The sequence below is a fragment of the Vipera berus genome (assembly GCF_964194415.1).
Source record: "Vipera berus genome assembly, chromosome: 3".
In the NCBI taxonomy this organism is placed as follows: Eukaryota; Metazoa; Chordata; class Lepidosauria; order Squamata; family Viperidae; genus Vipera; species Vipera berus.
Window position 1 is genome coordinate 44,634,264 of NC_138204.1, and position 72,089 is coordinate 44,706,352.

General features: G+C 39.5%; 3 protein-coding genes and 1 long non-coding RNA gene across 6 annotated transcripts in view; 2 read left to right on the plus strand and 2 right to left on the minus strand.

Moving 5' to 3' along the window:
• The first annotated feature begins 6,824 nt into the window (after positions 1 to 6,824).
• LOC308665181 (Krueppel-like factor 15) lies at positions 6,825 to 29,899 on the plus strand. Of its 2 annotated transcripts, none has more exons than XM_081322881.1 (3): positions 6,825 to 6,892; positions 16,279 to 17,298; positions 25,429 to 29,898. In XM_081322881.1, the coding sequence occupies exons 2-3, from the start codon at positions 16,370 to 16,372 to the stop codon at positions 25,601 to 25,603; spliced, it is 1,104 nt and encodes a 367-aa protein (XP_081179007.1). In that variant the 5' UTR covers positions 6,825 to 6,892; positions 16,279 to 16,369; the 3' UTR covers positions 25,604 to 29,898. The 2 variants fall into 2 exon arrangements, with proteins under 2 accessions (XP_081179007.1, XP_081179008.1); XM_081322882.1 differs by lacking the exon at positions 6,825 to 6,892 and adding an exon at positions 8,648 to 9,013 and having other exon boundaries at positions 25,429 to 29,899.
• LOC308665182 lies at positions 27,427 to 34,110 on the minus strand. The gene is made up of 3 exons (XR_014025831.1): positions 33,620 to 34,110; positions 33,396 to 33,490; positions 27,427 to 27,781 (listed from the first exon to the last, which is right to left on the minus strand). It is a non-coding gene; the product is annotated as an uncharacterized lncRNA (long non-coding RNA).
• A 186-nt stretch (positions 34,111 to 34,296) lies between these two features.
• Positions 34,297 to 56,988, plus strand: ELK4 (ETS transcription factor ELK4). 2 transcript variants are annotated; one of them, XM_081322879.1, is made up of 7 exons: positions 34,297 to 34,578; positions 35,151 to 35,307; positions 49,259 to 49,465; positions 50,011 to 50,226; positions 51,435 to 52,331; positions 54,397 to 54,513; positions 56,788 to 56,924. In XM_081322879.1, exons 4-7 carry the CDS (start codon positions 50,020 to 50,022, stop codon positions 56,884 to 56,886), a joined length of 1,320 nt encoding a protein of 439 aa, XP_081179005.1. In that variant the 5' UTR covers positions 34,297 to 34,578; positions 35,151 to 35,307; positions 49,259 to 49,465; positions 50,011 to 50,019; the 3' UTR covers positions 56,887 to 56,924. The 2 variants fall into 2 exon arrangements, with proteins under 2 accessions (XP_081179005.1, XP_081179006.1); XM_081322880.1 differs by lacking the exon at positions 54,397 to 54,513 and having other exon boundaries at positions 35,159 to 35,307; positions 56,788 to 56,988.
• A 10,836-nt stretch (positions 56,989 to 67,824) lies between these two features.
• The window catches only part of MFSD4A (major facilitator superfamily domain containing 4A), a 46,663-nt gene continuing 42,398 nt past the window's right edge, over positions 67,825 to 72,089 (minus strand). The window contains exons 8-10 of the mRNA XM_081322454.1: positions 71,987 to 72,057; positions 70,765 to 70,885; positions 67,825 to 69,767 (exon numbers count right to left, since the gene is read on the minus strand). Coding sequence (XP_081178580.1) covers positions 69,706 to 69,767; positions 70,765 to 70,885; positions 71,987 to 72,057 — 254 coding nt within the window. The 3' untranslated portion in view covers positions 67,825 to 69,705. The remainder of the gene's footprint in view (positions 69,768 to 70,764; positions 70,886 to 71,986; positions 72,058 to 72,089) is intronic.

The window sequence follows — 72,089 nt, forward strand, 5'->3', positions numbered from 1 at the left end:
GTTGCTCATTCCTGTTTTTATTCACAAGTTTTGGGAGATATATCTATACACATAGATACACACAGTATAAATAACATAAACACAACTGTACCATCCAGAAAATTCCTTAATCCATCTCTAGTTTCAATAGGCCATTCAGAATGGTGTTGTGGTGAAGGCATCAGGCTAGGAACTGGGAGACCATGAAGCAGATGTGGGGAAGTAGGAAGAGGAAGAAAGATTATTATGTATGTTCACCACCTTAAATTACTTCTAAAGTAATAAAGGTGGAATAAAAATCTAATCAAGGGATCCTTGTAAAGGGAGAAAGCCACTGAAAGATTAAACATCAACAGGCAGTGATGTAGCCATGACTAATGAATAGAAATACTTATCTGCAGATCACTGGCAACCTGTCCAACTGAGAAAACAAAGTTCAAAGTAGTCCCAACTTAGTTTGGGCTGATTACAAGTCAAGATAACTGTGTCTGAAATGGCAGCTTTGAAACAAGAGCTGCCCTTGTTGAGGCAGTGCTACTGCTACAGGTGCCTCAGGAAAATCAGCTTGAGAATCCAAATACTGAAAAAGCCATTGCCTATTCACAAAGACTGCTGAAAAGACACTGGCGATATCCCAGCCAAATTTGAGTGCTCAACTCATGATACAAAGACTCCAGAAGAGCCCTGGTGGCACAGTGGTCAGAATTCAGTATTGAAGGCTAACTGCCCACAGCCTGGAGTTCGATCCTATTGGGCTCAAGGTTGACTCAGCCTTCCATCATTCCGAGGTTGGTAAAATGAGGATCCAGATTGTTTGGGGCAATAGGCTGACATTATAAACAACTCAGTGTGTGCTGTAAAAGCAGTATGTAGGGGTATAAAATTGTTACCGGTATTGCTACTGCTAATACAGGCCCAAACCAGAGGCCTTCAGAGGGAATCTTATGAACAAACATGAATAGGCTAACTTTTATTCCTACCCATTTGCAGTGCAGTAGGTATATATAGCTTGTATTTTATTTTTAGAATAGAAGTCCCATTATATTATCATTTCTTAGAGCAGATCTTATTGTTACTATTAAAATGACATCAACAGAGCAACTACTTGAAATGGTTTGCAAATTTCACCATTGAAAATTTCAGGTGCTATTCAAACAATGTTCTGTGAGCACTGCCTGTTAAAACATGCATTTTAAATGTAGCAGGAATCAGTTATGATTCCTGAATAAATTAAAGATCAAGAGTGTTGGCAACCTGCATCTGGAAATTAAGGGTGGTACCATCTTACTACCATTCTAATAGATCAATTAAACTGTTTACAAGTTAATGCAAGTCTCTGAAGCCTCTGGGAAGTAAGGGCTAATCATGCATTAAGAAAGAAACAGTGTTGAAATAATATAAGAATAAGATCCTCTTGTGATTAGCATAGAACATAGTAGATGCCAGTCACAAACCAAGCTTTGAATGCCAATAAGTTATTAGAATTTTTATATCTTTTTTGAGTGTTCAGAACATTATGTACTCATTTTCTCAACAGTCCTTATGACGACAATATAAAATGACTAGGTATTGTAATCCCTGCTTTCCCTTAAAATAAATGCAAATTGAGCTCTATAACATACACATAAACATGCATATATCTCATATCTTTGTAGAGACAATCTTGGCTTCTCCAAGAAACTCTCATTAAGTTTGTCCATATATTGTGAAATTAATTAGCTGTGAGCATCTTAGACCAAGCCAAGTCCAAAAACACTAGATAATTCCTGGAAGCCTGGCACTCAAATTGACAATCAACAGGTATGCAGAGACAAACAACATCTATATACCACTCAAAAGAGGCAATCAACAAGTCAAAAAGGAAACAAAAAGGCCCAAACATCTCACCTGCAATTAATACCCAGATGAGCAATGATTAACAACAAGATTAACATTAGACTAACAATCAAGAAGCAAACAATACCCCAATCAGACAAAGAAGCTAACAGTTAACAACAGCCCAATCAAGGAACCACCAAGACTTCTTCCACCAACACTGACAGAGCAAGCCACTATATAATGAATGAACCTTTATTGTCAAAGTACAACATGTATACACTGAGATTGGCTGAGCCTCCCTTTGTGCCCCACCACAACTCACAGTGACAACAGACCCACCATCTTGTTACACCATGTGACCTAATTGCACAACACACCGGCCTCACAAGTCAATCATACATAAAGTTATTTCCCATTCAGGAGCCTGATAGCCCATGGATAGAAGCTGTTCTTCAGCCTGTTGGTACGGCTGGCTATACTCCTGTATCTCCTACCCAATGGTAGAAGAGTAAAGAGATACCGACCAGGGTGTGAGTCTTCCCTGAGAATTTTCCTCACTCTTCCAAGGCAACGAGCCCTGGCGATGTCATCCAGTGGTGTCAGGGAACAGACCACGATGTTCTGTGCTGTGCTCAACACCCTCTGTAATATCTTCCTATCTGTGGCTGTCAGGCCAGCATACCAAACCACAATACAGTGCGAGAGGACGCTCTCTATAGTAGACCGGTAAAAGAAGGTCATTAGCCATTGTTCTATCCTGTTCTTCTGCAAGACACTGAGGAAGTGGAGTCTCTGTTGGGCCTTTCTGGCCATCTGGATTGTATTAACTTTCCAGGTAAGATCTTCACAGAGGTAGACTCCAAGGAATTTAAAGGAGGAAACTCTCTCCACACAGCCCTCCGATGTAAAGTGGGGCAGGTTCCTCTCTTTTTCTCTGGAAGTCTAGCACCATCTCCTTTGTCTTGCCGATGTTCAGGTGCAAGTTGTTCTCTAGACACCATGAGGATAGTTTTTGTACCTCCACCCTGTACACTGTTTCATCTCCACCTGTAATAAGACCCACTACGGTGGTATCATCTGCAAACTTAATGACTGTACTCACTGTATGTGTACAGTGAGTCAAGGTAGGGGCTAAACACACAGCCCTGTGGCAAGCCTGTGCAAAGCTTTAGGGGGGTGGATGAAACAGACCTGACCCTCACTGTTTTGTAGCCGGTCCCTTAGAAAGTCTTTAATCCAATCGCAGATGGAGGGGGAAAAATTCAAGTCAATCAGCTTTTCAATAAGGATGCTCAGCAGAATAGTGTTGAAAGCCAAGCTATAATCAATGGAAAGCATCCTGACATAGCTTCCAGGTTTTTCCAAATGGCTTGCTACAGAATGTAGAGCAGTAGCTATGGCATCGTCTGTTGACCTATTCCCCCTGTAGGCAAACTGATGTTTGTCGAAATCCGGTGGGAGGCATGTCCTAAGATGTTGGAGAATCAGTCTTTCAAAGCATTTCATCACTACAGACATTAATGCAAATGATAGCAAACCCACTCCCCACTAGCACTGATGATGTTACCTAGTTTGGCAATGAAACATCAGAAAAAACCAAACAACCTGAGAGTAACAAGGTAATCTCAACCCTGAGTTACAAATATTCTCTTCTATCAGGATAATTGATTTAATCAGCAATGAACCCAATTGAAACTCTCACTGCTCTCCTTAGACCCACAGGCCTGATGACAAAGCAAGTTCTTGAATAATTTAAAAAAAAAGAAAGAAAGAAAGAATGGAGCTGTCCTTACTTTAGGGGTGGGGGTGAATGTTCCATAAGGCAGCTATCACAGAAGAGAAGGTCTGCCTCTATGGGACCGCCAAGCTTAGTTCTCTGAAAGATTGGGACCTGCCTGTCTTGCAGGATCTGATAAGATAAGCAGATATAATCAGGGAGAGGTGGTCCCTCAAAAAACCCAGCTTTAAAGGTCAAAAACAGCGTTTGAGTTGAACCCTGAAGCAAACTGACAACCAATGCAGCTCATAGAGGTGTAATGAATGTTGTTCTAGAACACATAACTGCTTGCGCAGCTGCATTTTACACCAGCTGAAACTTCTGGATACTCTTCAAAGGCAGAGCCCTCCACTCTAGGTACTGGCACACTCCTAGCAATGACTGCCACCTCCTCTTTGAGCAGGAGTTCTGACTCCCAGATTGCACACTGAGTCTGTCTGCAGCAGTGCTACCCCAGCCAGCACCAAAGATGGCATAGTCCTAGAGACCATAGACCAGTAGCCCCCAAACCAAAAGCTACTACCATAAGTCTTGTCAGGGTTCAGCTGAAGCCTATTGTTCCTCATCTAGATCTTCACAGCATCCAGACACCAAGATAACATCACTTAATGTGCCAGGGGCAGAGATGTTGCAGGTAATCGCACAAAATCATTTCGGGAACAGGGAGAAATGAGTTTGTCTGTTCACAAAATAGCTTTTGCAATAGACATATTTATCACAGTCCATTCATTAAACAAAAGGTAAACTATTCCTCATCATCCATTTTCACTCCTGAAGATGGTCCTTACCAAATTTCAGCTTTCTGGGCAAGTGAATATTTTCAAACAATGACTAGATTGCAACTATGCACAATGTTTATTTTTTGAGAATGCCTATAAGACCTATATCCCAGTGGTATTCATGGAAATACAGATAATGCTGAAGGGTTGCATTTGGAGAATACTAGTTGTTGTTGTTATTATTATTTTAAAAAATATAAAGCCTGATGGGTGTGAAGGGAGCTGTCCATGGATACATTCATTCCTACAGACAGCTCCACCCCTACCCAGAATATTAAGCCTTTTCAACAGGACATCTTCCCCAGTATTTGAATTATGTGTCTGTGAGTGTAAATGCTGTTATAGTATTGAGAGGATATTTGTTGCTATCCTTTCCAATGGTTACAGTTACATTTCAGAAACATTTTAAATCTGCCACACTACCCTGGAGCAAATCTGCCTTAAAGGCACTGGAAAATTTAATAAAGCAATTTTAGCTATGAACTAATGTGCTAATTAAACATGCTCAGGAGCACAAGAAAAGCAGATGACCATTTTGCTAACTTTCAAATTTGAAACTGGCCTAACCAAAAGAGCTGGTCCCTTAGCATAATGTTCCCATTTTTGAGAAAGCAACTGGTCGAAGCATAATATGTGTAGTTACTTCCAGATATCCTTAAATTACATCCATATGTTAAAAGGCATTACAGGTGGTTGGCCCTACCATTAGTCAGTTTGAGGTGATAATCTTAGGAAGCACATGTTGAATGCCATGAAAAAAATCAGGAAAGGTATTCCTATTTTATATTATGGGCGATCGTACAGTCAGCCAAATGCTTATACTGGATTTGGCATTTTTAACTATCAAGTCCTTCCCAAAAACCTGGGATAGGCAGATTTGGTGTCAACAGTATTGCAGCAGGATGCAATCTATTCCAGGAAGTTGCTTTTTACATTTGACCAATGGTGATTTTGTCAATACTGATATAGTGTTCAAGTGGTGCTCCAGATATTTGGGGATTGTACCCAAGGTGCTTCTTAATATTATCATTGTTTTCTTTTGCCACAGTCATTCTACTTCTATCTGCAAGTCTTTGTAATATTGTTTTCCCTTGCCAAGGATGGGGGGGAAGCTTTAGAAAATTTGTCAATTATGTGTCAAAATAACTCTACTAGCTTTTATACTAAGCATCTTCTATTTTCCTACAGTATATTCAAATTCAAACAATACAGCATCATTTTATTTCATTTTTTTTAAAAAATAACAACTGACTTAGGAACCTTGATGTTGAGAAAGTGCCCTTTATCAGTCAGTCTAAGAAGCTTAATGTTTTTAGCCTTACATCCCAGGACTGAAAGTGAGGACCATTTGCATTCAAAACATAATTCTCAGCTACTAAAATATCATTAGGAAGGTTAACTATTTCTGGGTAAGCTGACCTGGATGGATGGGAGATGCCACTTAAAGCCAATTTGATTCTGTCACAGTTTAGAGTCCTTAGAAAATATCAATTTTCAAGTCAGTGGTATTAATGCAAATTAGAGTATATGTACATCATTCCTTGGTGGAGCAGTGGGCTAATGCCTCCTTAAGTAACACCAGCTGCCTGCAATTAGTGCAGGTTCGAGTCCCACCAGGCTCAAGGTTGACTCAGCCTTCCATCCTTCCGAGGTAGGTAAAATGAGGACCCAGATTGTTGGGGGCAATTAAGCTGACTTTGTAATAATGCTGCTTTGTAATAAAGCCCTAATAAGCAGGCATATACATAGAATGAAGGCTACTGCTAAGCTTGTAAGCTGCCCTGAGTCTTCGGAGAAGGGCCAGATATAAATGGAATTAAAAAAAAAAAATGTCTAATATTGAATCCCTGGGAATCAAATATAAAACCATCTTGATTTATTTTATGTTAGAATCTTGCTTCTTATTAACATATAACAGTGTCAACAAAGGCGAGGGGGGAGGGCTTTTTTTGTTAAAAAAATCCACACTTACCTATGATTTAATCCTTAAGCGATATGAATAACATTTAATTTTTTTAACACAGCAGATGCTTTCCAGGTTGCCCCGACAATGAATTATTCTTAAAATATATTCACCTGTTTAGCACAATAGATAGAACAATTTCACATAGTAACTTCACAGACTTCCTAATAAAAGCCTATATCTTTTAATCGTACTAATTTCAAGACGTATAAAACTGAAATATCAGGATTTTTGACCTTTAAGCCAGCGGCGATTATAGAATGAAAATGTAAACACCAAGCCAATTTGCGCCTGCGGAGAAATTTCCGAGGACGGTTCGGCCGCTGCTCCTGCCGGCTTCTCGCCCAACCAACGGCACGTGGCTCAGCGGCTAGCAGGGCCAGGCGAGCCCCTGAGATGAGCTGTCCAATGAGGAGACGAGGCTGGAACCGAGCCTTCGAGTGGGCGGGGCCACTGTTTCGGAGGGCACCTACCTTCGGATCATGTGAGCAGAAAGCGAGAGCGCGAGGAGGAGGAGGAGGAGGAGGAGGAAGAGGAGGAGAGGGAAAAGCGGGAGCGCTGTCGCAGTTGGCGATGGTAAGGGTTAACGGGCGTGGGTGTTGGCGTGGAGGCGCGCGAGAGAACGAAGGGGGACTCGGGGGGCGCGTGTTGCAAGGTGTGCCCGCGTTTTCCACGGAGAAGGCTGCAGTGTATTATGACTGTAAAAGGGCCACTTTGGGGAAGCTGGTGATTTGGGAAGGCACGCAAGGAATGCACCAACAGTCGCGTGTGGACGAACCTCTTCCAAGCAATAGTTGTGCTATTTCTGTGCCCCAGCTAGCTGGGTCGGAGACGGATTCACCCCCAAGAGCCGATCTTTTTATAATTGCTTGCCGGGAAGCAAAAGTTCCTGCTCTGTGTTTATTTTAACACCCCCCCCCCCACCCCTCCCGACTCATTACATTGGAAACTGGAGTGGGAAATAAATCCTGTGGGTTGTTTACTGCAGATGGCGTGTGAAGTTTCCCACCGCTTCTAGTGGAAAATCTGGGCTTCTTGCCGCCAAATGACGGATAGCGCTTTTTTTTCTTTTTTCTTCAGTCCCATCTCCGCACCCCGAAAGCGTTAATTCAGAAACGCGGCCGAGTCCCATCACGCTGACAAACGTAATGGGGCTTCAGGAATCCCGCTAAGCAGGCTAAACTTCTAGAGCGGAGATTTTTGCAGGCGCGTGAAGCAACGCGCGCCTCTGAACGCGAGTAACCCGAGGCTGCCGTCGGAGTCGATCTCGCCTGGCCTATCGGAAACGCGGAGCTCCGTTGATTGATGGCAGACCTGCCCCGTGCTTCGGCTTGCAGGGCGGGACTCTTTGCTCCTTGGGATGTGCGCGAGGGGAAGCGACGCTGTAGTAGTTAGTAGAAGGTGGAACCCGATAGGTGAGTCGAGGAGCGCGTGCGGGCCGGGCAGCCTTGTCCTCGTCTTCCCGAGTGGGTGGCTCGTTCTTGCCATCTGAGCTGCTCGCGCCCGCTCACGGGAAAAACCAGGAGCGTGCGGGTTATGCGAGGCTCGGGATTCCCTTTCCCTGCTTCTCAAGCTCTGACAGCTGAAAGCAGAGCCTTAACCCGGTTCCAGTTTTGGCACACCCATAGTTGACGCTGGGAAACGCCCTCTTTCTCAAAAAGTTCCCTCGCTCTTCGTTTACTCTCCCTCCTTAAATACGCTCCCCTCTGTTTTTCCCCGTTTTGTCGTTGCCTGTGTCCGTCCCCTCCTTTGTGGTAGAAAGCACCAATCCCAATCTGGCTAGGTAAAGGTAAAGGTAAAGGTTTCCCCCGCACATGCGTGCTAGTCGTTTCTGACTCTAGGGGCCAGTGCTCATCTCCGTTTCAAAGCCGAAGTGGTCCCTATTTTTCTACTTGCATTTTTTACGTGCTTTCGAACTGCTAGGTTGGCAGAAGCTGGGACAAGTAACAGGCACTCACTCTGTTACGCGGGATTTGACCTGCCAAACTGCCGACCTTCTGATTGACAAGCTCAGCGTCCTAACCCACTGAGCCACCACGTCCCTCTAATCTGGCTAGGAGTGATCCTCAAATGTTAGTGTGAGATTGGCCTTTGACACCTTCGTCCCCATTTTAAAATGAACGCACAAATTCTGTAATTGATCCTACTACTAATAATAATAATAATAAACCTTTATTGTCAAAGTACAACATGTGTACATTGAGATTAGCTGAGCCTCCCCCCCTGCTCTCTCCCCCCAACACACAGTGACAACAAACCCTCCATCCTACCACACCATGTGAACCAACTACACCACACACTGGCCTCCCAAGTCAATTCTGCATAAGATTATGTCCCATTTAAAAGCCTAACAGCCCACGGATAAAAACTATTTTACTGGCTCCAGTCTCCTCCACATCGGTTCTGGTGCAACAATACAAGAGTCGTTTGACGATGCTTTCCTTGGAGAGGCTTTTTCCAATTCCCTATAAGCTTCGACTTTGTAAGATTTTAAGGCGGCCTTCCATCCAAGGACTTACCAGGTCTGATCCTGTTTAATTTGTCAAGATGAAGTCAAACCTAGCTGGGCCTTCAGCCTTAAATCTTCTCTTCACTTATTTTTTTTGTCTCTGTTTTATAAGCCTCCAGCAACATTCTCTTGCTTCTGATTGATCCCTGAGATCCATCCAATCTGAATTTGCCTAAACCTACATACAGGTAGTCCTCGACTTAAATCATTCATTTAGTGACCGTTCTGATTTACAGTGGCAATGAAAAAAATGACATAACCATTTTTCACACTTAAAACTGATACAGGATCCCCATGGTCATATGATCAAAAATTGAGGTACTTGGCAACTGGTTCATATTTATGATGGTTGCAGTGTCTCATCACCTTTTGCAACCTTTTGACAAGCAAAGACAATGGGGAAGCCAGATTCACTTAACAACTGTATTACTAATTTAGCTGCAATGATTCACTTAACAACTATGGAAAGAGGTCATAAAATGGCAAAACTCACTTAGCAACTGTCTTGCTTAGTTACAGAAATTTTAGGCACAATTGTGGTCATAAGTCAAGGACTACTTGTAGTCCCACCTTCTCCTATCCCCCAAATATTCTGCAAACCATTTCTGTCTTTTTTTTTTGCTCAGTCTTCTCTCTTTCCTCTACTTGTGTGACCCTGTGTCCCAGTCTCTTTCTCCCTCCCACCAACATTTCTCTCTAGGAAAAAAAGGACTGGGCGCAGGGAAGCTGGGATCTGTTCCTGTGAGTTACAGGACATCAGGCAACATCCATATCTTCTCAAAGAGATTGACCTCTTATGGCAGCTCTTACATCTCTCCAGATTCACTGCTCTCACTTCTTTTCACCCATTTTACTTGGCACCTTCATTTTCTTTAATAACACACTGCTGGTCATGCAGCTGTTTTGGTCTTTCAGTCTCTTGCTTGTCTTGTATATTTTAAAACATTTTCTTTCCTCTCTTCAGTACTACCAAATTTCCACTTGTTAATGTGTCCATTATTAATGGAATTAATCAAGATTCAAGGGGAAATTGGCTGGCTTAGCTACCATTTATATATAATATTAAAATCTACATAAATATAGAATTCAAGTAGTTAATTTCTTTGTTCAACAGGCTCAATTTGCCACTGGCAAAACTGGTTTTCAACAAAATTAACACAGTATCCAAGATAGAGGAATTGTTCTTGTGCCAGATTTTCAGTTAAAGCTTTATAAACCTTTAATTAGGCTGTGAGACATCCCAATATCCATGTTTTTTATGTTTACAGGTGTTCTGTGCAATAGGTAAGATGTCTCCTGTTTTAAATAGGTCAAAATTTAAGTGCAAAAAATGAAAATATTTTATGAACTTGGTCTCCAAATTCTTTCCACATGTACAAATTTCTTATTTATTTTTTCTTTAATACTTGGCTTGCAGTTACATTTGTAAATTGACGGAGTCACTTTAGATATTTCCCATATGGAATAATAAATTGTTCATAGTGCCAATACCTGCTGTTTGGTTTTAGTAGTGATTTATTGTATTCAATCATCATTTGATGCTGACACACATGTGAACCTATTTCCTGACTATGGTTTTTCCCCCTCTATAAATTAAGAGACAATTCAGTTCAAAGGTGCTTAAAAACATGTTTTCTTCCATTGCATCTAAGGGTAGATGATGCATGACATCAAATGGTAGCCAATTGTTGCCTGTTCTGGTATTTTATTATTGAAAATATTATCCTAGTAATTGAATTATAGTTTAATATGTATGCTTGGACTCTTTATTTCTGAAATTTTAATTACTATTTTATATAATGAGGACCCAGATTTTTGGGGGCAATAAGCTGACTTTGTAATAATGCCGCGGGGGGGGGGGGCGAAAGCCCTAATAATAAGCAGGCATATACATAGAATGAAGGCTATTGCTAAGCACATTTAATTTGTGCTTAGATTGTAAGCCGCCCTGAGTCTTCGGAGAAGGGCGGGATATAAATGGGATTAAAATAAATAAATAAATAATAGCATTACATTCACATTTTGGTGACTGCCTTTAATGGCCTGGTTCAAAAAAGGAGCTTAGTGAAATAGAAAAGCTGTGGGTAGACATTTGGCAAGCAAAGTGACACTTTGCTATTAGTCTGTTTCTGTGGTGAAGATAGGAAGCTGAGTCTGTTTCACTTGTCTTGATTTTAGATTTCTATTAATATACAAATCTTTTAAATATGTAATAAATAATTTTGCCATGTAGAACAGGACAGAATTTGAAGACATTTAAGCAAAATAACATGTCAACTCAGTTATTTTGTTTTATCCATATATTAGCTATGGCTGTATTCACAAAAAGCTAAGTCAAAATGTGATTCTTTTTTCCCTTTCTCTCTCTCTCTCTCTCTCTCTCTCTCTCTCTCTCTCTCTCTCTCTCTCTCTCTCTCTCTCTCTCTCTCTCTCCCTCCCTCCCTCCCTCCCTCCCTCCCTTCTTCCTTCCTATTATTTTTATTTAGTCAATAAACCTTAGTTAAACAAACCACAACAGTGCAATATGAGAATCCAGTTTTTATCTGCATCCAGTTAGAGCCAGTTCTCACTTGGTTCAGTGTTTACACTGAGGATGATTTGCTGAGGACAAATCACCTTTGTTATTGATAGAGCCTCTTTTGCAGATGTTGAATGCCTCTGTTCAGACAACAAGTCAAGTTGTTCCCACACTGCTTTATTTTTCAGATATAATGTGCCATCAAGTATGAAGGAAGGAACCCCCCCCCACATACACATACTTCTTTGACTTTAAATTGCAAATGAGATTTTTAAGTGGTTCCTGACAACACATACATAGACACACGTGCCTTTCATGCCTTCTAAAAATAATGTCAGATTTAGCTCTGACAACAATCACAGTGTTTTCAACACCTGCTGAAGCTGCTGTTGTTTGAAGATATGAAACAGTGCTGGACCTTTAAAAAGTCACTTTTTGAAGGAAAAACTTGGGGGTTAGGAGGGGGGGGGAAGAGACATATACTATAATTAAAAACACTAGCAATGAAAATAAACACTATTATTAACTAAAAACAAAATGGGAAAAATCTGGTAAAATGTGACCAACTGGTTTTGAATTCTGGACCATATTTAATTTCTGTTCTAACCCACAAAATGAAGCCCTTTTAAATATTGGCTTACTTGTTAGACTAACAGCCTGCCTTTAGTTTAGAGTGCAAGGTGCCAAAAGTAGTACTACCTCCTCTCATTTTTCCCAGTACAGCATCCCTGTGAGGTTGGTTGGGCTGAGACAGATTAAATGGACTGAAGTTATCTAGCTACAGTGGCTACTACAGGCCTGTTCCAGTTTTCAGAGCCCTAGCCATAATAAAATGGAAGAAATGTAAAGAAAATACTCACTCTCCATATAAAGACTGTTAATTTGAACAGTTTACGCTTTAAAAATTCCAAACTTGTAGAGTATATATTCTTTGAATGTGAATTCCCCCACTTGTCCCTTTAATTAATCTTAAGACATCATATATTTGGTTTTTGGCTTAATATATTATATAGCCCAGGCTGGCTTCGCATTGTGTCTAAACCAACCCAATGGCTGTTTTCAGTAAACTCAAGGCAAGTGTTCTTTAAAGGTAAAGACTTTTAGCCAAGCTTCACTTCTTGTGACTGTGGTTCCATGGCCATGTTGATTCTCGGCAACAGAACAGAAATAGTCGTATTTGCCTTTCCGGGGATGTTCTTCAGCTAAATCTGGTCTCCATTTTGACTGCAATCAAATGTTCCAGAGGAGAAGGAGAAGGCAGGGTGATCTAACTCCTTGCCATTTCTGGACTTACGTTGCAGGCACTTGTAGGGGGTGTGGGATCAAAAAACATTCCAACTGTTATGAATGGTGTGTTGCAAAATGCATTGAGTAATGCCAGGTCTTTGACCTGAATGTTGCCTTGGGCTGGAAGTGAAATGCTTTGAATGCTGTGCTCTCAAAAATGTGTATGTTTATTCAGGAATGTACCTGTAATTAGGTTTTCTTGCAGGAAGATGCACAAGAAGATAAGCCGTGGTTGACTGCCATTAAAGAAAAGTGCTCTGTCAGTTAAGCCCATAGTTGTGGATGTGTTCTGAATTATAGCCAGGGCTTTTTTTCTCATAGAACGCTCAGAACGGAGTTCCGGCACCTTTTTTGGATGGAACCTTGTAGGGTAGGCAAGGCGGGTTGTATGACATGTGTGAGTTCCACCACCTTTTTCTTTTACAAAAAAAGCACTGATTATAGCACTTAGTGGGCTGTACTCAGTGGGGACAGGAACAAACATTCTCTTTTTTTTCCCCTCATTCAGATCTTTTTACACAAATTTGGATTCATGTTTGCTTTTTAAATATTTCCAGTTATGGCTACCATTATATAAAATATAAGGAAACAAGTGGATTGAATAGATTTTGAATTGGTTGATAAAACTTATGTGTTTTACAAAATTGTATCTTCATAATTTGTAACTACACAAATGCATGTATGCAATGAAATGAAAGTCATACATGGATAAATCTATGAACTGATATGAACTAATAGTCCAGTGAAGTGTTTCTGATTTTTAACTCCAGATACCACCCCCGAGATAACTCAGTGCTTAAAGATGCTGAGCTTGTCATCTGGAAAGTTGACAGCCTGGGTTTGAGACCCAAGTGCCATGCAATTGATGAGCTCCTGTTCCTGCCCCAGTTTCTGCCCACCTAGCAGTTTGAAAGCATGCAAATGCAAGTAGATTAATAGGTACCACTTTGATGGGAAGGTAATAGGGTTCCATGCACCTTTAGCGTACAGCCATGCTGGCCACATGACCGTGGAAAAGTGTTTTTAGACAATGCTGGCTCCCTTGTCTACAGGTTGAGCACAAATGAGCAGCAGAGTCAGACACGACTGGACAGGGAAACCTTTTTACCACCCCACCACCAGTAGAAAAAACAAAAAAGCTCTCTGCTGTAAGAGTATCCTTATTTTTAAGTCAAAATAGTATGAGAACCACCTGTGCTGTTGCCAAGAAAATTGCATGGACATATTCATGAAGTCCTCGAGTAGAATTCAGCTTGAAGGAGATTCACTTTGTCACAGGGACCTTCAATAGGATCGTAAGATTTGATGAATGGCACAATGTAGCAACAATTCCTTTGGATGTAGGAGAGGGGAGCTTATTCGTTGATTAACAAAGTACATCAAAGCTAAGGTACTAGTTTCATTTCACCAGCTATCTCTGCAAAACAGAATTTACAACGGGCTAATTGCATTCCAGTGCCCACTTCATCTTCCCCCTTGGCTACTGATGACACTGTCACTTGATGTTTTAAATTTTCTCTCTTATTTGCAAGAAGACTCCCCCTACTTTTATTACTGAATAGGATAACAAGATTTTTCTTAATTTTATGCTGTATATGTTTGCAAGCAATAAAATTGCTCTGACATATATGCCCCAAAGGTACTTCTATTGATGTTCTACTTTAAAAATAGGGAAAGAGCTAAATACATACTGGCTGGCCTTCTTTCTTTCCTGGATTGGCCCAAGCTTCCTCCCTCAACTTTGGTTGGTAGAATGTCTTATCTTCCTCCATCTTCATTCCCTGAGATCAATTAGATAGGGTCTCCCAACAGCAGCCCCCTCTTTGGTGAGCTTTTTTCCAGATCTCAGTCAGTGACTCTTAAGCGACTTCTTCCAGATTTGCCCTTAAGCTTTCTACAGTATAACATTGCCCAGTTTAGTTTTGGTCCATCAGGCCTCCTTGCTCTATTTTGAAACCAACACCAAAGTGTTACAGTGTTATTGTGTAGTGAGTTCTGGAATGCATGGAGGACGCCAGGCAGAAGAATACATCATAGCAGCTCTTTATTTGGTGGTGGAAACTGTACTGAACAAAGGGGGTTACCTGTACCCCTTATATACCTTGCCAGGTACGCTCTCGGCCAATCCGTTCATCTAAATCTCCCGCCGAAAGCTAACCAGCCAATCCAGTTACGGTACAGCGCCACCTGGTGTTCTTTACTGAGCTGCTGCTTAGACCCCATAGATAACAAATGTAACATGGTATACAGTCATCTTGACAGCTATTATATTACTTCCAGTTCCTCCCCTTGGCCCTTCAGAATCCTCTCTACTCTTTTTACGGCCATCTCAGCAGTTCCTCCTCCTATGGCAGGGGTAGGCAACCTTGGCTCTTTTATGACTCATGGACTTCAACTCCCAGAATTCTTGAGTCAGCTGACTCAGGAATTCTAGGAGTTGAAGTCCATGAGTCATAAAAGAGCCAAGGTTGCCTACCCCTGTCCTATGGGGATACTTTCCTAAGGGAAGCTAATCCACAGTATGCTACTATCAGCTTTGACTTATTTGCTCACAAAGCAAAGTGTTTGGATGTCTGCACAGATAAATGAAGAGCCAGAAGGAAGTCATGGCTGAATGTATCTTTTATTCTTACTGACTGTCTGAAATTCTGACCAAATTCTACATTTTACCAAATTCAGTGTTGGATTTCACATTTGTGGAAAATGTCTATATGAGAAGGGATTGATACAGAGGTATGAACACTGTTTGCTCTGACTTTGCTAATGGTTGAAACAAGGTTCTCATTAGTTTCCCATCAGCCTACAAAACTGAGAAATACCAATTTAGATTTGTTGTGCCCCATACTTTATACAATGTGCTTGCCAGAAACTCGTGTGTTCTTCCTCTGAGCTACTTTCTGTTCTACTGAACTGAGAGCACAGGCATGTCTATAAGATTAACTCTGGTTACAGAATCTTTCTAGCATAAGGACAGCTGTGTCTGCAGGTGCAACAGGACAGATATATGATGATACAGATTTTATTTGTACTGCAATGCTTATTTGTCCCATTGAGTTGTTTCACTGAATCTTTTGATACAGAGCATAATATGTAGAGTGTAGAGTGTTGTATATGCCTATAATACAATAAGTATGTGTGGATTTTCCTTTATCTTTTTTTTGCAGAAATGTCTTTTTATTTTAAAATTGTTTTTGTGCATATATATTTTAATGCAACAACATATCAAAATCTAAACCCTAAAATTGTACACTGGAATTGAAAATCAAAATGTTAAGATATGTTTGCCACCTTGAGTTATTATATTTTTATTCCACCTTTCTTTATACATAATAGTAATAACACTAAGAAGAATGTGCAATAAAATTCAGAGCAAAAAGAAAATGCCAATGTATCACTGACCAAATAATTAAAAAATAAGCATACATTTTGTGTCAAATCAATGGTTTTATTAACATAATATCAGATATCAGTTTGTTGCTAACTAGAAAGTCATTGGATATTTTGATACTAATGCAGTATGCTTCAGGGATATTTTTTTTGAATTGGAATGTGTGTTCCTATAAAATTAATTTCAAAAAATCTATATTTTGATTTTGTTTCAGCTAGATGTGGATACCTTTAGACAAGCTTGTGGTTGTTTTCTTGCAGGTGGATCTATAGATTTTCCAAGGCCTCCATTTCCATCTGATTTGATTACACAGCATGCAAGTCATCATTTTATGATGGAATAGACCAACCCATGGTTTCAGTAAGTCATAGCAAACTGCTATCTGTTTCTGGTCCATTGCTTGCTCCAGCTTTTGATCAGCAAGATATCATATTAGATGTTCCCAAGCCTGACATGCCACCATTAAATTTACTGCAGGATTGCAGCAATGAACAAGTATCTGTTCCAGCTGTTACCTCAAATACAGTTTCTACATCAGATATGGGTGTCTCGTTGTCAATGGTAAAGAAGGAAGTGGAGAAACCACAGAATACCATATATGAGGCTTACCTCAAACTGCCAGATTTTTGTTCTGAAGTCCCTAGAGATTTCATCCCTACACTGGAAGAAATTGAGGAGTTCCTCAATGAGAAGAAAGCACTTGTCAAGGATGAGCTGAATGACAAACAACCAGGGGGACAACTTGAGATAAAATCTGAAATCAACTTAAGTAGTGCAGGAGATCAGTCTGCTACTGGAACTGATGTAGATGAAGGTGTTTCTAGTTCTGTTCAGGCTGGAGTAGTATCTGGAGATGTAAACATGCCTGGAACTGTGGGGACAATCCCTGTTCTCCTTCAGATCCAGCCTGTCCAAGCAGAAGATAGCTCTTCCATCCAGAATTCTGTGGGTGATATTCAGGTGGCCCACTTGATCATCAGAATGCAAGGCCAAAACTTGACTGTTTATCCTCAGGTCACTCCAAGTCCTGTGAAAGGCACAGACCAGAAGTATGTACGAATAGCTCCTTTGCCTGTGGCACTGAGGCCAGAAGTTCTTGGAAGTCCAAAGAGTATAGATACCAAGGTCCCCAAAGTTTCCCCTTCTGTTATTCGAGTCCACAAGTGTACACATCCTGGCTGCACCAAGATGTATACTAAGAGTTCCCATCTTAAGGCACACTTCCGACGTCATACTGGAGAAAAGCCTTATACTTGTACTTGGCCTGACTGTGGTTGGAGGTAAGTGGGTGACAGTGAAAAACGTTTTCTTAGCTAAGCTCTCCAGCTATATCTTTCACTGCTTTTGTAACTGTAGGCTTACTGTTCAAGCCAATTTTTACCATTGTTCACTGTTCAATTATGCATTTCAAATAAGTGTAATGGTCTTAGAATTCTGTCATTTCTATGACTGTTTCTCTAAACCCACATTGTAATTCCACATATATTTTTACAAAAGACATTCCGAATAGGTTCAATGAACCTTGTAAGACTGTTTAGGATTGTAGTCTAAATAAAGATCATACTTTGCTTGAAAAATAATTTGAAATGTATTTACCTGATCTGAAAAACATACACATAATCTCAACACAATTGACAAAAACAACTATATAAGCATTTATTAATACTTGGATAATTGGTCAACAGTATCTTATTATATAATTATATGAAGCAATTTTTAAATAGTGAATATTTAAACAATAGTATGTGACTATGCTAACGTATATTTAATACAGAGTTGAAAAAGATACAGAAAATGGCAACTGAAATTGCCATTCAAATTGCCCAAAAGGGAAGATTACAACAACGTGGACTGTTTAGTTACAAAAAAAGCACACATTTGTCTTTTTCTTTTGGGATATATCTTCCAAACCTCATTGGTAAAAAATGAGGACAGATAAAGGAAAGTACTTCTTCACACAGCACCATAAATAAACTATGAAATTCATTACCACAGGATTCCCTGCAGTCCCTCAACTTCCACAGGTTTAAAAGGGAATTAAATTTTGGGAAGGTAAAACTATCAAAGGCTGCCAGTCCAGGATTAAAGCAATCTGCAGTCACTTGCTGACAAACATGAACAGTGTAACTTGCTGTTAGGCTTCCCATGTGCAATCTCCTAGGAACAGAATGTTGAACTAGAACAGGGGTAGGCAACCTCGGCTCTTTTATGACTCATGGACTTCAACTCCCAGAATTCCTGAGTCAGCTCTGCTGACTCAGGAATTCTGGGAGTTGAAGTCCATGAGTCATAAAAGAGCCAAGGTTGCCTACCTCTGAACTAGAAGGTTAAATAGGCATGCCATTTCTTATGTCCTTTCTTAGTGAGAGATTGATCCACATACAATAGTTTCTCTGTCTTTTTCTGTTCCCTACTCACAAGGTTTTGATTCGTTTTACAGCTGCCAGCTTACAATAATTTAGCTTGGTGTAAAATAACTTCTTTCCTTCTTAGCAGGACTGTGAAAAGCTTCAGCTGCTGAATTTTTGCTTGGTGTTCTACAGTTTTGGGAAAGCCTTAAGTTTAACCTCCTATCCCTTGGGATACTGTTTAATGTACATTTTCAAAGGCAGCATGAATTAGTTCCCCATAGTATTCCCCTTTCCTCCAGAATCCTTCCTAGTCTGCAGGCCATTGGCCTTCATGACCTCATCTTCATGTTAGCTTATTCACTTCTCTTCTCCCCCCCCCCCCCCCGCCCTCCACTTCTTGTAAACTGGCTGGATGAAGAGTTCTGGAACTCTTGAAAGCTCTCTACAGTTTTGCAAATATTTTGTTCTGATAAAGAATTATCCAGTCATGGACTGTGTTAAGACTGTCATTTATTTATGCAATTATGCCGATCTTTTCAGTTCTAGCTATATCTTGCACGAGTAAAGTTGCAAAGTTTTGGAAAATTACATTTATGTGCATATATCTCTTCTTCAAGAGAATACTTTGCACAATTTTAAGCTTCCAATTGTCTGTCGTTGCATCAGTGGAGACTTTCCAAATGTGGAGAAAGGCTGTTGTTAACAGATGTGTAATTGTATTTACAGGGAGCTTTGCAGTAATTGACAGAGCTGTGTTGTTTATCCCAATGACAGTTCTGTGATAAGAACAGGGTTACTATATTTGGGGTGCAAGATGCCAGATAACTTCTGAAGGGGAACAGAGAGTTTGATTTCTCAATCTTTTTACTGCCATCAAGTGGTCATCCAAATTTTTACATTTCAGAATAAGGGAAACAATATGGAACAATATGAAATAAATAATATAATTTATTTGCAGAGATGAGAAACACTCTGTCTCTGTTATCTCTCTCTCTCTCTCTCTCTCTCTCTCTCTCTCTCACACACACACACACACACACACAGAGAGAGAGAGAGAGAGAGAGAGAGAGAGAGAGAGAGAGAGAGAGAGAGAGAGAGAGAGAGAGAGAGACTATACAGTATGGATTCTCCCTCTGAAAACAAATTAGGCAAAAACATCTCTCAGACAGCCTTGAATCTCTAACTACCTAGACCAGAGTGAAGAATTTATGGTATGATTTGAATTATGATTGCAGGCAACCCTGCTTGGCATGGCCAAGGATAACAGCAACATCTGGGGGACCACAGGTTCTGTTCTTCTGGTGTAAGGTAGTGTGGTTATATCTTGGCAAGTTTGAGAGAAAGGAGACCCTTGTGAGAGAAAGGCAAACTGAATGCAGTGACTATAGTCCACTGGTAGAATGCATATGTAGGATTCAGAGGTTCTGTCCTTGGCATGTCCTGTTAAACTAGAAATTAAGTTTACAAATGTTTTGATTAGTTTTTTTTAATCATAACATGTTCAGTAAAAATCAAATTATTTTGGCTTCTGCAGTGTTTATAGTCAGATTCTGGAAGCTAGTGATTGAATGTTATAGGAGAGATTCTACAGATCAAAGTAGACAGTCCTGGGCTAGTTGGAGAAATAATTTTGCCTAATACAAGGGTTCTTGATAAAACATAAAGCTGAAGATCTGAAGCCACCACGTTTGGGAAATACCATTCAAAAAGATCAGCAAGACCAGCCTGGGATTTGAGGTAAGAGAGAGAATCCCATTCACTCAATGGAGAAAAGGTGATTGAAATAAGATTCAGTGTTATAGAAATAAGACTGAATCTTGTTTCAGCACTAGTAATTAAACATCATACCTCAAGAAGAGTTTTCAAGCTTAGGATATTCAGGACAAACTGTGGAACATGTTCAGTTCTGTCATCTGTCACCTCTACATTCTGTGTTCTATTATCTACTACAGATACTGCCACCTCTGCCTACAGTATGGATGATTCTAAGAAATGGAAAGCAATAAAAAGGTCTTCAACGTTTTTTGTAGATAACAGATCATATTGCAACATAAAAATATTTCAACAAATCACAAGAAAAAGATACACCAAAATAAATTAACACAATGATTCACAAGAGAATCTTTCCTATATATATATATAGGCTGACTGATGAGAACAAATAAGTTTGAAATGATCATATCGGTCTCCCTTTATTCTTTGTTAGCAAGCCAAAAAATGTACATATATCTCCAGTTAAGTCATGGAAAGACTCCGACAAGAATCCTACAAAATGGCTGCAGTAGTAAGAATTCTTTATATTAAGAATACCATTGTAGTATAAAGGTGGGGAAGTTAATAGTATTCTTTTTTATTTGAAAGTTCAGGGGCAGTTCTAGTGTGATAAATCCTTATATACTAGTATAGATAGCTGTGATTCACATGATATTGCCAAGAATCCTAAAGAACTGGGCTGCACCTGTTCCACTCTATACATTAAGAACTTAAATTCTTTCATACAGCAGATTGTCCATTCAGAACTAGCTAATTCATTTGTAAAGCTATTAAGAGGATAGGAATTTTTAAAACTAAACTGGCTAAACTGGTGGCATCCCAAATGGTGAAATTACTGTTGACTAAAGGAACAAATTCTATCCATCAAATGTGGTGAAAGAAATTAATGGTCTTGTGAGCAGCTACCTTTAGAGAAACTTGTGAATTATTTCAGTTGTGAGATATCCACAAGTGATCCACCTGAAGATTAGTCTTATCAATTCTTATTTTGTGGACAAACTTGGAAAATGAAGGCTTCTTCAGTAGGAAATGTACCTTTCCCCAATCCATAATGTCTACACAACTGCAAGTTTTAAGTACATGCCACAACAAATAGGGAACTCCTCCCTGCCACGTTGGCACACACTCATTTGCCATTCTCTACAGTTCTTAGTCTACAAATTATTAAGAATCATGCTAAAAGATTCTTGGCTGATCTGTTTGCTTCCATTCTTTCAACTACATAACTTTGGATGCATTCCCATTTTATTGCAATAATGTACTTATTTTTCTCCCCTCAGAACTCTGGCAAATGTATTAAGAAATGAATCTTTGCTAACTCCTCTGATATGTTGACAATGAGTTGCTTTTAGATGAAAATGCAAGTGGGAGGAATTATGACTAGAACATATTTCAGATTCTACATTATCTTATGTAAGCCTTCTTAAATGCTTCTATCATGTTTTGGTAACCAGGAATGCACTCCCTTAGTTTGAAACTATGCCTCTTCGGGGAGGTGGGTACTCTAGAGATTTTGGTTCCCTTCTGGCCAGTTGATTCTGGATTAGGAGAATCAAAGTCTGATCAATTTAGCCAAAAAATAAGTTGAGAAAAAATGGTAGTTTTTAAAAGAAATATTATTATCATCTATCAATGGACATAAGCCAAAAGATGGTGTTACCTTTCTCCCTATTTCTGACTTGCCAGGATGCCCAGATTGGTCACTGTGGGAAATTTGGATTTTAGATTTATCTTTGATCCAGAGCTGTCTTGTGTTTCTTCTAGTAAGAGTCACTAAAACTAATAAACTAGAGGATGACAAAATCTATTATATCACAGTGAATTTCTCGGTTTTATCCTGCTGGCTCTATACTACAATGGCAGAGTGGGACTTTGACAGAGCTTGAAAAGAACAAGCCACCCAGTCTGAGTTGCCATTTTTATTTCTGTGAGACCTTCAGAATGACTAAGGAGATTGAGTAAGTGAACCAAGAATACCCACCCATACATATATAAACCATACATTTAACTAGGTAGGACAAATTGATGCACACATTAGTTATCTAATAATTGTGTTCATAAGTTTGTTTCTTATTTATGCTGGCTCTGTTTTAAAATGCCTATTGCAGAAGGATAAAAAGAATTGATCTTAGACTGATTCTAATCCAAGTGTTCTGTTCCAGCCTACAACCGGCCCTGTTGGAATGTCAGGGACAACCCCTTTTTTATATTCAATAGGCTGGAATTAAGCCAACCAAATTTATTTGCAAAAACTAAACGAAACAGTTCAAAACAGAGTTAAACAAATACAGACCGAGACTATATCAGAAGCTCTTCAAACGGTTGCCTTCAGCAACCAGCACCTCCCACACATTCCCCTTTTAAACAGCAGTTTCAAGTCGTGGCTTCTCTGCCTTCTCCCAAGGTGCCTCATTGCTTTTCTTTGTTCACTTCTGCTTGTCTGCCTCCTGCTTCGAGCGTCCCTGAACAAAGCCAGCTGTGGATCGTCTTCTTCCAATCTTTCAGGCTCACACAGCTGGGTCTGAGGAGGAACGAGACAGGAGGGGCCTGGCTGAGAGCTCTGCGGTGCATCAGAACTTTCCTCTGCAACCAAAGGCTCTCCAAACCCCTCCTTCTCCTCCTCTTCAGAATTGTCCGACTCAGCTGCCGAAAACAAAAGGCTGACGCTGAATCACAACACCAAGGGCCTGATGCAGCATTAAACATATCCTACAACTTGGTTTTTACAGTTTGTTCAATAAACCACAATTGGGAGCATTCACATAACATGGTAGTGAACCAGGTCAGGAAAATAATGAGTGGTATAAAACTATTTTAAAGAAATTATGTTTATCCAGCATAAGATCTTTGGTCTTTGTAGTGTGCAGTACTGAGATGTAAAAAGAACTTGCTTTTTCTCCTTTTAACTTGAGCTATCAGATAGTATTTGAACAGTTTTATTTGTATATATGGTTAAAGCTTGAACTATATTTCATTGTTCTTCAATTCTTTTGATGATTGATGCTACTTTGTAGTGATAACCTATTGTATGGCCAACTGTAACTTTTCTTATTGTGAACTGCCTTGGGAAGGCCATAGTTATGCAAGAGTTAGTAATAAAATAAGTGAATGAATAAAACTGAAGCAAATAACTTGCACGCTTCAATATAAACATACATACTGGAGGACTGTAGCTAATCAAGGCTCTCTTTTTAAATATTCAGTGAAATAAAGACTTTTGGCATTATGATATCCATGTGCATTATAGGTATGCATGCCTGCTCCTAATTTATTTAAACTTATGTATTGCTATTTATTTTATAGTTTATAGTTTATAGTTTATTTGATTTATATACCGCCCTTCTCCTTGGTGGGACTCAGGGCGGTTCACAGGGCATACATAAGAAACACTATACAAAAATTAAAAAGAATTAAATCCATGCCCAATTAAAACAGAAGTACAGATTAAAAACAATTAAAAGCCCATAATCCCCCATCAGGCCAGACCAGCTAATTCGAACAGATGGGTCTTCAGGCCCCGACGGAAAGTTCGAAGGTCTGGTGCCATCCGGAGCTCCACCGGCAATTGATTCCATAAAGCCGGAGCCCCCACAGAGAAGGCCCTCCCCCTGGGGGCCACCAGTCGACATTCCCTGACTGGCGGCACCCTGAGGAGGCCCTCTCTGTGGGAACGCACAGGGCGGAGGGGAGTCGATGCCGGCAGCAGGTGGTCCCTGAGGTAACCCGGACCACCTGCTTATTTGACTTGTTATATACTGTTGCTCATTTATGCAAATACCAGCCTTCAGAGCATTGTTTACTTTTACGTATAAACAAACAATCTGTTTAAAAGATCCAAAATATCACTGGAGCTATTGGCTAGGAAAAGCTGGCCTAAACATTGGAGTTGACTTCATTAGAAATGACATCATTGTTCAGAAGTGGTGTCATTATGATGAAGTTTATTTATTTATTTTATTAGATTTATATACCGCCCTTCTCCCAAAGGACTCGGGGCGGTGTACAGGGCAATTAAAACATGGCATACAAAGTTAAAAATAAGTTAAATTAAATTTAGCCCCAAACCAAGTAAATCAAATTCTAAAATTTAAAATCCCAATCCCTCAGTCCAGGCCGGCAAGCTCGAATAACCAGGTTTTCAGGTCAAGTTGATGGCCTTAATCATGAGGACTGGGTAGCCATCTGAATGTGCCCTTAGTAAAGAGCTATTGCTCATAGCCTGGAATAGGTTTCCACCAGGCTGTAGTTCCTGAGTGAATGGATAAAATAAGTTGACGTTATTCCATTGAATTGGGAATCCTATTATGTCAAGAGCCACATTCTTGGGAAGGTCATTTGCTGAAGGTTCTGTGTGAGTCATCATGGATAGAGTGAAGTCAGTGAATCTACAGCCAGAATCTATAGCAGCAGGGTTACCTCTTACCCCTTCAGAAAGTTTACTTTTGCCTCCTTGTCTTTGTCTCTCTTTTTTTGAGACAGTCTTTTCCCCTCACCACCACCCTAAAAATTTTTTGTCATGCAGGCAGCCAGAGACAGATTGCTCAAATCAGAAAACTGAACAGATTGCTTGGAGAGACTTTTGAAATTAGGTTGATGGCTGCGTGTTACCCAATACTTGCCTTACATCTTTACATTTGAACAATGATTCCTTTTCAGTTACAAGGAAAATCAGTCTGCTAGGGAGTAGTTTGTGTTCTGAGATCAGTTTGAGATCATGTCTAGCCTGTTTCTGAATTGTTACATAAGAATGGACAAGCAGTGTTTCCTTCTGTATCTGTCTTTACATTCTAAATAGAGAAGTGGTATTGCACAAAGGTACAATGGTTTTATTAAGATTTGTTAAGGCCTTTGACTTTGTATATTGCAAGATTTCGTAGGAAGATTGGATGTGCAAATCTGCGTATGAAAATAAAACCAAAGAAACTGTAAGAGCAAAAGAGAAGACCAGACATGCACAAAGATAAAGTAAAATAAGCCTTTATTGTTGTGAACTGGAGAAGTGTTATGTCTTCTCTCTTATTGAGTCATATACAACATGTTACATACATAATGTATATGTGTAAATTTACATGAGCCAAAGTTTGGTTTACAAGGGAAACTTCAAAAGTGGAAAAATGTTGGTTCTTGAGATTCAAATAAAGATGACATCCATTTGATTATCTTTTCTATATCCCAGAAAGCTTTCCTGTATTCTGTGGTTTGGAGTTGATGGCACAGGGGGAAAAGCAACAGTCTCTTTGGTTTTAACAAATGTGCAATAAAAATATTTCCTCTTCTGTCTGGCAGGTTTTCCCGTTCAGATGAGCTCTCTCGCCACAAGCGCTCCCATTCTGGACTCAAGCCTTACCAGTGTCAAATATGTGAGAAGAAATTTGCCCGCAGTGACCACTTATCTAAACACATGAAGATCCACAAAGGGTCATTCAGTTCAGGAAGTCAGTCAGCAGGTTGTTTTTCGTAATAGTTAACTAACTCTCAGTTTCCTTGCCAAGAGAAGATTTCCAATCAACTCAAAGGACAGCTGAATAGAAAATACAATTTTTCTTTAGGAGAGAAGTGATTAGAAAATGACTTAAGTCTGGGGGAAAACAACCTCTGTTTGAATGTGCCTTACAATTAGGGTTTGCCTCCAAATCAAGATGTTTGGTACTTGTTAATAATTGTACATTATATCTGAGAGGGAAATGTGACCATTCAGGATGTGGAGAAGAACAGCATGAGATCCTGTTTCATTCTGAATTTTGTAAATACTGTACTGTAAATATCATTCAGGAATTCTGTATCTTCTATTAAGCTGCACACAAGGGACTGTATTCAAATGCAAGTTACCTTTTTTCATCATCTCTCAGCCTACCCCTATTTGATCAGCCTGGCACTTATTCTAAAACCAAAAGAGTGGGAGAAAATTATTTCAGGTCGAAATGCAAGCAAGTGAATATAAACTATAATAAATTCAGCAAACAAATTATTACATGAACTCCAAATTCCTCTTTTAAAACATAGACTTCCTAAATTTATATTGTGCTGCATCAAAGTGAGTTTCATTGCTTTCTCTGTAATATGCTTTCTTTTTTAGATTACTGTGAATGATTATATTGTCTCTTAAGAGCCACATTTAAAATGCATCTTCAATGGAACGCAGATTGCCAGAGCCCAGAATGGTACACAAGGTGAATTTGTACACTTGTCAAAAAGTGCTGCATTATTAGAGCGTGTCTGCTGCCTTTCTAAAGAGGCGAGCCAGAATGAGTCTTCAGTCCATTTTAATTAAAACAATAAAGGGCCTGATACATTACAATTGATAAAATACTAATCAATGTATTATGACATCTGCTATATACTACTGTATAGAAAATCCATGCATTGGTACAGCTCATGGCAATGCCTTTGGCTGATCTCAAACAACCTAAGAATGTCAGATCTGGTTGATACATGAATGGGACCAGGAAACTCCAAGGCTATAGACAGACTATGAGGTTAAAAAACATCTGAAAGAATAGCAGTATGCAATAACATGCTACGTCTATGATATTTTTTTAAAAAAACTACATGAACGTGTAGCTGTCAAAAATCCAGCCCAACTGAGGGAGTTTTCATCTTTAATATGGCTACTTTACTAAGTATTTAGTAAAGTGAACTGCTGGTGTAAAATTTAGAACAAATGGTTGCATGTGAGCACAGAAAACGCCTTGTACTTAAGAGGCTACGTGCATCCTCAAGCCAGCCAGCCAGCTTCTTATGCATCTTCAGCCTGTCTCAAAATAAAACAGTTCCTGCCAGAAGAGGAGAGCATCTGTATATCCTGTGTAAGACTAGCAGCCATGCTTACTTGGAAAACTGTTTCTTAGATATGTTATGGCTTGCCTTAGATGTTATAGCCTCCTTCCCCTATGGGCACTATTTTCATTTTTTAGCATGTGCCAACCTGAATTATTCATATCGGCACTGTCTCCTTTCTTTGCTCCAGTGCTTTCCACAAGAATTCTGTACCCTATGTCGACCCCTCTCAGTCTTCAGCTAGGACTTTGAATCACGTTGTAGCGGGGCTGGCTGAAAGTCTTCGCAGGAGCTTGACGTATATTATACATATACAAACGTATAAAGGTATACTACAGTGATTTCTTCTCCCACAGAACAACATTCTGTTGGCATAAATAACCAAAAGATCTCAAAAGCACCTCATCCCCTGCAGAAAATTGTACCATGGCACAACAAATTGTACTGAAAAATCCTCAAAGCAAGTTGTATTTGCCAATAGAGGAATCCAGAATTCAAGCCCAGCTATGCAGATATGTTTGTTTATTAAGCATATTTGTATACTGTTGCAATTGAAATGCTCTGAGGGATACATAGATTAAATAATACCATTTAAAACAACCATAGTACAATTTTAAAATCTGAACATATAAATAACAGTAAAAGAGAAACACAAGAGAGTAATCAGAAAAATATTTTTTGCAGATGTCATAAGAGATCAAACTTGAATCAAACTCCTTCCTAACTTGTGCCTTGCTTCTTCCTTACTTCTAAAAGGAAAATGTCAAATTATCTCTTTCCCATTATTTCCATTATTTCATGAATAGGAGAAGTAATTGGTGAAATGATTTCCAAGGATCTGTTGATGTAGCAACCATGTACCCTAAAAGAAAAATAAAGCTGAAATCTATTATAACAGATTGTAGATATTGAGCTTCACATAATAGAATATAATTAACATAGATAAGCATTCAACATTGGAACTAATTGTTCTAAGAAATAGTAGGATTTCCACTGTAGGAGATATTCAGGAGAAAGCTGGAGAGCTGTCTTCTGGGGATGCTTAATTTGGATTCCTATCCTGAGCAGGGTGTTGACCCAATAGCCTCTTTCAACTTTCTCATTCAATGAGATTTGAACTAATACTACCATTATACAGCAAGTGCATATTCTTACATATGTACATATTCTTACATATGGGAGTTATTTGGATTCAGATATCTTAATTTTTTCCCATAACTTCTACCATTCTTTAAAAATGTTGTTAAAAGTTGGAAGCAATGTAAACTCATATATATCCTACAGTTGTGATGATTTGTGTAATATTATTATTATTATTATTAATTTAATTTCTATACCACCCTTTTCCCGAAGGACTCAGGGCGGTGTACAGGGCAATAAAATGCAATAAAAATACAATATACAAAAGTTAAAAAGTTAAATATCCAGTTACAGTTTTATGGGGCACTTTTTTCTTGCACAGTAGGGCTGCCAATTCTTTATATTTGTTATAAAGAGTTATGTTGACCTCCAAGAAGCAGTAGATGATACTGTACATGATCTTTACTGGGTACCATTGGATGTATATATTAGATGTTTGTTCAAATCTTCTCCAAGAACTAAATTCATTGACCATTGCATTTTAAATGAATAAATAAAGTACATTAAACCAGAGGTTCCCAACCTTTTGGCACCAGGGACTAGTTCCATGGAGAAAGGTTTTTCCACGGACCGGAGAGTGTGCGGTTTTGTGTGCTGCCTGCATCCCACGGATGGGGCTTTGCTTGTTTGTGCGGACTGGTTGCTGGCATGCTGTGGCTCGGGACCAGTCCATGGACCGGGAGTTGGGGACCCCTGCATTAAATTTTAGGAGCTATTCGGTTGCCACTGCTGTTATCAGACAGAATATATAGAATCGATCAAAATGGTATGTACAGTCTGTTTCCCTTCAAGCTTTGAGACAGTGTGAGATAAAGTTTTACATGATTTTCACTTCCCCCTCATCCTAGTGGTGGAGGATTTACTTATTTTTACACAACGTATATAGTATGTGGTGTTTTCAGTTAAACTGATTACCAGGAGGCAACATAGACTATTGTAGTTTCATCCTTATTAGGAATTATCAGATGTACATAGCCAGATTCTTATTCTATAGGATTCAAACCCTTTACTGTAGGGGTCCCCAATCCCTGGCCCACAATTGGGCCGTAGCCTATTTGGAATTGGGCCATGCAAGTGACTGGCTGGAGCTCATGCACGTGCATACATCGCAACTTGTTGAAGCTGCAGGCCGGTAGGCACTCGCATGCATGCACTCTGCCCACCACTTGTGCAAGTCAAGCTGTGCCCGTGCACACCAGCACACCACTTGTGCAAGGACTGTGTGCACGCTCATGCATGCTGGCCCACTGTTCATGCCACCCAATTTCCTTCTCCCTTCCCCCACAGCTAAGCTGCCAAGATGCAAAGGTTGGGGACCGCTGCTTTACTGGAATCAAATGTTGTATAAATCAGTGTGGGTTTTAGCAGAATAGGCATGGTTGATTAGTGAATGTGGAATGGGGAGATACTTTGGAAAAACAGTTTGCTTTGTAATAAATGTCATTGGATGACTGTGCTCTTGATTCACTCTTTCAGTTCAGATTTGCCTGACAGGGCTAATGTGAAAAGCAAAAAAAATAGGCAAGTCAATATTTTTTTATCCTGTTGGGAATTCATTGAGAGAAGACTAGGATGCAAATCTTATAGCAAATAACTGCAGCTCATGCAGTGGTTGTTTGAAAAAGTAAACTGTGCAGCAGGAACTGAAAATATAAAATTGCAATCTATAATCAATATATATATATGTGTGTGTGTGTGTGTGTGTGTGTGTGTGTGTGTGATATGTTAACTCTTAGATTACCTTGCTAGGCCCCAAACATGGGGCAAATCTTTATTTCCTGTTTTCAGCCTTATCTCAAAGGCCATCGAACAGGCTGTAGTCACACCGGACAGTTCATATATTTGTGTAAATTACTAACAAAGAATTTAGGGAGGCTGATATGCATTTCGGATATATATATATATATATATATATATATATATATATATATATATATATATATATATATATATATATATATATATATATATATATATATATATATATATATATATATATATATATATATATATATATATATATATATAAAGGATCCAAACACAATCACAACTTCCAGATCATGCTCACTTATGGTTTTATGATATTTATTACTGCATGTTCTTGACTGAACCTGGCAAAAGTGTAAATCATTTTACCTTTTACAAGTAAAACTTGTAAAATACAGCTTTATCTTAATTGCAGGCAACAGTTACTAAAGAAATACAAAATCAGAAATAAAAACAGTTCAAAAACATGAATCTTGTCTTGGTTGCATAAATACTGATCTAGTCCCTGAAGAGTCTCAAAACAAGTGACTTTTTAGCTGTGTTATCATAACTTAGGCCACACAAAGACATAGCAGCATGCTATGCTTGATTAGCATAGCCCCACTTGAGTATTTGATAGTTCAGAGAAAATTCAGACCATATGGTTACCTTATGGTTTTCTACAAATCCAGAAAATAGATGACATTCGTAATTAAATTAATCATGCCGTATGAACACAATACTAAGCCTTTCTGAAACTTTTTGAAACTTCTGAATCTTTCTGGAATTTCTATAATTGAACATACATAAAATTGGACTTTGGACCGGTCACTGTCAGCCCAACCCACCTCAGGGTTGTTTTTTGGGGGAAAAGGAGGAGGAGGAGTATTATGAATGTTTGCCACCTTGAATTACTTATAAAGTAATAAAGGTGGAGTAACAAAAACTAAATAATTCAAATAAGTAAATATAAAACCCATAAATAGTGAGCTCTGCTAGACCGACATGGTAAAAATATTTAAGTTTGCAATGTTTTCAGTACTATTTTTTCATTAAAGTATTACTCCAAAACTGTCTAAACAAGATTGAATACAGACATTTTGGATGAACTCATTGATACTATGACATCATATGTTAGCTTTTGTGAGGACATTTATGTGCCTACCAAGAGCTTGTGCATATATAATAATAATAATAAAAAACCTTGGTTCCAACAGCTACATCGTGCCAAAGAGGAGGCCTACAGGAAAGGAGATAGGATTTTGTACAATCAGGCCAGGGATAAATAAACAAGGGAGATCAGGGTAGCAAAAAGAAGCTACTCTGAAAAGCTGAAAAATCAGTTCTCAGCTAATGAAATCAGCAAATGTGTGGAGAAGCCTGAAGAATATCATTGGCTACAGCAGAGCTCCCGCCCTTACTGAAGAGAATTGTCAACTGGCAGATGACCTGAACGTATTCTACTGTAGGTTTGAGAGGAGATCACTGTCATCTACCATGACAGTATCTCAAGGGCTGAATCAATTTAGAGTGAAGAATTTCTGGAATTATGGTATTGAATGTGAGATGAAGTCTACAAAAAGGACCCATGCATAGGTTCCTGTAGATTCACGATGTAGATTCAAGATTCAAGATCCAATATCTCAGGGGCTGCCACAAGGAAGAGGGAGTCAAGCTATTCTCCAAAGCTTCCGAAGGCAGGACAAGAAGTAACAGGTGGAAACTAATCAAGGAGAGAAGCAACCTAGAACTAAGGAGAAACTTCCTGACAGGACAATTAACCAGTGGAACAACCTGCCTCCAGAAGCTGTGAATGCTCCAACACTGGAAGTTTTTAAGAAGAGACTGGACAGTCATTTGTCTGAAATGGTATAGGGTTTCCTGCCTGAGCAGGGGGTTGGACTACATGACCCCCAAGGTCCCTTCCAACTTTATATTATGATTATGATTATGATTATTATTATTACCTTCCTCACCTCAGATACACCAATAATAGCCAAATCTCCTATACCTATCTTCATCCCTCTGGGCCTTCCACCTCTGGTGAGCTTAGAAAAAGATGTGGTCTATTTCATAAACAAATTATTGGAAAAGCACCAGGCCCAGACGGAGTAACTCTTTCCTGCTTGAAAGCCTGTCCTGAACAACTGCACCCCCCATCTTCACTCACATCTTGAATAAATCACTAGAGATGTGTTATGTCCCTTCTTGCTTCAAACACTCTACTATCATCCCAGTTCCCAAGAAACCTTCCATCAAGGAGCTGAATAACTACAGACTGGTTGCTCTGCCATATGTAGTTATGAAGAACTTTAAGAGGTTAGTTCTGGCCCACCCGAAAATCATCATGGATCCACTGTTAAGACTCCTTGCAGTTTGCCTATCGAGCAAATAGATCAGCAGATTGTTCTGTCAATATGGCACTGCACTCAATCTTGCAACATCTTGAATCTACAGGGACCTATGCATGGGTCCTTTTCATCTCACATTCAATACCATAATTCCAGAAATTCTTCACTCTAAATTGATTCAGCTAGCTGTGCCTGTCCGTACTTGTAGGTGGATTATTAGCTTTTTGATAGATAGAAAGCAACAGATGGAGCTAGGGAAAATCACATCAAGTACCTGGCCAATTAGCACAGAGCTGTGTTCTTTCTTCATTGCTCTTCTCTATATACCAATTACTGCATCTCTAGGGATCCCACTGTTAAAATACTGAAGTTTGCAGATGATACAACACTCATTGGTCTTATTTGTGAAAGTGATGGGTCTGCATATAGGGAGGTTGAACAATTGGCCCTGTGGTGCAGCCAGAACAATCTGAAGTTGAACATGCTTAAAACTATAGAAATGAGACTGGATTTTAGGAAGAGCCCTTCTATTCTACCACCTCTTACTATATTCAACAGCACAGAATCAGCAGTAGAATCCTTTTAAGTTTTTGGGTTCTGCAATCTCCTAAGATTTTAAACAGAACCATCATTAAAAAGGCATAACAAAGTCTGTTCTTCCTGCATCAACTCAGGAAGTTCAGACTGCCCCAGGACTGTGATACAGTTCTACAGAGGAATTACTGAGTCTGTCATCTGTACATCTGTTATTGAGTCTGTCATCTGTTTGGTACAGATACAGACTCCAACAGATAGTTAGGACTGCAGAAAAAAACATTTGTAACCAGACTGCCTTCCAGAGAAGACCTGTATATTGCACAGGTCAGAAGGAGGGCTGAGAAAATATTTTCAGACCCCTCACATTCAGGGCATAAACTGTTTCATCTCTCCTTGGTATGCTGCTATAGGGCATTGCATGTCAAAACAACTAGACACGGACAGTTTCTTCTCTCATGCTATAACTCTGCTGAACACCTAATTCTCATGATATTGTCTTATGTAAGTATAGTTACCCATGTTGTATGGCTGTAGTAGTATTATCTTTCCCATCTTGTTTACTACCCCATTATTGTTATCATTATTATGGTTATTTGTTGCTTGGCATACACACTGAGCTTTGCACAGGAGACAAATTCCTTGTGTATCTAATCACACTTAGCGAATAAAAGTATTATATCCAACTAAAACAACAAAACTTACCAGTCATGCAGGATTAAACAATAGCTCCCAAGTTGCTCTTATTGCATCAAAGTCCTTCATAAAAACATCATGAAATTAAATTCTTTATTCGTCACCTATGAACAATGACAACAAGAAATTAGGTGGGCAGCCACAAATACCCCCTCCATCAAGCACAGGATATATATAATTAGCCCCCTTATAGAATACTACCCCCTTACTGAGGTACCCATTTCCATCCTCACATCATTTTTATAAGAAACTTCCTTCCTTTCCAGGGCCTCTAGGTTTTCTGAGAATATTTGTCTAAGGAGAAGCTATCCTTGGAACGTATACCTTATCTCACTTTGCTGGATAAGCTACTTTCAACGTCTCTTAACCATGAAATGTTCTAGTTTCTCAGTTCTTTTATGTCCGCACAATATGAAATGCAAAGTGCGGGGTGGCAGAAAACATTCTCTGAATTTCAAACCAGCAGCCTCTTAGTACTAGCCTCCCATCCCTATCGTTTTTTTCACTTTCAGGGTTGGAAGTCAGGGTTGGAAGAATGTTAATAAGGACAAACCATTAATGGATTGTTAAAAATAAATAAACCAGGCCTCAATGTATGTGGCAAAACAAAATGAGCATGAGAAAACCTCTGCTTTGTTTTGAATTGGTAATAAGCTAGTATGCTAGCGCTAACCCTCATAACCCTCACTTTCTAGCTCCGCTGTCTTTCTAACTGGCTGATAAAAGCAAATCTCCCAGTTACAAAATACTGCAATGACCAGAAAGCCTTGCGGGCCAGAGGCGGGAAGAAACCTTTTCATTGGCCCAATAAGTTACTAAGGTTGACGCGATTGGGCTCTTTCCTCCCTTTCACAGGGCAGTGGCGGAAGTGCGGAGTACGGTGGCCGTAATTGGGCTGGGAAAACCTGTGTGTTCCGGAGTAAATGCCTAGTGTGCCAGGCTGCTCTTGCCACTCGAGTTCTTGTTTCGGTTTTGCCCACGGAGAGAGATGGAGAGCCAGATTTCGAGGCTCCGCGGAGGCGGCTGGCCATGAAAGGCGGGCAGTCGGCAGGGAGCAGCTCCAGCTCCTGCCATTGCACAGGAACAGCTTGGCGCGGGGGGGGCTGTCCGCCTGGGTGAGTCCAGGGTCGGCTTGGGACCCTTTTCTCTCCTTCCCCGATGCTGATGCTGCCCTGCCGGAGAACCCCACAAGGTGTGTTGGGCGATCTGCGCGCCCTGGCCGCTACTCTCCTGCGTGTGCAGAATTTCTTTAACGGTGGCGCTGACAGAAAGACCCTCTGCGTATGCTCAGGAGTCCCTTCCCTAAAACTAAGCGCGCATTAAGCGGTTAAGCGCGCATTAAGCGGGATGTTCCTGGCCTGAGGCTCCTCGTCCTCTCGCGTCCCCGCACCGTGCTTCCAGATTCCGACTCACGAGCAGGCAAAGTTCTGACGTGTTCCAGAGAGAGACACCTGGGTCTCTCTCTCTGTTCTTTATCATAGTTAGCTGGTTTATTGTTTTCTGAGAAGTATTCCCATGCAACAGTTGTCCCGTAAGGCTCGTAATTCTGGCTTGCCATGATACGCGAATACACCCATACTATGTGAACACAGCCACTTGGCTGAGTAAGGATTCGGAAATGTCTTCCTGATCCAAATATATCAAATCTGTACCTGCGGTAGAGGCTTATATTGGCTCCACTGATGTTTTGACATTTCCCTCCCACTCTTAGGGCTTAATGCTCAGCCTATAAACCTTAATACTCTCTTCTTTTTCTGCTTTGAGAACCTCAGATGTGGCTTCTGAAACTTGCTGGGATCTTCCTAACCAACCTGCAGTCTTCAGATTCTATTGTCATGGCTCTTCTGGAATCCACTGTGCTCTCCTTCATACACTTCTAGGTATTGCCTTTATGACAAATACCTGATGCTGAGCATGCATGGTAAGCAAGCTGGGTTTGAAATTTCTGTAGGATTTATGGACATGGGCATACATTTTGCACTGGTTAGAGAATCTCATCTCACAAGAAAAAAGCTGAAAGTGTTGCACTGTATACAAGTATTTCACATCAGGGTGTCTAATATGGCTATAGATCTACAGCCAAATTTCTGATGGTTAATTTTTATACAGTGGGCCAGAGTCTGTGTTATAGATATGAAAATGTTAAAGGTTTCCTTGTGTGATATGGATGAGGACACTTGTGTATCTGCGTGCTTCTGTGTATATGCCAGGAACATGGATGAAAGCAGCTACAAATACACTGAAATCTTATAATTCATTCAGGATGTTGGCTTTTTTTTTATTGAAAAGTTTTAACATACAATTTTTCCCTTAGAAAGTCCCCCCTCCCCCACCCTTCTCCCTCCCCCCCTTCCTCCCCCCCCTCCCCCCCTCCCCTCCCACTTCCCAGAGCTAAATACAAGGTATGTATAAAAAAAACAATCATAAACAACCATATACTAACAACCATAAACTCTAAAATCTATCACTCTCTAGCTTATATAGGATAAAACAAACCTTAGTAATATTAAATATATATATAAAAAAACTAATATAGAAAAAGAAACAAAGAAAGAAGCCTTATTCAAATATAAAACTTCTTAACCCTATACTTATTCTGGATAAACTCAAACCATTCTCTCCCTTCCATAATATAGCGTTCCTGCAAGTAATCTTGCAAATAGGCCGAAATCTTCGCCATTTCAACCAAGTCGGAAACCTCTAAAGCCCACTCTTCTATGGTCGGCAGTTCCTCTTTCCAGTACTAACCTATCAAAAGTCTTGCTGCCGTGATTAAATTCAACATCAACTTAGTATGTTCCACCAGACTTTTATCCAAAAAGCCTTAACCTTTTTACAAATCCACCATATATGAAAATATATTACGTCTTCATCACCGCACCTCCAACATTTAGGCTAATGATTCAGATACATACTTAGCTTTTTAAAATCTAAATACCATCTATAAAACATTTTGTAAAAATTCTCTCTTAGATTTCAAACTTGTTTAAATTTTACATTCCTCACCCAAATCTTTTCCCACCTCCCACTACTTGGCTGTAAGTACGTTGTGAAAGTTCCATAGACTTCTGCTGTTCTTGTTCTTTTATCTTTTTTGATCGTTTTAAAGCAGCACGCGTCACCCTCTGTTCTCTAGGATCATCCAAAGGTGTTATAACTTGATCTCCTCCAGCACCATTCTCCTCTGTCTGTCCATCTTCAGCCTCTTGATGTTCTCCTTCTCCAGATCCCTTTGCAGCTTCCAGAAGTGTTAATGGGGTTGCTTTTAAAACATTATTGTAAAAATCACGCGCTTGCATCACAGTAACCAGACGGTACCTTTTACCTTCATGCATCACCATCAACCCAGCTGGGATCTCCCATCTGAACCTTATATCTCGTTGCTTGAGCTCTTGCACAAGAAATGTAAAATCCTTCCTTCTCCTTAAAATCTTTGGAGGAATTTCTTTTAGAACCAGAACTTCTTGATCAGCAATCACGACTTTAGTATCATAGGCAGCTTGTATAACTTCATCTCTAATTTCCCTTTTTGCAAAATAAACCACCACATCTCTAGGCAACTTTCTCTGTCTAGCAATCCATGAATTCACACGAAACACTTTATCCATGCCTCCTTTTATTTCGGATGCTGGCTGATTCAATACCACTTCAAGAGCCTCAGAAACCAGCTGCTTTAGATCTTCCTTAATATTCTCCTTTAAACCTCTGATTCTAATGGCAAACTGCATCTGGAAATATTGAGCAAGACTCAATTCTCTATCCATTTTATCTCTTAAATCTTCATTCTCCAGTACTTTTGCTTCTAATATAGCATTCTTTTGAGTCAAATCTTCCACTTTTTCATCCAAATCTTCCACACATTCAGCCACTTTATACACTGAAGACAAAATGTCTACCTTCATCACCCTGAACTTCTGTTCCATCCTCTCCTCCATTCTCTCCTCCAACTTCTTCAATTTCTCCTCCATCTGTGCAAATTTATCACCAATTGATTGATTAATTGATTCCAAAAGTACCTGGGCATGTTTATCCAAAGCATCTCGTAAATCCTTCGGTGTCAATACATCAGGAGGGTGCAACGCCTGTAATGATGATTGTTGCACCGGAGAAGATCCACCACTCCGAAGAGTTTTAGGGGGAGGTTTAGCCGCCATCTTTAACTTTCAATTGTGACGCACTTTCACTTAAAGTTTAAAAAAGTCCATCAAGCTCGAGAGTAAAATAAAATAATCCTCTTCACCTTTTCCTCTTGTACCGCTCTGCCTGCTCCTTTTAATCCATAGTCCTTCCTTCAGGCAGGGGTGGTCGCAGACTTAATTTAATTTAATTTAATTTAATTTAATAATATTTATATACCGCCCTTCTCCCTGAGGACTCAGGGCGGTTCACAGGGCAAAAGTCAAATACAAAGTACAAACATTAAAAAAAAGATTAAATAATTGCCCAAGTTAAAACAATTAATACAATAATAAAACCCCAAAAATAAAATTAAAAATACAAAAAAATAAAAACCCCACCAATCCCCATCAGGCTAGGCCGGCTTGTACAAACAAAAACGTCTTGAGATCGCGACGAAAGGAGCGAAGATCGGGCGCCATCCGGAGCTCTACCGGCAACTGATTCCACAGCTCCGGAGCGCCCACAGAGAAGGATCTCCCCCTGGGCGCCACCAATCGACATTCTCTGATCGGTGGCACCCTGAGGAGGCCCTCTCTGTGGGAACGCACAGGGCGCAGGGAGCTTGATGCCGGCAACAGATGTTCCCTAAGGTACTCCGGCCCCATGCCATGAAGGGCTTTGAACACCATTACCAGTACCTTGAATCTCACCCGGAAGGCAACTGGCAACCAATGCAGCTCACGGAGCAAAGGTGTAACGTGGGAGTATCGGGAGACTCCCAGCACAACTCTCGCGGCTGCATTCTGTACCAGTTGGAGCTTCCGGGTGGTCCTCAAGGGCAGCCCCATGTAGAGAGCGTTGCAGTAGTCCAGACGAGAGGCCACGAGCGCATGAGTGACCGTGCATAAATCATCCCGGCTAAGATAGGGCCGCAACTGGCGCACCAGGCGAACCTGGGCGAAAGCCCCCCTAGTCACAGCTCCTATATGGTCTTCCAAGGTGAGCCATGAATCTAGGAGGACTCCCAAGTTGCGAGCCCTATCTACGGGGGGTAATAGTTCACCCCCCATAGCAAGAGGTGGAATGTCCGAATAGACCCGGGATGAAGGTATGCAAAGCCACTCAGTCTTGTCGGGGTTGAGTTGAAGTCTGTTCCTCCCCATCCAGACCCGAACCGCCTCCAGGCAACGGGACATCACGTTGAGGGCATCACTGGGGTGGCTTGGGGTCGAAAAGAAAAGTTGGGTATCATCCGCGTACTGATGATACCCAACTCCAAAACCACGAATGATCTCACCCAGCGGTTTCATATAGATGTTGAACAGGAGAGGCGAGAGGACCGACCCCTGAGGAACTCCACAAACGAGAGACCTCGCGGTCGACCTCTGCCCTCCTGCCAACACCGACTGCGAACGTCCCTGGAGATAGGAGGAGAACCACTGTAAAACTGTGCCTCCCACTCCCAGTCCCCTGAGACGCCGCAGCAAGATACCATGGTCGATGGTATCGAAAGCCGCCGAGAGGTCTAATAGGACTAGAACAGAGGAATATCCCCTGTCCCGAGCCCTCCAGAGATCATTCACCAGCGCGACCAATGCCGTCTCCGTGCTGTGCCCGGGCCTGAAACCCGATTGGTACGGGTCTAGATAATCCGCTTCATCCAGGACCAGAGGGAGCTGATGCGCCACCACACTCTCAACAACCTTCGCAAGAAAGCGAAGGTTGGAGACAGGACGAAAGTTGTTCAATACAGCTGGGTCCAAGGCAGGCTTCTTGAGGAGAGGCCTCACCACCGCCTCTTTCAAGACGGTGGGGAAGCTACCCTCACCCAAAGAAGCCGATATAACTGCCTGGAACCAGCTGCGTGTCCTCTCCCGGGCTGCATAGACCAGCCAGGAAGGGCACGGGTCCAGTAAACGTGGTGGTGCTCAGCCTCCCCATGATCCTGTCCACTTCCTCCGGAGTCACAGAATCAAACTCATCCCAGGTAGAATCGACAAGACCGCCCGTGTCCTGATCGCCAGGACACCTGGCTCTGCTCCATGAAATCAGGAGCAGAGGCGCTGGCCAGCTGGGAGTGACCCAGGCTACGGGGGAGTTCGATCCTTCAGCCGCCCAAGCTGCAAGCTCAGGCGGCCCCGGAGAACTCGACCCCTACCTGGGGCCTCACCCCCTCCTCTTCTCCCGAGGAGGGGGCTTCAAATTCGCCCGAACAGCTGATCGGCGCTGTTTCGGGCGAAAATCACTCAGCTGAGCCGCGGGCAGCCCGGGGAGGCTGTCTCCGGCGCCGCGCAGCCACCGGACAGGATGTTGGCTTTTGAAAGGATATAGTAGTTGTGGGATCCTTGGTGATCTCTGTTTTTTGCAGATGTTTCATTAGCCAAACTAGGTAACCTCATCACTGTTGGATAGTTATTTGTACTGAACGTGGCTTGTTTTTTTCTACTGTGAACTTTCATTTCTTCAGTGGAAATGCTTATTAGATCATAAGACTTGGGTAATATGTACGAATAAATACTTTACTCATAACAAGGACAGATTGTCTTGAGTGAACCAAGATGGCAGGAGCCACTCACAAGAAGAAAATTTCAATTAGCATTCCTCAGTTGCAGTATGCTTGCACTTTCTCTACTTCACTGAGATGAAATTGGGGTAAGAAGATGTACTCTGATGGTGCTCATCCCATTTCCCCACATAATTCACCTAGTCTTCTGCAACTTGGTGCATAAGTATACATTAGAATGTTATCATTTCACCAGGACGATCACTCGGTAATTTTGTGACAGTTTTCCGAACCCAAACTTTATTGTGAGAATAAAATGATAGGCTGTTTCCATTCTACCTGGGAAACCTACAACAAATACATAAAATACCAACTTGGTGGAAGCTAGCTAAGAACTTAAGTGTTATTTGATTTCTCTGTTTTTTCACGTTATTACTTTTTCTACTTAAGTCTTTGTAGCACCATTGTTGTGACTACTGTCAGAAAAAACATATTAGATATTTTTTTTGCAGGTTTACAGATTAAAAAAGAACAGAGTGAAAAAAGCAGTATATGCTTACCAAAGTCTGAGGTGTAGCTGAAGTACCGTATTTTCCGGCGTATAAGACGACCCCCTACATTTCCTGTTAAATTATAGGGTTTGGGCTATACTCGCCATATAAGACTACCCCTCTTCCAACGCACACCAAATAAAAATTAAAAAACATCAGATTTGATTTTAATATGGTAATTTTAATTCAAATGCTTATGACATGCAGGTGCTTAGTAGGAAAACTGTCACTTATAAACATAAGGCTGTTTGTCATCAAACATGTAAACATAAAACAGTGCAAGTGGATTAAACTATAATAATAATAATAATAATAATAATAATAATAATAATAATAATAATAATAATAATAATAATAATAATAATAATAATAATAATAATAATAATAATAATAATAATAATAATAATAATAATAATAATAATAAGAAGAAGAAGAAGAAGAAGAAGAAGAAGAAGAAGTAGTAGTTGGAGGGGACCTTGGAGGTCATCTAGTCCAACCCCCTGCTAAGGCAGGAAACCCTATACCATTTCAGACAAATGGCTGTCTAGTCTCTTCTTAAAAACTTCCAGTGTTGGAGCATTCACCACTTCTGGAGGCAGGTTGTTCCACTGGTTAATTGTTCTAACTGTCAGGAAGTTTCTCCTTAGTTCTAGGTTGCTTCTCTGCTTGACTAGTTTCCATCCATTGCTTCTTGTCCTGCTTTCAGGTGCTTTGGAGAATAGCTTGGCTCCCTCTGCTTTGTGGCAGCCCCTGAGATATTGGATCACTGCTATCATGTCACCCCTCACCCTTCTCTTCGTTAAACTACACATACCCAATTCCAGCAACCGTTCCCTATTTTCCTAATTCACTTTTTCACTTTTCCTAATTCACTCTAAAGCTTTCCCTGCGCAGAGCCTTACGTAAAACCAGCTGCCTGCAATTAGTGCAGGTTCGCATCCCACCAGGCTCAAGGTTGACTCAGCTTTCCATCCTTCCAAGGTAGGTAAAATGAGGACCCAGATTGTTGGGGGCAATAAGCTGACTTTGTAATAATGCTGCTGGGGGTGTGTGTGAAAGCCCTAATAAACAGGCATATACACAGAATGAAGGCTATTGCTAAGCACATTGATTTGTGCTTTAAATTGTAAGCCACCCTGAGTCTTCGGAGAAGGGCAGGATATAAATGGGATTTAAAAAAAAAAAGACCAAATGGGAGATCCGCTCCAGGTTTTCCAGCCAGCCCACCCAGTTCCTGAGTCAAATGTGTCCTTAGAGCTAAGCCGCTGCTCTGGCTGCTGCCTTCCCCACCTGCCTTTCAAGTTGGGATATACTACAGCTGCTCTTCAACTTTAGAAGGAAAGACGCCCAGACCCCAGCCTGTAAAAAATCACAGACTGCAGCTTCTTCTCCAATTGGTCCCGCTTTCCCTGCGCAGACTAAATGGGAGATCCGCTCCAGGTTTTCCAGCCAGCCCTGTCCCTAAATTTTCAGCACCCGGCGTATAAGACGACCCCTGACTTTTGAGAAGATTTTCATGGGTTAAAAAGTAGTCTTATACGCCGGAAACTATGGTACAAATTGCTGAACTTGTATTTCAGTTAGAAGTACAGCTAGCAAAGCTACTAATATTTACTATGACAAACATGGTTCATAAGAGATGACCTCTGAAGCTGAAGGTTGTTTTCAAAGTTGTCTGAAACAGTACAGTGTTCTGCTGCCTCAAGAAGAAAAGTAAAGACAAAAATGCGCATAGAGTACAATCAGCTAGCACATATAAAGTAGTCAGGGTGTGTTGGTCTACAAATTCCAAAACCTCTGGAGATCTTGGAAGGTAGGCTAATATTGCATTGCATGTACAAATTGGCTTTAGATGTTGCTTAAATGGATTTTTTTTTGTAAACTTCAATTTCAATCTTGTATGTATTTGGGAGATTTTTGCAGACTTTCAGACTTACGACCACAATTGAGTCCAAAGTTTCTGTTGCTAAGAGAGACATTTGTTAAGTGAATTTTGCCCTGTTCTTATGATCTTTCTTGCCACAGTTGTTAAGTGAATCACTGCAGTTATTAAATTAATAACATGGCTATTAAGTTGGCTTCCCCATTGAATTTGCTTGTCAGAAGGTCACAAAAGGTGATCACATGATCCCAGGACACTGCAACTGTCATAAATATGAGTCAGCTGAATTTTTGATCATGAGACCAAGGGGATGCTGCAACAGTTGTATGAAAAAGTCATAAGTAACTTTTATCTGTGGCGTTGTAACTTTGAACAGTCACTAAATGAACTGTTATAAGTTGAGGACTACCTGTATTTGCTCATGTAGGGAAGAACATTTTTTTTTACTTTTGTAATAGATGGAGGTCATAGAAGTTTGTTCTGAAGTTGCAAAGCTAAATGGACAAAAGGAAAGTGGTTTCCCTGTTATTTAAGATTCTAGAAGCAATAGAAATAGATCCCTTAAGACAAACTGCTGGCCCACGGGCCGGTTGCATCATACGGAGGCTGTGCCCACCCCAGCTCCAGCAATGCAAAAAAAAGTCGTGATACGTCACGACATGTCATGTAACGCGGCGAGTTTGACACCTGTGCCTTAAGAGGTACAAACCTCTTTCTTATGGGTGCATCTCAGGTAGTGACTTCTGGAATGCTTCGATTTTGAACTGCAAGTTTGAATTTGAATTATAAGGGACAATATGCTAAAATATGCAAAAATATACATCAAGCATTCTACAGTTGGATTTGGACTTTTCTCTCTCTCAACATATTACTAATTCTGCAGGTTTGGGGGATGTTGTTTGTGGGAAATAGTGACTTTTTTGTGATAGGATCTAGGGTGTATATGTGTGTATTAAATACACTCACGTGAGCTAGTACACAAAAAATAACCTCCAAAATATTCATTCACAGAAACAACTTTTTGTATTATAATGATTTATGTACAATATGTATAGGAATAAAGAGTATTAAAAATGTTACTAAAATGGAAGCATCTTTCTTGCACATATGAAGTATTAGATAGAAGATGCTTGTGTAAAATATTCCTGCCCCAGGAAAATTAATTAGAAAAGGACCTGTCTTATTAATACAGTATCTCTAAATATACTGTACTATATATAATGGGATATATTTATGGTATTTATTCACATACTGCCCCTCTTCCAAGCTTTAGGTGCTTTACAAAGTACATTTCAATCCCAATCAAGATAAAATCTGAAACAAAAATGGCAGCTCAATGTCATCACTAAAATTCAAGCACAATGCTGAACAAGATTCTTTTAATTCCCTCAAAAAGGAATTTAGGTCGGAGGATGTAGCTCTCAGCTTAATTTTAAACTCTCTCAAGCTGGAGAGAAGTATTGATTAGTATACGGCAGGGCTCCTTTCTATCCCTGTGATTAGAAAATATTTGTATCCAACACAAATGCAGGCAGACTGCAAACATTTAGAAGCTAATATCAAAGTTTGAAGGATCTTGATGAGAAAGATCAAGAAATCCGCAAGATGAATTTCAGCAGGAACAAATGCAAATTCCTGTAATTGGGTAAGTCAGTCACAGACGTGTATAGGATTGAGGCCATACTGATAAACAGCACATGTGAAAAGGATCTTGATGGCTTGATAGATCATAAGATGAATGTGAACCTATATGGGGAGACTCCAAGATTGATAAACAATGGTTTTGAAAATGAAGTTTCGCAAATGTTTGGCCATCGTATTTTGTGCTAGCTATTGGCTTAGGCATTTTTCAAGGAGACTCCATATAGAGCACATTGCATTAATCTTAATAAATTGTACCCTAAAAGTGCATCATAGTTTCTGGGGCTTCCTTTGCCTATCATATGCCTATCGTAACTATGCATTGCCTGTTCCGCAACATATAATAAGAGAAAGAACTTTTGGACATTACAGTGTCTATGCTATAGCTTTTAAGCCATTCAGAGAAGCATTTTTGATTCCTGTAGTGACCTCTTGAGCCATTCTGTCCCGGCACTTAAAAAGCAACTGTTTTATCTCTCTGCTTGATTCCTAATATTTCATCAAACTGTTACAAACAAGACAGACGAAAAAAGAAAGTTATCTTCGACCCATTCTTGAAGTTATGACTGCAACACTCCCGTAGTCATGTGATTGCATTTTGGGCACTTGGCAAAATTTCATTATCAGTAGAAGACACAAATGCTTCCCTTTTGTGTCCCTTATAACTTTGATTGTGCTTTCCTAAGACTGCTGATAAAGAGGGTTTCAGAAGGCTTCTTCTCACTTCTGATCTACTGGTATTGATTTCAGTCAGAGTTGGAATAGGAACCAAATATGATTTTCTCTTGGGTACCAGGTAGTCTTCCGTTCATGTCCACTCGTTCAGTGACTGTTCAACATTATGGTGTCGTTGCAGCCATTACAGCATTCCTGTAATTAAATGATCATGATTCAGGCACTTGGCAGTTGACTTACAATTTGTTGCAGCATTCTGCAGTCATATGATGGCATTTGTGATCTTCCACCACCCATTTCCAGCAAGTAAAATCAAAGGGGAAGCTGGCAAGAGTTCACAAATTGTGATATCTGTGACCACTGGGATTCACCTAATGACTGCAACTGGGACTGCTGTTATAAGTTGACGTAGTCATGTGACTTAGGCGAGTTGCACCTTACAACTCTGTGTTGCTTAGTGACAAAGTTCTCAATCCCAATTACCACTGATAAGAAAGGACTGCTGGCATTCCTGGATGCTAAAAGTAATAAGACTTGTCAGAGACATCGGTTTTCCGCTGACCTCCATTTCTGCCTGTTTTCTTAACTGGGCAGCCTGTGGATGTCAGGTGTCACAAATCTTCTTGAAAAGTATCTTGAGTTCCTTTACTTGAAGAGACTTATAGTGTTAAAAACAGACAAAGTGATAGATTGTATCTCAAGGAAGGAGACAATTTCCGCAGCGGAGACTTTAAATGAAAATGGTGAGCCCTACTTAAGCATTTTTTTATATAAATAAGTCTTTATTTACATTTCATGTTAAAAACACACACCATACACCAACAAAGACAAAAAAATACAATATACAGAAAACGAAGAAATCAAAAAATTGGAAACCATTTCAAAAAAATCAAATTGTATCTACCGTATTTTTCAGACCATAAGACGCACCTGACCATAAGACGCACCCAGTTTTTAGAGCAGGAAAACAAGAAAAAAAATATTCTGAACCAAATAATACCGGTATACTAAAACAGGGCTTTTCAACCTTTTCATCCATTGTACCACTTTTAGGACAAGGCAATGTCCGAGTACCACCAGTGGCCCAGCAAGGTGTCAAAAACTTGACCCCCCCAAAAAAAGGAAAAAAAATGATACAGGTAGTCCTTGACTTACAATGATTCACTTAGTGACTGTTCAAAGTTACAACAGCACTGAAAAAAGTGACTTATGACCATTTTTCACACTTATGACCGTTGCAGCATCCCCAGGGTCATGTGATTTACATTCGGATGCTTGGCAATCGATTCATACTTATGATGGTCACATTGTTCCAGGGTCATGTGATCGCCTTTTGCAACCTTCTGACAAGCAAAGTTAGTGGGGAAACCAGATTCACTTAACAATCATGTTACTAATTTAATTTCTCTCTCTCCTTGTCTTTCTCTCCCTCTCCCCCTCCCTCTTTCTTTCTCTCTCCTCTTTCTCCCTCTCCCTCTTTCTCTCCCTATTTTTCTCTTTCCCTCTATTTCTCCCTCTTTCTCTTTCTCCATTTCCCTCCCTTTCTTTCTCCTTCTCTCTCTCCCTCTTTTTCTCCCTCTCTATTTTTCTCTTTCCTTCTTTCTCCCTTTCTCTCTCTCCCTCTATTTCCCTCCCTCTCTCTTTCCCTCTCCCTCTTTCTCTCTCTCCCTCTATTTCTCTCCCTTTCTTTCTCCTTCTCTTTCTCTCCCTCTCTCTCTCCCTCCCTATTTCTTTCTCCTTCTCTCTCTCCCTCTCTCTCTCTCTTTCTCTCCCTCCCTCTCCCATTGTCCCTTCCTTTTTTCCTTCCTTCCTTTCCTCCCTCTTTGTCCTTCCCTCTCCGTGTTAGAGCAGTACCCATGGAGGCGGCCCTGCGGCCTGGCTTTCTCTTGCAGAAAGCAAGCTGAAACGGAGCGAGGGATATTGACAGGAACGCGAATTGGCCGATCTCGTGCTCCTGCAATCTCCCTCGCTCGGTTTCAGCTTCCCTTGCTTCAAGAGAAAGCAGGCTGAAACGGAGCGAGGGAGATTGCAGCAGCGTGAGATCGGCTGATTCGTGTTCCTGGCAATCTCCCTCGCTCTGTTTGAGCCTGCTTTCTCTTGTAGCAAGGGAAGCTGAAAGCGAGCGAGGGAGACTGCAGGAGCGCGAGATTGGTGTTTCTCAGCACGTGCCGATTCGCGCTCCTGGCAATCTCCCTTGCTTTCCACTTGTGGAGGTTGGGGCTGGCTATACGGATCACCTTCGGACCATAAGACGCACCCTCGTTTTTCCCCCCACCTTTGGGGGAAAAAAGTGCGTCTTATGGTCCGAAAAATACGGTACTTCTAAACTGACAATTATATTCCACTCACTAAATCTCTTATAACTACCCAGCTCCAAAGCTTATTCATTAACAAAAACTATATCACTTCATTTTTGACCAACCTCCAAGCCACCCTCATTTCTTTAATCTTTTATCCATCCAAATATACCATTTATTCCATAATAGAAATGCTGGTGTCTCTTCTTTACCCTTCAACTTCTTGGTCAATGTGTCTGCTTCTGCACAATCAAGTATTCTCCTAATTATAGCTTCATCCAGCGGGGTATGATTTGCCTTCCAAAATTGAGCATACCCCATCCTCGCCGCCGTTGAAGATATGTAAAACCAAATACCATATTCCCGTCTTAATATTTCCAGGCCTGAAGCCAAGCAGATACGTCTCTGGTTTAAGATCAACTAAACACCCTGTGATTTCCTCTATCCATTTTTGGATCCTCGTCCAATATCTAACCACTTCCGGACATGTCCACCATAAGTGATAATACGTGCCAGTCCCTTTACCACACTTCCAACAATTGGCCGACAATCCGGGGAACATTTTGGAAAGTCTAGCCAGAGGGAGATGCCATCTATAAAGCATTTTGTATTTGTTCTCCTTATATGACGTGGAAACCACCAGCCTCATATTAATCCATCAAATCTCTTCCCATTTCTCAAGTGGGAAGATTCTTCCCCCAGGCAATCATCACGTCTTTTACCACCTCTTCCCCTACTACCCTGATTAGCAACAATTTATAACACTTAGATATCATCCCTTTCTCCGGACCCAGCAGAATCCTATCTAATTCCTGCAGATTCAGATAAATACCCCTTCCTTCCTTATCCTTCTTATACCTTGACTGAATCTGCAGGTAGGCCCACCACTCCAATTGAAACCCTTGCTGAGCCAGATCTTGTCGCATTTTGAGTTCTCCCCCGCTATCTAAAAGTTCTTTGTAAGTTGGTCTTCTTCCCTTCTTGAGTAGGGTCGGATGGGTCAAGGCTTCCAAGGTTGATAACCAACACGGAATTTGCGCATAGTACTTGGCCCTTATCTTATCCCAATTCCGAATCAGTATATCCCTTATGTAATGACGAGTAAACTGTTTGCTTGGAGGAGTACCTTCCCGCCAAAGAGCAGCATGCCATCCCTGCAACAAATCGAATCCTTCCAAACTCAACAATCGATTATTCCTTAAACCTATCTATTCCTTGCCCCAAACTAAAAGGGCAGCCTGATAATAAAGTTCCCAATTCGGCAGGCCAAGGCCCCCTCTTTTCTTGATTTCTTGCATCATTTTTCCCAATCCTGGGCCGTTTCCCCTGCCATACGAATCTAGAAACTATCCCTTCTAACTCTCTTAAAAATTTCATCGAAAGTTTAACCGGTACTGTCTGGAAAAGAAAATTCCATTTCGGCAAAATATAAGATTTCACTGTGGCTACCCTTCCTAATAATGACAACTGTATCCTACCCTATTTTCCCAAGTCCATTTTTGTTTGTATCAGTAATTTAGAATAATTATCCTCCCTAATACTTGAACATCTTCCCGTCAACCAAATTCCTAAATATTTCACCTTCTTCACAATTTTAAACCCTGTAATGTCCTCTAACGTCTGTTTACTTCTATTCGAAAGATTTTTCATTAATATATTCATCATATCTTTATTTACTTGTAGACCAGCCACATTTCCAAATTCCTCAATCCTTTTTAGTAATTCCGTGCTGGATTCCAGAGGGTTTTCCAAAACAAAAACCATATCATCTGTAAACGCCTGCAGTTTGTAAATTTGGTCTCTTATCTGAAGCCCGGTAATCTCCTCATCTTTCCTTATTAGTCTCAATAGGGGTTCTAATGTTAGAATAAATAAAAGTGGGGAGAGTGGACAACCCTACCTAGTGCCCTTACAGATATCAAATTTGTCATTAAGCATTATGCAGGTACTTTTCTTGAGCCAAGTATGTTCCAGTATGTCTTCTAAAAGGACCACTTTGTAATATTCTAGAATTGGCAACGTAATTTTTTCATGGCACTTATAAAAAAATTATTATCTAAACAGAACAGAACTATTAACAGAATTATTATCTAAACAGTTTATTTCTTAGACTATAAATTTTAAATACAATTGCAAACAAAGTATATTATTTATTCTATTTGGAAAGTAATTGGCTATGAATTCTTCATTTTTTTTTCTTCCAGTAATTTTGTCATTAGTCTTTAGATCCTGATTCCTCATTCACAACTGTCTCTGTAACCTGGAAGATTGAGTACCAAAGTGAAAATCCATTTGTACCTGCTGCCTTCCAGATGTTTGGGTTCACAACTTTTGGAAATCCTTATTGTTGGCCTTACTGGCTGGGGCTGCTGGGATCTGATCTTCATTAGACATGTGGATTTTTGTAGAAGGTATGTTTATAGTGCTCAAAAGAAGGAGGAATAACAAGGCCATAGTGTCAATAATTCCATCTATAATAGACACTTCCTACTCTGGTGTTAAATACCACTGGGATCTTCCTTGTATTATTTAGTTATAGAAATTTGGGGGAAATTGATGTAAAAATCAATTTGGAAAACCAAGTTATTTCATGTTTGCATTTACCTGAAATGAAGATTACTCTCAATGTAAGATAGTGCCTCTCTAGAAAAAAGATTATAAACTTTTCAAGTCTCCATTGCCATATTTTCTAGAAATCTAAAATGAACCTATCCCCCTTTTTTATAGTTAGATTTCTCCCAATTGATCTGATTTAGCAAAGAAAGCTTTAAAAAAGAGCAGAAGTGCAGATTGTATAGCAAATATGGGTCCCCTGAATTTGAGTTGACTTTCTGTGGGCAACCCTTCTCTCTTGTCAGATAGCACTAATGGTTGCTCACCACTGGAGAAGCATTTGTTCCCAAAGTATCGTGCATGATCTTGGATACAACCTTATCTCCTCTCTTCTGAATTTCAGTTCATTGCTATGGACAGTGCTATCACCTTGTGGCAGTTCCTTTTGCAACTTCTTCAGGAATCTCGGAATAAGGACATTATCTGCTGGACCTCAAATGATGGAGAATTCAAACTTTTGCAAGCGGAAGAGGTGGCCCGCCTTTGGGGAATCCGTAAAAACAAGCCCAACATGAACTATGACAAACTCAGTCGTGCACTCAGATATTATTATGTAAAGGTAACTTGGCCTTTTGTTTGCCTCAGATGTTTAACTTTCATTGCATTCCAGTGGCTCTTAGAATTAGTGTTTTTTTCTCTCTGATTTCAATGGCAGGAATATTGGGAATGCCACAAGAGTTTATTGAACTAAACTGGAAACAGAAAAGTTGCTTGCCTATCTGAGTAAATGTATTTATTTCATGAATTAGCAACAATCAGTACTACTGTTCTACCTAACCACTTACTCTGTTTCAAAATAAGTTTGTGTATCTCATTATTTGACATTTTGATTTATTCATTTGTATCCTCAGATTTTTAAAATATGTTAAAGGCTATTTAATAATAAATATAAGGAATATTTTATGCAGAATTTCTATGGAACATGTAAATGCATACAGTATGATTTCCCCCCCAATGTTTTCTGGAAAATTCTCAGTATGTTCTGAAAAGCTTCAGCTGATGTGCTTATTAGAATTTAATTTGGAATAATGTTGACCTGACTATTAAATGCTGCTTGTAATTTTATGATACATGGATTGTAGCACTTGACACTTTACTATAGAATAATGTGAATGCCATTGAATACTTCCTAGAGACTTTGAAATGGCTGCAGTTTATACCGTTCTGCTGAATATTTCAGATGTACATTTCCTTTCAGCTACATGAAAATGTTATGTACAATCAACTTTTAATACTTGATGCTGAAATGCATCATGGATATTGATGGAAGTATTATGTCCGAGATCAAAATTGGCTTATATTATATTGCCTTCTGAATCAAAAAAATAAAATATGCAGTTGACTGAAACCATGTTCATTATGAACAAACTTTTTTTTAAAGCTCTGCTATGTTTTTAAATTCATTATTATTTTTTTATTATTGATGGATTTGTTAGCATGTGGCTGGCCTCACAGTGAAACACGAAAGCACGTTCTTACTTTCCCCAGTGCTATATGCTTCTAGATAAATGGAGGTTGGGTATGTGTTCTGATTAGTACGTGGATGTGTATCCACAAATCCCTTTCAAAACAAAAATGAAGAAAGATATAAGTTTGAATTACAACCACTTCGGGATCCTTTAGCTCACTGAGATAAGTGGGACTGAATCAGTCACGATTCTCTCATCTTTAGTTAATCATACTGCCTCCTTGATTAGCTGAACTCTGTTTAGGACAAGTATTCAAAGAGGGGGTGCCTAATCTGTTTTATTTTTGATGTTTTCACAGAACATCATCAAAAAAGTTAATGGTCAAAAGTTTGTTTACAAGTTTGTATCTTACCCAGAGATTTTGAATATGGATCCATTGGTTGTTGGCAAGATTGAGGGTGATGCTGAGGCACAAGCTGGCTTTGTTGATGCTAGCAACTCTACAAAGGACATTGAAACTTATGGGAAAGAGAAGCATCAGGCCAATGTGAAATCCTCCAGTCGCAATGACTATATCCACTCAGGCCTATATTCTTCATTTACTTTGAACTCTCTTAATTCCTCCTCTTGTACAAAACTGTTTAAGCCAATTAAGATGGAGAATTCAGCTGAGAAGCTGACAGAAAAAAGAACTACTCAGGATTCAACACCTTCAGTCATAAAATTTGTAACCATGTCCTCCAAAAGGCCTTCTGTATCTCCCCTTGCCTCAGCTACTCAACTGACCTCTACTATCCCAGCTGCCTCTATTGTATCTTCAGGTTCAGATGAAAGCCTCCAGGCCTTGGAATCTCTAGCAACATCTAAAGGTGCAGCCACTGAAAGTTCAGCATCTTTGCCAAGTTTGACCTCTAATTTTAATTCCACATCTCCTGCAACCTCCACATCTCCTAGTCTCCAGGTTCCACCCAAATCTCCTTTGCCACCACTAAGTTCTAATTCTGATCTGGTTCTAGACACAGAAACTGAGTCTGTAGTTTGTCAGCAGTTGGAGCACTCTCAGAATCAAGCCTTGGAGGTTAAAGAGATGGGTTCCTCCATGCTTGAAAAGAATCTTCGTCATAGCAGAACTAGAAAGCCCAAAGGACTGGAGATTACTCCCACTCTGGTTATTACTGGCAGTGACCCCAGTCCACTGGGAATACTGTCTCCTTCTCTACCAACTGCTTCTCTTACACCAGCACTTTTTTCACAGGTAATTCTGTCTTTTATTTGGGATCCAAATTCTGTACGTGGACTTGTGATAGAATAGAAATTTGCCTGCAAATTCTGGGGATATTTATTTTTTCTTTTAAGTTTGGGGATAAAAGTAGGAATTTAAGAGGCTGGCTATCTAGCTAAGGTTGTCATTGACCAGAAAACTGACAAAATCTGTTTAGTATATATTATTAGTCTGTGCTTGGAGTTGACGCAGAATGTTGTGGGTTTTTTAAATATTACTTTTCTTAAGAGACCTAAGCTTCCTAATTATTGCTAGTAAGGATAATAGAGACAGTTTGGTGTAGTTTCTAAGGCATCTGGCTAGAAACTGGGAGAAAAGAATTCTAGTCCTGCCTTGGATATGAAGTGACTTTAGACCAGTCACTTGCCCTTGGCCCTAGGAAGGAACTAGTGGTAAACCATTTCTCAAACCACTAGACCAGGTAGTCTCTGAGAACTGGACACAGTTGAATGGAAGAGTAAAAAACAACAACAAATGCTAACATTTCACTATTTAATCATGTTTACCTAATTAGGAGTTGCTACCTTCTCTCCCTTTAAGAGAAATTTCTTCAACTGTTAAAGACCATATTTAATTATTATGGCTACAGCAACATTATGTGCAACATAATTTTACTTAATGTAGAATGTTAAAAATCTATTTCTAGATGGTTTCATATTCTAAATTAAGCAAGAACCCTGACGTACTTATAGCTATAGTTAATTTTGCTGCACATATAAAAATTGACTGTAATGAGTAAGCAACTTGAAATGTAATGAAGAATAGAGAGTTGATGGAGAATAGGTGATGCAATAGAATGAGTTAACTATTATTAAATAGGTAAAGGTAAAGGTTCCCCCGCACATGCGTGCTAGTCGTTTCCAACGCTAGGGGCCGGTGCTCATCTCCGTTTCAAAGCCGAAGAGCCAGCGCTTGTCCGAGGACGTCTCCGTGGTCATGTGGACGGCATGACTAGACGCCAAAGGCGCACGGAGTGCTGTTACCTTCCCACCATAGTGGTCCCTATTTTTCTACTTGCATTTTTACGTGCTTTCGAACTGCTAGGTTGGCAGAAGCTGGGACAAGTAACAGGCGCTCACTCTGTTACGCGGCACTCGGGATTCGACCCGCCAAAATGCCGACCTTCGATCGACAAGCTCAGCGTCCTAACCCACTGAGCCACCGCGTCCCTATTATTAAATACTTTGTACTAAATCCCAAAATAGCAACCTTGAATAATTTCAACTCACTTATTAGGGATGAACCCGGCACCAAGCAGTAAAGTTCCAGAAAATAGTTGATCAAAATGAAAATAAAAGTAAAATCAGAGTAAAAAAATTGAGCTGCTGCTTTAGATTCGTGGAATTCAGTGAAAATATCAGAATATGACCACTTTGTCTTTTAAGTAATTAAAAAATAATATGAATTCGATCTCTGTTTTATGACTATCTGTGCGTAACATTTTGTTAAAAATTCTTTACATAGGTTACTTGCTTAATTTTTGTCCCATTAATTTTTCTTGGACAGGAAATAAAGTAATTTAAAGCTGTTAGATTTCCCCTCCATCTCATCATGCCTGTTAGGGTCTGACATTGAAATGGAGAAAATCTCTGTTCATCTCCTTTGCTTGCTGTATCTGGAAGAGGAAGGTAGCTAACCAAACTGTCTTCCTGTTTTTGTGGTGTGCCATTATTCTTAGTGCCTAGACTAGACACTAGACCAGGGGTAGGCAACCTCGGCTCTTTTATGACTCATGGACTTCAACTCCCAGAATTCCTGAGCCAGCATGGCTGGCTCAGGAATTCTGGGAGTTGAAGTCCATGAGTCATAAAAGAGCCGAGGTTGCCTACCCCTGCACTAGACACTTAATAAAGGGTAGGAAGTCGAACTGGTCTAGTGTCTATTTCGACTTCCTACCTTTATTAACTGTCATATTGGTGTCTGATCCCAGACAAGTGATGTTAAAACACGTCTTGCCTTAGATGCTTGTTAGTCATACTGAACTTACTGAGCATTTCCAAATGATTAGTTTTATCCTATTGTTCTGTATGTCCCACAGACACCTATTTTACTGACACCAAGCCCCTTGCTCTCCAGTATCCATTTTTGGAGTACTCTCAGTCCAGTTGCTCCTCTCAGTCCAGCAAGATTACAAGGTGCTAATTCTCTCTTTCAGGTAAGTTTGAGATCATGACAGCACAAAGTCAGTGTAGCAGATATTTCCTAAATAGTCGCATAAGAGTCAACCCTTTTCTTCATTAGGGCAAGATTATGCAACTTCATTTAAGCCAAGGGCTAGACTTGGCCTTTATGCTTTGGGAGGAGGCTGCACTCCAAAAAAAGGTCAAGAAGGTGACAAAAGGATGAGCAAGAGTAGGATAATTACTTTTCATTTAACTCCAAGTAATCATATAGTTATAGGGGTTTTATAGGGGTTTTAGATTTTAATTAAGGATAATTTAATAATTTAATTTAATCTATTTTAATTGTTATTAATTTTTGTATTGTAATGTTGTTTTAATTGCCTTGTGAACCGCCCTGGGTCCTACGGGAGAAGGGCGGTATATAAGTTTAATAAATAAATAAATAAATAGTACTTATCACATTTTAACCATTTATTATATTAAGAACTGCAGTTGACAGCTATATTCAAAGATGATCTTAGAAGACTTGACAGGTTGTACACCCTTTATTTAGCAGCAAAGCCCCATTTAAATCACTCATATTTCCTATCTGTTTACAGCTGCTAAGCTTAGCAGTTTAGCAAAATAATTCAGTCTTCCACAACCTAGTGTCCTTCAGATAAACTGGGACTCCAACTCCTATATTCCTAGGCAAGTTTGTTGTTTTAATGATATTTGTGTAAATTAAAAGTTGAAGGCTAAAATAATATATTCTATGATTAGTTTACAACCTGAGTAAAAGTACAGTTAAAACAAAAGCTTGAGGATGCCTTGAATTGAGCCCACTTTTCTGATCACTGTGACCATGACAGCAAAACAAAAGTGAATAACTGTTGCCTTTCAATAGTTGTTTTTCGAGTTAATCTTGCTACCACTCTGGAATTTTCAGCTGATGCCCCATTCAAGTACTAATTTAATCTACACTGTGGAACCCTATGGGTTCAGTGTTACCTTCTTCAGAATTGTTAAAAGCTTGTTAAATTTGAAGAACAAAAAGGAAGAAGCAGAGCAAGTATCTCACCCAAAGCTTCATCCTCCAAATGTAGATGGTGACTCTGACTCTGCATTGAGGGATTTTTAATCTGTAGGGCTTTCTAATCTTCACACATATAAGGAGCTCAATTTTTCAGTGTTACAAGAAATTTGGCCTCTTAGTGTGGAAAATATTATGAGGATAGGGATAGGTGTCATTGTTGAGCTTATTTGTGCTTCTGTTCCACTTATTAAGATTTTCCCCCAAAATAAATGTGCTTATCTGTATCACGGACTCCATGTTGATCAGGGATGAGCATAACTACTTTGGGGCAGGGTCTCATTTGAAATTTTAAGAGATGTAGGAAGTATGCTCAAGAAAAGGGCTGCCATAGCAGACTTCCCTGTTCATGAAATAACTCCTAGACAACATGAACAAAAAGTAAAATAACCTTCTAGGTCAGACGTGTCAAACCCGTGATGTCACGTGATGTCGCGCAACGTATCGGAGCTTTTTCGCCATTGCCGGCAATGGGGTGGGCATGGTTTCCCGATGACGCGTGCGGCCTGCGGGCCGGCAGTTTGACACCCCTGTTCTACCTTGATCATCCCTGTGAGGATTTTGTAAAGCCCAAAGAACTTCTAGTCAATAAATAAGATAGTGTGATGCTTTACTATGCAATAAAATTATGCAGTACTGCATCTTGATGAGACTCATCCTGGTAATCAGTTTCATGAAGCCATCTGGTAGCATCATTATCCTAGAATCAGACTCTTGGAACAGGAATGCTATCTGGGGTCTGGGAGTTGACATCCACACACCTTAAAATTGTTGAGGTTGAGAAACATTATTTTAGGCAAATGAGTCCATCCTGCTGATTATGGAATTAGAAGAGGAAAGTTAAAAATGGTTGTGTCTTTTTTGCTTGATTCGAAAGATTTAAGGGAATTCAGTATTTCTGCAAAAATAATCAAAACGCAGAAGAAAAATCAATAACCACCAAGACACCTTGCATTTTAAGATCTTACTGTGTCATGCTAGGAGAAATGTCTTGGTAACTTGGGTGCTTCTCTTTTGAAGCCATTTTGATGAAATCATTTCATATGCATAAATGGCTGGGTAGCTTCCCTCTTGAAAAATGAGTATGAAATTGTTACTTTGTCTTAAGCTGAAGAAATTAAAGCCTGTGGGTATTTTGTTGATAACAAAAACAAACCAGTGGAAAAGCTAACTGAAAATACAGATATTACCTTATAGACAACTGTAGCATTAAATATCTCTTTCTGTTTTATAGTTTCCATCAGTGCTGAATACTCATGGACCATTTACTCTGTCGGGAATAGATGGGCCTTCCACTCCTGGCCCCTTCTCCCCAGATTTGCAGAAGATTTAACGTGTAACCTTTTGAAAATGGACAGCTTGGACTAAATAGAGGACAGTTTTTAATTCCACAGAAACAATTTAAAGTGACTTGTTTTTTGCTATTCCCAGTTTAGATGCCTTTGCAAAATTCTCTTTAAGACGTAGGAGAATTCATAAGGAAGTGCCTTGACCGTGGAGATTCTTTTCTAGACTTTCTCTCCCCCCCCATTCCTTACTGCTTCTTTTGAATGAAGAAGTCTACTTTTAATAAAGAAAAACACTTTTGTATTATAATTAAGTCTTAGAACAGCCAACTGATATCAGGTTTTTTTTTACTGATATCCATTCATTCCTTTGCTTTTTGTTTTGTATGTCAAAATATTAATATTCATGGAAGCTGGCATTCCAAGAAATACTTGGAAAGTGAGTAAAAAGACTTATTGTTTATAGTAAATTCCAATGACCTTAAAAAGCTTTAGCACTGCAACTTACAGTAGCGTAGAAGAGAATTGAGCAAAATTTTAAGAATGGTTGCTATGGGTAAGAAAGCTCTTTTTTCTTTGGCAAATATGTCAGTTCATCCCTCACATACTATGGTATTTTGTATGTTTGAATGGTATAGTTATGCATAGATCATGGATTGAGTTGCTTTGATCTTCCCAAAATATTTAAAGGTGTTAATATTTGATAAGCCAAGTCAAGAAAAACAAAAGCAAATCCCTTATTGTATAATTAACAATTTAGCAGGTTGAGCTAATTATAGAACCTTGCAGCGGATATGTGGTGGCACAGGATTAATAAGCATTTATTTGACATGCAGTGGGTTATTGTTGTCTTGCTTTTTGTTAATGTTGTACGTAGGTGTGACATTTGGGAAGTGAACATTTATTGTTTATTCTTTTCTCCTCTCGAAGAAGGAAAGAGACATACCTTCTCTTGGCCTCCTACATATCTAGGTGTTCTTTTAAATATAAGTGGATTGAAGTTTTGAATGTCCAAGCCTTGGAAATAAGAAATGTGCCATTATTAGAAAGTACCCTGACTACGTAGTTAAGTGTTTGAGACTGGAGGGAGAAAGAACAAAGTGGCACATGCTGTTTGTAATTTGAAAGGAGTAAAATGTCTTTTTGGTCTGTACTTAATCTTTTTTTTCCCTTTTAATTTAATTTGTATACCGCCCTTCTCCCGAAGGACTCAGGGCGGTGAACAGGGCAATACATAAAAAGAAGATACAAAAATTAAAAATTATTAAAAAGTAATTAAACAGTGCCCGTAATAAATTAATACAGATTAAAAGTTAAAATCCATTTATAAAATCCAACCCCGTCCCATCAGGCCAGGCCAGCTTGTTCAAAGAGATGGGTTTTAAGATCGCGCCGGAAGGAGCGGAGATCGGGCGCCATCCGGAGCTCGACCGGAAGATGGTTCCAAAGATCCGGTGCACCCACAGAGAACGCCCTCCCCCTGGGGGCCACCAGTCGGCATTCTTTGACCGGTGGCACCCTGAGGAGGCCCTCTCTGCACTGGGCGGAGGGAAGTTGACGCCGGCCGCAGGTGCTCCCCAAGGTATTCCGGACCCATGCCATGTAGGGCTTTGTAGGTCATTACTAACACCTTGAACCTCACCCAGAAGACAACTGGAAGCCAATGCAGCTCGCGGAGCAAAGGTGTGACATGGGAGTGTCGGGAAACTCCCAACACAACTCTCGCGGCTGCATTCTGTACCAGTTGGAGCCTCCGAGTGGTCTTCAAGGGTAGCCCCATGTAGAGAGCGTTGCAGTAGTCAAGACGAGAGGTCACGAGCGCATGAATGACCGTACGTAAGGCATCCCGGTCTAGATAGGGCCGCAACTGGCGCACCAGGCGAACCTGGGCGAAGGCCCCCCTAGTCACAGCTACTATATGGTCTTCTAGAGAAAGCTGTGAATCTAGGAGGACTCCCAAGTTGCGAGCCCTATCTACAGGGGGTAATAACTCACCCCCCATAGTGAGGGGTGGGATATCCTGAATATCCCGAGATGCCGGTACGCACAGCCACTCAGTCTTGTCAGGGTTGAGTCGAAGCCTGTTCCTCCCCATCCAGACCCGGACCGCCTCCAGGCATCTTGTAGGAACATATTCATTGGATAACAACTTCAGCATGATGGTAGTTGTGACTTCTTTGTAAACATATGGTAACATAATGATGCCTTGCTAAAGTGGGAGACTTATTTGGGGGACTAGAAATTGAAAGTAAAATGGATAGGTCTAACATCACTAATAGTAGTTGTCTCTCAGTTGAATTGCAAGAAGATTCACTCTTTCTGCATATTAATTATATTCAGGCCCTGTTATATTTCAGAAAACACTTTAGATCTTGTTGCCTCAGTAGCTTATTAGAAAGTTGAAGCAGATATCAGTAAAGCGTTTTAATCCTTTTTTCTGTATCGAGGTGGGCTTGGTTTGAAAAGGGCTAATAACCTGTGGGTTTTTATTCATATACTTTATTCAGGAATTCTGAGCAGGCCTCATGAGTTGGTTAGTATGCAAGAGTGCCTCAAGGTATCCGTCTAAAGTAGGAGACTTGTTGATTTGTCTGCATTAAACTGTAACTGGCTCCCTTGATCAGGCAGAGATTCAAAAGGCTCAGTCCTGTTACTTGTAGAAAGTAATTGAATATATGTAGATCTCTTTCGGTATAGATATGTAAAACATTGATGGCAGGTAGCAAAAGAGAGCCAGTTTGGTTTAGTGGTTAGAAACCTAGAAAGCAGGAGTGTCACCTTATCCATGAAAGCCAGCTGAGTGACCTTGGGCCAGTCACTCTCTTTCGGTCCAACTTACTTCAGAGGTTTGTGGCTGTTGGGAAACGGTGCCTGACTCCTTGTGATCCCATGGACTGCAGCACGCCAGGCTCCCTGTCCTCCACTATCTCCTGGATTCTGCCCAAACTCAGACGCATTGCATTGATGACACTGTTGCATCCTCTGCCGATCCCTTCTACTTTTGCCTTCAACCTTTCCCAATATCAGGGTCTTTTCCAATGAGTCCTCTCTTCTCATTTGGTGGCCAAGGCATTTGAGGTTCAGCTTCAAAAGGCGGGATACACATAAATAAAAATAAATTAAAAAGTAGATGTCTTACATTCTTACGTTGCACAGCAGGCAGTGTCCAGGTCAGAGCAGCATTTAAGAGCAGCCATTCTAGACTGGCTGCTGACAGCATATGTATGAGATAGGAAAGGTTTTAAAAATGAAATTTTGCTATAACTACCATGGAGAGTAATGGTGGTTAAAATAGTTGCTGCTCATCTCCTTTGCCACTCAGACGACAGAAAGGACTGGCAGATTCCAGTTGAATCTTAGGAAAAAAAATAACTGATGGACTTAGCACAGCCATTTGTGTGGGTGCTTTCACTAAAATTCCTGCACTGTAGAGAAGATTTGATGGCCTAAATCAGTGTTCCTCAAATTTGGCAACTTTAAGTATATGGACATGGATTCCTAGAATTTCTCAGCCAGAGCTGGTTGGGAAATTCTTGGAGTTGAAGTTCACATATTTGAAAGTGGCCAAGGTTGAGAAACACTGGCCTGAATGACTTCTGCCTTCTTTGGGGTGGGGGTGGGGTGGTGGTGTCTCCTTTTTTCAGTATTGTGCTGTCCTAAATGGTACAAGGAGCAACTGCTAATAATACATGTATTTAGATTTGCAAGTGAACCAAAACTTAGATCATCCCGAAAACAGTTTTGTTTATCCTAGTTACACTAGTCCCAATAGTCTCAGAAAAAATGTTCTGTTATAAACCACTGGCCCTTTTATGCCAAGAGCCAGGTATAGCGTTTCTATTTTTAATGACTTAATAGAACTGTTCTTTGGTTTTACGGAAATTTATTTGTGAGAGAAATTATGAATTTCTCCTTGCTTCATCATTAATAAATCATTTTCCTCTTATTTTCTATTTAAGAATGCATTTTGGGAGTCAGAACTGGAGGTGGCCACTGTATTTGATATGGAAGATCAACAGTCTTTAGGCATTACATAGCAGCATTACCTCAAGAAGCTTCCTTGTAATAAAAAAAAATCCCCATTGCTAACTTTTCTGTCATTTATTTAGACAGATATTTTATACTGGTCTACTTCCTGGCTGGTTGAACTACTATTTTCTTTTTAATTTTACATGATTACATTTTGAATAGAATTTTTGTCCCATTGCAGCTGTTCCCCTAGGAATTTCCTCGAGGATGGAGGAAATGCAGATTGAGAGAGGAACAGTAAAGGGTTAGCCTCCATTTTACACCCCAGATACTACAGATGATTTTTATTTCCAGATACCAGATACCAGATCTAGATTTTATTTTGCTTTTCATGTATGTTTTCTTTAATTGTGTTAGATAATAAACATTTTCATGCTTTCAGTTGCTAGTTCATGTTAATATACACATTAGTGAGATGGTATCTTACTTTGATACGATTACTGATTAAAAAATATCGGGTACTTTATTGAGTTTTCTTAATGCTGTATTTTTATTATCTGATGATTAGTGAAAACAACAATCTCTATATTTATCTTTACAATATTATGTTATACGTTAGCATGAATTGATATGCATTGGTTTTTATTTAATCAGTGTTTAAACAAATGTTGAGTCTCCTAAATAATTCATTATATATAAAGAGAGAGTTACTCTTTTATTGCATTTTTATATGTGATCACATATAAACAATCATTCATTCAAAAGAGCTCAATATTCTGTCCAGATTATACTGGTTAGAGCTTTGTTTTTTTTAAGGGAATATTAAATTAGATGTTACTTTTCAAGTTTTAAAGTAAGCAGTGAAGATTTTATTTCACAAACTACTTTTGTGAGGGCTCCTTTCCCCATCTCATAACTGGTATGAAAACAGATTGTGAGAGGCCATAAAGTACACATTAATGTGAGGAAATGCCAAAGAACTTTAATTCTTCTTTGCTGTCATGATGTTTTTTGAATGTAAATCAATGACATTTTAATTTAATAACCAAATACTTTCATAGCTTGTTGATATTTCCAAAATTTTGTTTAGAAAGAAGCATTAGGATAATACTCGTGGTACTGGGAAATATGAGGTATAGTTCTTAAGAACTAGAGTACTTTTCCAAAATAAAAATTGAAATTAACTATCAGTAATTATCAGTGAGTGAGCCAAGATGGTGTAATGAAACTACCACTGATTTTAATGAATATGAATATGTTACAGAATGTAGACATCTTGAAGGAGTTAAAAGTGATAAATCTGGTTTTATGGCTGTAGACTAGATATGTCCAGCCTGCAGTCTGTATATGGCCTTGGACAGCTAGTAATATGGACCCAGGAGATAATAATAAATATTAAAAAATAAAGGAAGTTTGCTATTTATATACATTAACTAAATTATGTATTTTATATGCGGCCCAAGACAATTCCTCTTCACTCATTGTAGCCTAAGAAACTATGGTTGGACAACTATGCTCTAGATTTGTTAATTAGGATTTGTACTAATACTAGAGGTATTGTGACTTTTTCTTTGAATGGCTATTTGCCTTTTATTCCTACATAAAATGCTTCTGAAAGTAGTTCACAATTTTACTATCAAAGCTTGACTGATATTGTCAAAATATGAATATGTCGTCTTTAAGACTATGGAACTACTGCTATAATATGATGGTTGCTGACCATGGTTTAAAAGAGTTTTCTCTTGGGGTCACTCTTACAATGCTATAGAATGTTATTAATCACAGCGATGAAGCTAATTCTATTGCTTGGAGAAATTGGTAGCTAACAGGGTATTCCGTAGAGTTAAACAACCAAAATGGTATCCAGATTGTTTTATTAAACATGATTGAAAGGTACTGCACTTTATAGTTGCAGTTTTTAAAATGAGTTAGACATTCAGGTCACAATACTATGGGTCATTGTGTCATATTTATCTATTTGTTAAAACATAATTTTGAAGCTACTAAAATACCATTTTCTCCAAAAATATCTTAAAACCAATATTCTGAAGATGAGTCAAAGGGTAGCATTATTCATACAACTGTGTTTCTCATATAAATAACCTGAATGATTGAAATAGTTGTTACCATATGAATGTATCTTTGCTTGAAGCAGCTTTAACATTTGCAAATTAAATCTTTTATCTAGTTTGCCATTCCATGTTGCTACTGCTTAAATTGAAGAAGTAAGCTTTTCTTTAGTTGAAGTGCCATCAAAGCTAAATTGGTTCGGCATCATTTATTTTCATGCTGTTGAAAAAGATCTGAATGGATTGGCTCAAAATAAGATTTCTGTGTAATGACAAACTTCCAAAGTTGTATAGTTAGTGCATTCTTCAGTGTGAGCGTTAATTTGGAATCATTTTACAGAGCTTTCTAGAAAAAACACCCTGTGGACCACACCAAAAATCTTACTAGTTCATGATCAGTCACATGCTCCTAGGAAGGCCAAAAAGAGCTTGAAGGTAATGTAAGGATGAGGGGAGGAATTGGGAGGCAGGTCCACTAAATATGCCTCTTTGAGCTCTTGAAAGAAATGTGGAGTATAAATAGATTTCATTGCGGCTCTCAATTAATACTCAGTTATCCTTGTCCGGATTTCCTGTCCTAATTTTACTGTATTCCATTCCACAGCATTTTAAAGTCTGATATGGAATCAGTTCTTTTATATTACTTGTACACTACATTAATAACTGGAAAATTTATGTCTTCACATCTGTTTTTCTTAAAAAAATAAAATCTGCCTTTAGTATGCTGTGAGTAATTAGAAGGGAAGAAGTAACAAAGTTTTCCAATAGATCCTTTAAGCTGCAATATTTTGTCTTTGGTAGTGCTTTAACTATAGTTGATATTTGGTTTCTCTCTGTTCAGCTGCACAGAATTTTAAATACTATAAATATTAGAATAAAAAAATACTTGCTAAAGCTTGTATGGGAAAACCTCTTCTTCTAAATCCATGTAACATTTTTAATGCAGTCACCAAATGACCTTATGTACACATAGTAGTGTTGAGAGTATTTTTTTATATTGTCTATATTCACAGTTGACATATTCATGCAAGTTGTAAGAATATACAAAAGAAATCTAGGTGGTGGAGGAGTGGAAGAAATTAGACTAAGCATTGATGTATATGTTGATATAACAAACACTTGTTAGGAATGAAAGCTGTGACAATTAAATATTATTAAAGAAATGGTTTCAGTGCTTCACAAATCCTTCTGCCAGAATGCTGATTAAGCTAGTACATACACTGCAGCTGCAGATAGTGGACTTCTCTGCAAGGCATTAGTAAGCATGAAAGCTACTATGGAATCTCTGGCTTACATTGATGGTGAGCAGTATCAATTAAAGCTACTTTTGCTCAGTTTGCTCTGGTATTGCTAATGTTCCTCCAGTTCCCATTTTACTTACCAACAAACACACACATATAGCACTTGGATTTTGTTCTTTTCTATTTCAATGGTTACTTTCCCAGAATGATGTCTGTTTTTGCCCAGCATATATATTGCAGACAAAAATTTTGGAGGTGCTAGCCCACTACGATGGCTAGTCCAGAAAGAATGAAAGTGGGTAAGCCCAGGTCCTTGAGCTTTTCCTTGGTGTAATTGCCTGTGGAAAAACCTTTGCAGGTTCATGTAGTCTTTGTGGGGCCCTTAAAGGATATAAAAGATCAGTTCTAGCTTCTCTTCCCTCATCCTATGCTCTTAAGTAAGTTCTTATGGGTTTGGGATGTGAGTATTCTGCAATATCTGTGTTGGTACATCTATGGACTGGGTTGGAAATATTAAGGATTTCTTAATATTTGTCAGATATTCAGCCTTTTGCCGCAAGAGTCGAGTGAATTTATCTAGGCAAATGAAGCTTCTTGTTCCTTTTTTTAATGAAAACCTAATATGTTTTCTATATTTAGTATATTGCCATTTTGTAAAATAATGTTTATAATAAAATTGCATGAATAGCCAAAGTTCTAAGTACATTTTCAGTGTTATTTTCTTGACTACAAACCTCTCTAGAGAAGGCATTTTTTGGGAGACCTTCATAATCTTAAGGTGTTTATAAGAAAAGAGAAAAATCTGCATCTTCAGTAATAATTTTAATTACCAAATCTGATTCAGAGCTTGCAAGGTTACATTTTATAAGCACAGTTTGGAGGCCTAGTTGCTTTAAAAAATGATATATTAGCTACTGCACATCCCAACATAATGAAGTTGCTCTTTGAAAAATCAGGTCTTTCCCCCCCCCCCCCCTGTTGCTTAGACTTTTTGCAAGGAAAAAGTTGTAGCAATTTTCTTTTTACAAGAGTTGGGGAAAGTGTAAAATATTTTCTTTAAGAACTGCTAGAGGGATTTGCTTTGTTTAATAATGTGGGTTTGTTTTAAACATTGTAGTAAATCATGTTAATATGTATGTGCAAGAAAACTTACAGAACAATTGTATTTTTAAAAATAAATATTTTTTAACAAAAAATTATCTTGGAATATTATTTTCTTCCACTGTAGACAGACTGTGCCACTACTGTACAATTTATTTTAAAATATATTTTTAATATTTAAAAATATTTTGCTAGAAGTGATATAACCATTATCTAAATCTAATATGTTATAGTACAAATTTACAGCTTGCCTCTATGGTACTGTTCTTGCATTTGGATGTGATTAAATGACACATATTCATCATGGAGTACCCTATTGAAATCAGGCTTTGCACATTAAAATATTACTGTGGTGTTAGGATTCAGTTTGAAAGTCTTGCTTTACAGCAGGGGTGTCAAACTCAATTTCACTGAGGGCCGCATCAGCATTGCGGTTGCCCTCATGGGGCCGGGTGGGCGTGGCCTACTGGGTGGGCGTGGCTAGAGTGCGTATGGCCTACTGGGTGGGCATGGCCAGCTCTACATCGTTCGCATCAAGGGTGCCTATGGGGGCCTGGGCAGGAATGGGACAGATCTGAGGGTCTCTGGCAGAAGGAGGGTCTCTGGGCCAAGGCAGTGGGGGCCGTTCCCTCACTGTTTCCAGGATGGTTTCGCGGGCCACATGAAACCACTTCGCGGGCCGGATCCGGCCCCCGGGCCTTGTGTTTGACATGTCTGCTTTACAGGAACAGAACAACCCCTTTGTAATAAACTTTTCAGAGATATTTTCAGGTGATTATTTTTTTATGGATAGTGAAGATTGCCTGATCGAAGAAATAAGACCAGAGAAATAAGTGCAAAGAATGCCTTGTGACAGTGAAAAGCATTTGACCACCAAACCCAAAAACAATGCCCTTTTCCTATACCTGTCAGAGCTGGCTCTGAAGGTCTTGCTGAACGACAACAAGGAAGCAATCAAGCAAGGTGATTGTGTCTTTTGAAGTTTCCTTTTGGATTGTAGTGTGAAGTGATCTAGCACCAAGGGCTGGATATAGTCCCCTTTCACTAGATTGGGATTATTTCGTGCTATTTATATACCTTGCTTTTAAAGTGACTGAATCAAAATCCCTTCCTTCCTGTGTTTCTAACAGCCAATCAGTGCAGTGTTTCCTTTTCATATACCATATCTCAGTTATAGCAGGCCGCATATTTATTTCACAGCCTCACAAATGCAAGAAAGTCATTCAGGTGCTGAGTTCTCATTGTAGACTGCAGTATGTGCAGCAGTTTTGTCAATGCGGCAAATGCTTCAGCAGGTGGTAGCTGATCAATTCCTGACTTTTGGAGGTGAAACTGATTTTTTAGATCCATTTCAGTCTGATTTCAGACCTGGTTATGGAAAAGAAAGTCGCCCTGTAGGATGACTTGGGAGCACAACATAGGGATTATGACCATATTATGTTTCTCTTAGGCATCTCAGTGGCTTTCAATACCACTGGCTGTGATATTCTTCTAGATAAACTGTCAAAGGTGGGATGCACGCTGTACTAGAATGATTGCACTTTATTTGGCCATTTCCAGAAGGTGATGCTGTGGGATTTATTAAATGTATTAATATTAATAACTCTCAACAACTCTGGATGATTTTTGCCTCAGGGCAGTTGGACCTTTGAATCTCTCAGAGCTCAGCTATGCTTTTTAATATCTACATCAGTGGTTCTCTATGCGAGCAGTTTTAAGATGTATGGATTTAAACTTCTGCTGGCTGGGGAATTCTGGGAGTTGAAGTCCACACATCTTAAAGTTGCTGAGGTTGAGAAATGCTGATCTACATGTGACTGCTGGGAGAGGGTGTCAGCTGAGGATATATCAGTCATCAATAAACAGATGACACTCAGCTCCACCTCTCCTTTTCATCTAACTAGGTGAGGTGCTTGGTGTTCTGAATTAGCGGTAGGGCAAGTAATGGACTAGGTGAGGACCAATAAACTGAGACTTAATATAGACAAGACAGAAATCCTATTTATGGGTGGCGGGTCTGTCCAGCCAAATGGTACCCTGCCTGTCCTAATGGGTGTCTTGCACTTCAGGTTATCTCTCATATGTATACCAGGCCTTAAAGTCCTCTCATGAGGCTCTCTAGGTCCCCTCCAATGGGCCTTTACAAGGGGGAGAACTTTTTTTGTGGTGGATACCAATTTATGGATCTTCTCCCAAGAAGGCTTGACTGGCACCCATATATACATCATTCTGGTTCCAGGTGAAGATGTTTTTGTTTTCCAAGGCTCCTTAATTGTTTTTTAATTCTATTTTTTGAATTATCTTCATACAGCTTTGGTGTTTTTGTTTTTATGTTATTTGATTTTATTTACATATTTTTATTCAAATTATATTTTTAGTATAAACCATCCAGAGAGCTTTGGCCTTTGAGCAGTCTAGAAAAAAGAATAAATAAAGCAATAACTCAGGTTTTCAGGTTGATAATCTAGATACAGCATGGTCAGTTTGATGCAGGCTTGCTAATTAAAGTTTATAATTTTAAAGATAACAAGAGCCTAATTCTGGATCTCTTGTACTGCAAACTTTGAAATAACTCTGTCAAGCAATTTGAAGAATATTCCTCAAATTTGGAACACCTGTTTTCCAGATGCTACATTGTTTTGAAATGCAACATAATATTTTGCCTAGTTATAGTGTCTTTTATAAGTTGATAAATTGATAAAAGACTCTCCAAAGCAAACATAGTTAATAACAGTTTTTTCACATTTTTTTGCCTTAGGCTGCATCTACAAGAAACATTTTTGTTGCAGATTGTTTTACTCAGAGTTCACACAATATGTTGATCCATACTTTGCTTAATGTGGGTTATAGAATAAATCACAATTGGTTGCATTTATATACTAAACCATCTCTTACAAACCACAATCTCTGGATTTGAGCTGCAATCAAAATAAACTCATTTATAAATACAATCAAAATAAACCGATTTATAAATGCAAATCAAGCAAACAACATGACTGAAGGTTAAAATTTTCAATCCTCGTTTGTATTTTGGTATGAGCTACATTTGGCTATTAAGTGATAGACTGGATGCTGTGCTCCAGCAAGTAGGTGGGCAATCTTAAATTTATTCTTAATTTTAATATACTACCTGTATAATTAATTTTTCACTCTCACATATTAAAAATAGCTTGCAGATAATACAGTATGGAGACCTTACTTTTGTGGCAGCAGAAGCTTCTATCTTCATCAGCTTCAGCTTTGCATAATGCCAGAATTTTCACACATGAAATTGATGCTAATATTAACCTTCTGGTCTAGAAATCTAAAAATCTAGAAATGGGCAATTAGAAACGTTTACAGTCATCTGAATATATAAACTTGAGTACACGTGCTCTGTAATAAGGACAGTGTATTTTAAGGTTTAAACAATATGGAAATCAAAGATGAGGGTGCATAACCCATGCAACATAGCAATCTGAAAGCCACATTGCAATACAAATTTAGTATATACAATTTTGAAATGAGAAGTGCAACAAGCCTCTTAGAAAAAATAGCTTAAGTAATGTTGCTGGGTTCCATCTTGGTCACTTCACAAGTTCATGCAACAATACCATATTTAACATTCCTTCATATATACATACAGATGTATACCCCTGGCACAGCATTTGCAATTCCTACCTATCCCATTACCTTCATTTGAGCCGGTCATGAGAATAGTCACCACTTATTTAGTACTTCTCAAGTTCTCTTCCTGGAAGGCACCTATTATACAATATTGCACAATTGCAAGAGACAAAACATTTGAATTCATGTATTTTAAAAAAATTTAATACTTCAGGACTTGGGCTTTTCTGACAAATTAAGTAGCCCATCTGGCTTATACCATTTAGTAGGCTAATGTTAAAAGGCCAGGTTATACTGATTCAATCGAGCTTAACCCACCTTTACTTGAATTGTATACTATACTATCTATAGTGTCTAAGGCTTTTCACCACCAGAACATAGTAAAATCCCATCTGGGGACAGACGAAACTTGAATACTTCAAGCTGGGTGGCAATTTCATAACATATTTATTGTGGCTTTGTATACCACCAAGGGTAAAGATTTTTAAAATTTTCCTGCAACGAAGAGTTTGCAGCATACATAATTAAGAAGGGTGCTTTCCAAAACTTCCTACATATAAAATACTAGTATATCCCTACCGCCACCCCCAGTTTCCTGTCAGCAAGGTCTGTAAGATGACAGTAGTACATTTTTCTTCAACTGTGCTTTTGAATGGACTTTAATTGATCATATATCAAAAGTTTGGCCTCTTTAGGATTCTGCAGATTGTCCCTCGGTCTTTGTTGTTATGACCATTCCCTTCTAACCATAAATGGGAATGAACTGTAATCAAGGAGTTCAGTTGTAGAAAAATCAGGTAGTTTCAAATCAGGCTTTGATAATAAATCTTTCAGCTGAAATGACCATGTGCTTGATCCAGGTAAGAACTTGCTGTTTTATTTAGCTCTGATAAAGTCCATGTTCGCCTATTGTTGGCTGCTTGTCAGGTGATACATCCATATCTACAAAACAACATTTTGAAGCTGTCATTTAAAATAAAGTTTCAAGTTTCCTTCACCGGCTGTTTTTTAAAAAATCATTAAAATACCACATACTTTCTCCCCCTACTTTGCTTTCTGAAGTAATATTATTACTGGCTTACAACATGCAATGAGTGTGGATGAAGACTTGTACTTCTAGCAGGTGCTCTTCTCCAAAACGTGTATTCTACATTACTCCTTTATATATGTACTGGTACCCAGCAAATCTCATGACGTAGAACCAAGTCTTGCATACAGCTGACTTGTAAATGGGACAGTTTACATGGATTCATGACTACCAAGGTAAACCTCCTCACTAAAGTGCACAGCAGTAGCAGGATTCATTTCTGTATTTCTTGGCTTGAAAAATTGTGCACGTAACACTTCTTGATCGTAATACTAATAATTAAAAATAATTCTGACAGCATTTAATACAAGATTCTGTGGGAAATCCTGCCTTTCTATAGGATGCTGGACTACGAATCCTTCAACGTAGGCCATGCTGGATTGTGCAGCCTGGGAATGGAAGGCCGCAGTTTCCTTTTCCTTGATGTATAATATCAGATTCCTTATTTCCATGCTTAATTAATTCTTCAAGGGAAATGGTGTCAACTGTAATTTGAAAATGTACTGTGCCGGAGGTTTTAATCTCTAAACGCAGTAAAGAATACTACTGATTATTTATTTAGTGTTTATAGACCTTTTTCCACCCATTTTCTTGGCTTCATTTTCCATGGTCTCCTTGTCCAAGAATAAGGAAGGTAAAGGGATATGTGGTTGCTTGGGCATTCAGTCCAATCCAAGCAGGAAAGGGGGAAAGGAAGCAGATGTAAAATAAATGCTTCCTTGATTTTTTTTTATAAAATTCAGAGTTTTCCCTGTCTGTTCTGCAGGAACATACACCCTCTTCCACCTGGCCTGCCTTCCTTTCTTTTCAGAAATGCTGCTGCTGGTTGGGGGAACAAGCTGGCAATCTCACCTGATTGGGATTGAGGGTGAATCCTGTGGAAAAATAGAAGGAAGACGTAGAAAGTGAAGGCCAAAGCTCCAAAGATGGTTCCACACACCAGGAAACTATAGCTTCCTTGATCATGAATGATCTGACAGAAAGAAAACAAGGTGCTTTAGGTTTTCAAGCTTTGGATACTGTCTTAAAAACTAATGAGCACAACCTATTGTCTGGCAGGAAGAATAATGTTAAAGTGCTCCAGAATTTGCTGACTGAGGTTATGCAGACTTCATTTCCCTACTGAAGAAGTTTGTGCCAGACTGTCTGACCTTCAGGAAAGTAGCAAATGCCATCTGCTTCCCCAGGGTTTCTACCTGCCAGACATTAGTGTGTTTCCACACTATGTTTGTGTGTGCATGGGAAGACTTGCAATTCAAGGAATGCCAAAAGCTCAGAAGCAACATGATGACATGAAGAAATCCTTTTTCCATTTCTTCAGTTTAAACATCAGAGTATCTTTATATTTCAATCTATTAGCAGATCACAGTTTAGTGGAAATGTGTACACTTTGCAACATATGATTACTGCTGGCCAGTCTTTCCATATGTTAGAAATATGTCTTGTAGAGTTTTGCTAGCTTTCTTTGCACCCCTTCTCTACAAATTGCTACCTATGCTAGAGCAGGGGTCTCCAACCCCCGGTCCGTGGACCAGCACCGGGCTGTGGCATACCAGTAACTGGGCTGCGCAAACAAGTGAAGCCCCATCCGCTGGATGCAGGCAGCACATGAAACCACTCCTCTGGTCCACAGAAAAATCTTTCTCCACAGAACTGGTCCCTGGTGCCCAAACGGTCGGGGGCCTCTGTGCTAGAGCAGAGATCTCCAACCTTTGGGCACCAGGGACCGGTTCTGTGGAGAAAGATTTTTCTGTCCACAGAGCGGGGTTGGGGACCCCTATGCTAGAGGACACATTAGTGGTCCAGAATATGCTTGCGTGCCCCAAATCCCATGTAGTTTCCAGCATTTTATTTTTATAAAAGACTCACATGGGGCATCTCCATGTAAGGCTTTTCAGATACCTTTTCTGAAATTCAGTTGGTGCAGACACTACTAAGCTAGCTGAACTAGCAGTTTTGGTATAAAATTTCAATTTCCTCTTCAGTGGTTGCAATTTTCTCTTTATTTTCTGGGAGGCAGTTAGATGTTAATTTACATCCAGTAGGGTGTCATTTTGATATCTAATGTACTTACCGACCCTACCAGCAACTGCAGAACCATCTCCCCAATTCCTGCTCCTGTCACCAATACAGTAGTGGCACAACCTGGAATTAAAAAGTTGGTATCTGTTTTAATT

Coding starts and splice junctions, on each gene's coding strand:
- LOC308665181 (XM_081322881.1), top strand. CDS start 16,370: ATGGTTTCAGTAAGTCATAGCAAACTGCTATCTGTTTCTGGTCCATTG. Junction 17,299..25,428: donor TGGCCTGACTGTGGTTGGAG/GTAAGTGGGTGA, acceptor TCTGTCTGGCAG/GTTTTCCCGTTCAGATGAGC.
- ELK4 (XM_081322879.1), top strand. CDS start 50,020: ATGGACAGTGCTATCACCTTGTGGCAGTTCCTTTTGCAACTTCTTCAG. Junction 52,332..54,396: donor CACCAGCACTTTTTTCACAG/GTAATTCTGTCT, acceptor TATGTCCCACAG/ACACCTATTTTACTGACACC. Junction 54,514..56,787: donor GTGCTAATTCTCTCTTTCAG/GTAAGTTTGAGA, acceptor TCTGTTTTATAG/TTTCCATCAGTGCTGAATAC.